Raw genomic sequence first — 71,702 nt, 5'->3', positions numbered from 1 at the left:
GGAGCTCCAACCGCTGGCAATATTGCTTGAGGCCCCTCTCTTGGGGCCTATTGAGCAGTTCATTCCAAAAGATTCAGTTTCATTTACAAATCTGTCTTTAGAGGTTTTCTGTTTTCCTTCACTATCCCTCCCAAATCAAATCCTCTTATCTGCTTTTTCTAGAGCCCCCTTCATCCCCCCAGTTTTTCTGAAGAAAAACAGGAACTTTTCTAGTCTACACTAGGGTCTTGGCAGTTACTACCCTGAGTTCTGATTGAGTTCAGCCACAACCTCTCACCAACCTGAACTTGAACTTGAGCTATCTGGTGGGAAAGGGCCCGTGCAAGATGGAGTTACTTGGGAGTTGTAGGGCTGCAGTGTAATGTAGTTTGCTTTCAATGAATATTACTAATAATTGAGGATTCCAAACATGGAATCCTAGCAAGATTTTACCACATTTGAATTCAACAGGAAAGGAGGGAAATGTCTCCTCAATGATTTTCAATTTCTCATCGAAGAATTTTACTTGTCTATAAAAGACAAAAAATACCAGGATTTTCTCCTAAAGACTGATAAATTTCTAATGATTTTTATTTGATAGTTTAGGGATACATAGGAGGATTCCACAATTTCAGCATCCAGTAAGTAAGCAAACATATATACATGTACATACGCGTACGTGGAGGATAAAGCTTCCGTGTGTAAATTTATTCATGGCTATACTACAGTACAGGCATAAATAGATTCCTAAATTTAAATCATATTTGCACTCTAAAACCCAAACTTCCTGGGCATAAATCCAACAAAAAACGAAAATTATTATCTATCAGAAGGCATGTTTTAGTGCCTGCTTCTGCAGCACATGTGCTAAAATTGGAATGATACAGAGAAGATTAGGATGGTCCCTGTGCAAGGATAACATGCAAATTTGTGAAATGTTTCATATTTAAAAAAGGAAAAGATGAAGGAGGAGGAGAAAGAGTAAGACAAAACAGCAGAGGTGGTGTGTATTAGAAGGTACATGAAACTAGAAACAACCCAAATGTCCATCAACAGTAGGATAGGTAAAGAAATCAAGCTGGAATTAAACAATAGAGTATTATACAGGAATTTAAAAACAGAACAAACCACAGCCATACACAGCATGAATGCATTTCATAGATATGTGGGATAAAGAAGCCAGCCACACACAAAAAAATAATTTTTGTATGATTTCATTTTTACACAGTTCAAGAACAACCAGAAAGCCAACCTCAGTGACACATTCCCATAATCCCAGCTACTTTAGAGGCTGAGGCATGAGGATGGGAAAAGTTCAAGGTCATCCTGGGCAACTTAGTGAGTTCTTGTTAAAAACTAAAAAATGAAAAGGGCTGGAAATACAGCTTGGTGGTAAAGTGTGAGAGGCCCTGGATTCAATCCCCTATAGAAGTGGGAGTAAGGAGAGCATGTGAAGGACCAACAAAATTAGTGTGTGATACCAGAGGTCACAATAAAAATTATCCTAGGGGGATTGCTAACATAAAGGGGACACAAACAAGTCTGTGGGGTGCTGGAAATGTTCTCCATCTCAATCTGCATGTGCTAGAGTTACATGGGTATGTCCGTTTTGTGAAAATTGCACAATTTTTATAAAAATTGAAAATTGTATGCTTGGAATTTTTACACTTATGTATATCAGTTTTACCTCATTTTTAAAAGAAAAAATAATTAGAACAAAAAATTTAAAATTCATAGTAGCAGGGTTAGGGTGTAGTTCAGTGGTAAAGCACATGCCTAGTATGTATAAGACCCTGAGTTAGAGCACAAGCACTGAAAAAAAATTATAGAAGAATTGTCTGCAACTAAGCTATTTTGGAGATACGATGTTTATACCCATGTCCATGGAAATAGCATTAAAGTGCATATAACTCTGAATTGTTGTGGGAGGAAGACAAACTTTGTCGCAGAGACACTCACCAGCTGTGCTAGAGACTCACACAAACAGATACATTTCAATACAAATAATACTATGGGTTTTGTCTTGGTTATAATTCATTTAGCATCTACTATAGATTTGGGGGAGCAGTTCTGGATCTCATATTTATTAGCACCTGGTTATGTGCTCCTATTTCCTGCGCTTGTCTATAGAGATATGTGCATCTATCCTATTGTATATGTCAGTTGGAGTCAGATAAGGTAGGATTATGCCTCCTTATCTGTAAAAATTGTGATAATAATTCCCACTTCACAGGAATGTTGTGACAATTTAATGAGATTTTTTCACCTGAAAGCATTTCATACACTGAATAAACATGACTTCTGCTTGTATTCCTATATATTTTTCTAACGAAGCCACCTGCTTTTATTTAAAACGGACAGTTGTCCTAGAGAATACCAGTCACTTGTCACTTACTGCTATGTAAGCCTGAATTTTCACATAGAGAAGTTAAGGCTCAGCCCCTCCAAGCCCTCTCTGAGACTACATGAGTTCAGCACCCAAATCCCTGCACAAATCAGGCGTCCTGATCACCCAACCTGCCTGGCAGAGCCTGCCCTTCCCCCATCCCCAGAGAGGCCTTTGTGTCCTGCTGGGAGCCTTAAGGCAGACCCTCCGGGAGGAACCCAGAACCTCTCAGCCACGTTTACTGACCCATCCAAATGCGCTGAAAGCCTCAGCAAGCTCCTTTACATACCCGCCAGACACTTCCAGGAAGGTCAAGGCCAAGTTGAAAGTTAAGAGTCTGTTTACCTCCGGGAGCCCATTCAACGCAGCGGGGCAGACCGCCTGTGACCTTTACAGCCCGGCCTTTGAGCGTGGCCGCCGCGCCCCCAGGGGTTCCGGCCACGGGGACTTGGCACCTCCGTGTCAGCTCCCGCCCCCCGCCCGGGTTTGAGACCCGCCAGGGAGAGGGAGGGGTCGAGAGTCGCCCACCCGCCCCGCTTAGGGGCATTTGTTAAATTATGTTTTATGTTTTGTGAAGTGAGCGCCCGGTGCCTTCCTTCTAACTGGAGCAATGTATGTGGTGGCGACGATGGCGGCCCTCAGGTCGGTCACGATGAATAACGAGGGTTTATTTGCATGGGGTGGGGGGGGCTTTCTCCTCTGGAAAGAGCCGGGCTCCACTGTCCCGCCAGCCTGAGCGGGCCTGGCCCAACAGCTTGGGGTCGCTTAGCTTCTCCCGATTTTATGAAAATCATCTAACTGGGGTGCGCCCTTTCCTTTCTTTTCTCTTTGGTCCTTACCTGCCTTCTGTTTTTTAGTATCTTTATTTTCCTTTTGTAATTGTGTTTTTCAGCCTTCAGTATCAGAAATCTTATTTTTGCATGTTCTTTCATGATTTCTTTCTTTTTCTCTTTATCCCTTACTTTCTGGCGCCCCTGTCCCTTGCCTTATTTTTATTTTTTTTCCTTTGTTTCCTTTCTGGCTGTTGTCACGTATACTCTTTTTCTCTATTTGCTTCTCTTTCTCCCGTTTTTTTTCCCCCTTTGTTCGTTTTCTCTTTTTTCCCTTCGTGCCATTTGGATCTTCCTTTCTCATCTGTTTCTTTTTCTTTCTTTCTTTCTTTTTTCTTCTGTTGACTCTGTTTTACTTTACCCCAACACACAAGTTTTTCCTCTTCTCAGCCTTCTTGCATAATTTCCCATTGTTCTTCTCCAAATTCTGGAAAGGACCTGCTGGGCGATAACCCTCGGAGGCTGGGAGCTTGCACTACCCAGGGGGCAATCTAGTAGGGAAGACTGGAGCAGGGTCGCTGTCGCAGGCCTGCAGAGCTGAGTTAGGCTAGATTGTCAGCGCCTGGCTGGAGATGAGGAAAATCTTTTGGACAATTTGATGGAAGGGTTTGAGAGCCCGGAGAGCCCAGAAGGTGGAAACATGGCGGGTAAGGGAGGAAGCCACTGTAATCTGCACCATTCCCTCCCCAACCTGGGCATCCCTGAAATGTCCTCGGTATTAGGACCCTCTCAGGACAACCCATAAGTGCTTCTGAGGCCAGGGTTGAGGAACCCAGCTATGAAATTAAAGCCAATGATGGCCTCAAAACATGGAATAAGTGGATCTGAGGAGAAATCAACGCATGGGCTGCTGAGGGAAGAGGCTATGGTTGGAATCACACAGCAGCAGCTGCTGCTGAGCACTCTGATGGCGCCTGAAAACAGAGGAGTGCTTAGCCAAGCCTGGGAACGGTGAGTGGGGTTCCCAGCAGGTGGAGGGAGGAAGGGAGACACAAAACTGAGGTCCCCTGAAAAGAGACCAAGAGACTCCTGTTTTCCCGTCCTGTAGCTCCAACCTAACAATCAGTGTTCTTTGCCTGTCACACTGGCTCACTAGAATCCCCAGTCCCCTTCTTCAACCCTGAGCTTTATTGGGGGTCAGACCAGTCACCTATCCTTGATCCCCAAAATAGAGAAATCCAGCCTGGACCTGGATCAAACCATTAGAAATTCTGGGCCTAGGTGGTTTCACCACAGACTGAAAGTCTCATGCAGGGTTCGATTCTAGCTAGTATGGACACTTGCATGAAGGATAGGAGGTCATTTCCCCTCCCTGTGCCTCAGTTTTCCTATCTGAACTCTGTAAAAAGAAATGGGCAGGACTCATTTCCCTTTGAGTTCCCAACAGGGTTTACTTTGGGCCCTACAGCAGACACAGGCAAGAGAGAAGGTGGCTTTTCTGGAGGGAGAGGACATCTATGTGGAGGAAAACTGCAGAGGGAGCCATTAAAAAGCCACTGATTTTTCCACGAGGGTTTAGGGAAGGACCCAGTTATTTGGGGCCTTAATGGAACCCAGCTCTGTCATCTAGCCCTTGTGGAGCAACCATCTTGGGCTGACTCAGTTGGAACAATGAGTCCCAGGGTGTGAATTCTGCAATAGTTCATGAAATGTCACCAAATTGGCAGGGAAAATCTCCTCCATGCTTATCCTAATTCCCTGAAAAGTCCTCCAGCCCAGAGACAGATGGAAGTGGAGTAACAGGAAAATGAGCCACAAATGGGGTTCACGATCAGTGTCTTCAGGGTTTGCTAGAACTTTCAGGGGCCTGGGAGATTGGAATTCCTTTGTTTCAATTCCTGGGATTCCAGATGGAACTCAAGGATGAAGAATATTATCAAAAAACTTGCCTGTAGAACAAAACAAACAAACAAAAAAGCCTACCTGCAAATTCAAGAAAACAATTTGAGTTGCTTACAACCCACCACCCACCATTTTCACCTTGTTTTTCCCTTCAGGGAATGTGGGTATGAGTGATAATTTCTAGGAAAGCGCTGGCTATCTTTACTCCTTAAATCAAGAGGAATGGCCAAATCACAAGCCTTGGCCCTTGAAGTCCTAAGCCCACTCATGTAACCTGAGGTGGAGCTGTAGATTTGAGGTTTAAGAGAAAGTACAATTTGAAAGATTCTATTTGTTGCTCTGATTTGCATGTTTCCTTTGCAGAGAGTCCTGGTACCTTTGCAAATGCCCAGAATTTGACCATTTGTGGCTCACCTCCCTCCTCTTGGTCCCCATCCCATAGCAAAGTCTTATCCCTTCTCTTCTCTTAGAATAGTTACCTGTTTAAAGAAACGAAGTTGGACTGGGGTTGTGGCTCAGTGGTAGAGTGCTCGCGGAGCATGCTTGAGGCACTGAGTTCGATCCTCAGCACCACATAAGTGTAAAAATAAAGATAATGTGTTCACTTAAAACTAAAAAATAAATATTTTTTAAAAAAAGAAAGTTGAGAAAGGAGAAAGCTGGGCATTTTTTTCTCTCTCACACACACATACACAGTGGAAGAAAGAAAAATGACCCATAAGCCATCCCTATTAAGGTCTGTTCTGTACATGGTACTACTCATGGATCCCTGCCCTTGAGTTCTGAAAAGGACTAACTCCATGGGCTTCAATAAAGACTTGAATAAACACCTGCCTCCAATAGTCTGTGTGAATATGAAATTCTCCCCACCCCCACTTGCATTTCTGAATTTCAGCCTTAGCTTGAGATGAACATTGGGTAGTTCCTGGTTACTGCCCTGCAGACTCTGACCTGGGAGAAAGTCCATCTTAACCAGGTCCCTAAGGTTCTGAGCCAACCATTTATCCTACACCCTGACCTGCTGAAACCGGAGACAGGCTGATTGTACCCTGTGTTCACTGACCCTACTAGTTCAAAGTTGATCTTAGGCCATACACATGTGCCACAGTCTGGCTGGGCACAAATGCCGCAGTCTGGCTGGGCACACAATCACGAGCCACCACACAGCTTGTAGATTCAAACAGCAACTCTTTATTCCCGAACTCACACCAGCCGTCTACAATCATGTTCTGGGGAAATCCAAGTTCTCTGCCCAAATCCACCTCCACTGGGCATCTGTCTTCCAAAAAATACTGTCTAAATCCCGTGAGAACTCAAGGGGAACTCAGGCAGCAGGATACGCCCTATTCCCAGGAGGAATAATCTTAAACCTGGAACGCCCTAAACCCAATTATCTTAAACCGGGAACACCCTAATCCGCCTTGGTCCTTGAGCAAGGTCACCTACATTCAATGTCACTGCAAATGTCAGCAACATGGGGTACGCTGGCAAGGAAAGTGTCATACCTACTTGGCTAATGGCTCCCAGCACACATGGGATCCTTTCATCAAAATGGAATTTAGGGTTGGATCAGAACTCTTATTCTGCTTTGTCTCTGGATCACATGGGTTTAAACCAGTCCTTCTTCCCCTATACCTCCTGCAGGTGGTTTCAGGAGTTCCAAGAGGGCAGGTAAAATGCTTTTCACTTTAAATTGTAAAATCACATTTTTTTTTTCTATTTGGTCCTGAATAATCTCTAGCTTTGTCCATGATTAGAGAGGATTATAGCCACTATGGACCCCTGACTCTAGGAATCTTTCTAAAGAAACCTGCAGATCTTTACTGTCTTTTTGAGTTGCTTATATGACCAATCTTGGGAGCTACTATGCAGAAACTAACACCAGAGGCTAAGGATATAGAAACATAGACGTTTCTTTTAGGAAATCATTATTTAGGGTTATCTCTGACAGTGGAGCTCCCCCTCTTTCCCTTCTTAAAGAAGAGAAAGTTCCAAATTCCTTAGATACCCAAAGTAGTCAGTTAATATTTGGGGCTGGGAGAATCTTTATGGATTATTCAGTTCTATCCAGCTATTTGCTCCACTGGCTGGATAGCAAATACCTAGAGAAGGAAGCTGCTTTTCCCCATATCAGAGAGAACTGACCTCAGAAACTAGTGACCAACCCTGGTGCAGTGGTGCATGCCTGAGATCCCAGCTACTTGGGAGGCTGAACACAGGAGGCTCACAAGTTCAAGACCAATCTGGGTCACTTATGAAGACCCTGTCTCAAAACAAAAATGAAAGGGCAGGGCTGGGGATGTAACTCAGTGGTAGAGTGTCCCTGAGTTCAATTCCTAATACTGAAAAAAAGAAGAGAAAAAAAATAGTGGTCAGTTCTGTAGTTCCTGGAAGCTCTGAGCTGCCACACTAGGAATAAGAGAAAGAATGAGGAACACAACAGACAAAGGCAGACAGCTCTTGCAACTGGATTCAATTTTTGGAGCTTCCAGTGATGCCCTGGCTGTGTTCCAGGCCTGCCCTAGGGAAGTCCAAAGAGTCAGGAAAAATGGTAGGTGATTATGTAGAAACCCACATGTTTGGGATCACTTTCTGGTCCCAGCTCTATGTCCACCAGGTCCTAAGGAGCCAAAGGTTGGTCACAAGGAGACCTCTTCCCAGGTTGAGAACTGTTGTTCTGTACAGTTCAGCTGTATTAGGAAAAGTCAGGTCTCTTGGTTTCTTACTCTGACATCATCCTGGACACTTTCCAAAGAAACCTGGCATAATCATGAGGTTGGGGGGTGGGTATGGGCAAGAACAATGGGAAGCAGACCTCTATTTCTCCATCCTCAGCATCCACTCAATAACCCCTGGATGGTACAGGGCCAACCCGGATCTTTACCTGCTTGTGTGTGCATATGGGGAGAGCAAATGCAGTTAGACATTGGGGTGCTCTCTCTGTCCTTGAATTGGAATCCCCCACATCAGCCTACCTAAAGTTTCTGACTTCTTTGTCCTCCATCCTCAGGAATTGCCTGCTTTAGGAGTGCAGGCCAAGCCCTGGACCTGGGAAGACACAGACAAACTGTAGATCAGTCATCCTGGGTCCTGCTTTGCCCAATATCCATGCATGTCAGATGGGCAAGGTGGGAGAATTCATAGGAACCAAGGGGAACACTGCTACCTCTCCATCAATACTAGGGGTCAGCCTTAGGATTTGTTCCCCTTTTGAAAACAGATTTGCCTTCCCTCCATGTATGTAAAAACCTGGTCTTAGAGATTTATTTATTTATTTATTGTGTGTGTGTGTGTGTGTGTGTGTGTGTGTGTGTGGTGCTGGGGGGGGATTGAACCCAGGGCTAGTGCATGTGAGGCAAGCACTCTACCAACTGAGCTATATCCCCAGCCCCTGGTCTTGGAGACTTTTTAGTAATGAAACTGAAGTCAAGGCATCAGCAGATTTACTCACCTGATCTTGGATGGCAAAGCAGCCTGTTGGCTGGTAAACTCTCTAAACTGAGAAAGCACAGCTGGGAGACAGGAGCCTTCACCCAGCTCCTTCCCTCTACCCACTGAGACATCTTCTCTATGTGGGCAGGTGCACCTGCTCTCTGTGGATCACTCATTCTGATGCCAGTGGTCTACCTTAAGACACTGCCGAGCAAAACCCACCCGTTTAGAGCGTTGAAGCGCTGCACATTGCTGCCTGCCTGACCCAAGATTAAGACACTGCACTCCCTGACACTTTAACCAGCACTTCAAACCCACAGAACTTTACATCCCAAACCCACAGAATTTTATGTCCCTGTCCCACTGCCTTCCTTGGGACAGTCTCTTCAGAATCCTCATCATTGTCACATGCCCTTGTGTCAGGGGGGTGCCTTAAATGCCCGGTAAGTATCTTTCATTTAATCCTCATAACAATAGAAGTGGGATGGGTGTTACTCCTGTTTTTTGTAAACAAGAAAACTGAGGTTTAGGAAATTAATTCATCCAATTTCTAGAGGATAAATACCGATGAAGACTGGAATCCAAACAGAGTTTTTATGGCACCAATTCCCGACTGGCAATTTCACTTCTCTCTATTCTTCTAATCATCTATCTATCTTTTCTTCCTTTCCTTTTCTTTCCCCACCCCTCTTTTTTTCTTTTCTTTTTTTCTTTTTTTTAAGACAGAGTTCCTATGTTACCTGTATTCAAATTATCCTCCTACCCAGCTTCCCCAGGATCTGGGATTATAAATGCATATCACAGCACTTGGCTTCTTCCCTATTGAAATGCCAAGTCCTTGACCATTTTTAAAGAGGAAAAAAAAAAACTCATTTGTATCTTGAAATGATACAAAAAATAGACCTAAGTTATATGGGGAAATTACTAAAGGAAAAGGGAAAAAGGGATTTGTAGAATATCAAAACATTGACTCCAAAATAAAGGAACCCCTTTGGTAATTTTTGCCCAGTGCTCCTCAGGACTTCTAAAACCACAAAGGTAAGTGATAAATTCTGCTCTCTTATCCCAACCTATTTTCCTGCCATCCTTCAGAAGCTTTCACTTCAGAAACTCAGTCTACATGAGCAACTAATGAACTCTGCCTGGAAATTTTCACCTCTAGTTGAATTGTGGGATACCCAAATTCCAATGGCCCTGTTGCCCATGCCTGCAGCACCACAGAGAAGAAAAGCTTGGTTGGGTCAACCTGGTGCCAAAACAACTTTTAATTTTGTCCTTTCAATTGGGGCAAAAAGACATTTGGTGGGCACCAAGGATTTGAACTTGATTCCACAGATGCTCTCAAAGGTCCACCCCTTGAAACTGAGAAAGAAAGTTAGTATGCATATGTGGTTTTCGGGGATATGGGTACACTGCTTTAGTGTTGTTTCCTAATGCCAAATTTCATATTTACAAAAAAGTACACAGCAAAGTATAATGAAATCTCTTGTATCCAGTGTCCTGCTTCAACAATGATCAACTCATAACCAACTTGAAATTTTTCCAAACGTGTTTTAAAGCAAATACTAAGATATCATTTCACTTTCAAAATACTTCATTTTGAATCTTTGACAGATAAGGAATTCTTTCTCCTCCTCCTCTTCCACCTTTCATTCTCTTGCTCTTTCTTTTTGCATAGCCTCCATGTAATTATCACACAAAACAAAACAAACAGTACTTCCTTAATAATATTCATGATAGAATTTCCTCAATTGCTCCCAAATGTCTTTTCATTGGTTTGTTCAATCAGAATCTAAACAAGTTCCACATATTACATTTGTTTGATCTCTCTCTCTCTCTCTCTCTCTCTCTCTCTCTCTGTGTGTGTGTGTGTGTGTCTGTGTGTGTGTGTGTATGTGTATGACAGAGAGAGAGAGAGATAGAGAGATAGATAGATATATGCTGGGGATCCAACCAGGGAAGCCTCCAAAGAACTTTTTCTTACAAGTTTCTGCCCTGCTTGTCCCTGAAAGTGGTGCTGGGCCAGGCAATGTCCTATCCAGCCCATGAAGCTGCTAGCTGACTCCCTCTTGATCTTGTTTTTAGATTGGGGGGAACTTCTCTCTCTCCCAGCCAAAAATGGGATCCTTTGATAAGTCTTTGGGTTATGTAGGTTTCAAGGAGTGTTGAAAACTGGAATAACTTCTGTGTCTGCTCTGGCTTGGTTGCCAGCTGTGTGTCCTTGAGCTGGTCATCTCTTGTCTCTGACACTCAGTCTTCTCATCTATAAAATGGAAGTGATCATCTCCATCTACCCTTTCTCACAGGGTTGTTTGGAGACAAACAAGATGAGGGAAGTGGAGACTGCAAAGCCTATAAAGGATTGTTTCTCTCATAGTTGATGTCGAGAAGAAAGTATAGATTTCTGCAAGAGGAAGAGGAACCAGCTTACAGAAAATCTTGTTCTAATCACACGTCTATGGAGAAGCCTCACCCCCACACTACCTCTGCTTAATAGTGCCCAGCCTGTGTGACCTGCTAGCTTGGAGAAGACTGCCAAGATGCCCACTCCTCTTTCTCAGGATCTGCTAAGCAGCCTACATCTCAAGGCTGAGAAATCCCCCACTGCCCTTTTCTTCTTTCCAGCTATCTCAGCTTTGGGACATCAGCCACCCTGAAACCCCAACTTCTGTTTCAAAAAACACTGGCTGGCACAATTACAGAAGCTGAATGAAGTCCAACTCATTGCAGTAAATTTATTCTACCTTTTGAAGCCAAAATCTCTCCTTACCCCAACTTTGCTCTCCAGGAACTGGTGGGGAGGGTTCCCTGGAGTGCAGAATACAAAGCAGACATAAGGAGGATCCTTACATTTTTCATTTCCAAACTACACCTCGCTCATAAAAAGCCAGTGAATATAATAAAGTCTCCCCTGCAAGACATGGTTTTAATTAATTATTGAGTTGTTCAAGGTGACTCATGTGTGAAACACAATTTGCAGTCGTAAACCGAATCTCACATAATCCATTCTGAGTAACCGGCTGTTTGCTATCCTCTCTGGAGACTTACACAAAATTTATATTCACCCTTTGAGGGTCTTGGGGTGAAATATAAATGATATTTTAGCCTAAAGAAAGCTCACTCGGCCAGTTCAGGGTACTAAGAGATTGGGTCTTATTTTTTTAACTCCTGAATTAACAAATTTTCTTTCTTAGAAAATCTGGTTTTGTGTGCGTGCACACATACACACACACATATTCACTTTGTTTCCTAGTATCTGAAAAGGACATGTGGAACCATCTGATTGCAGAATAGAACTTTATGCTGAGTTTTGCTTCAGCTGGTCCAATAGTTGCAGCTCCTCTTACTGTTGAGGCCTCCGAAATTCAGTCTTTATCACCCAAGATCCACATTTACCGCACATCTGGAGGTCTCTACTGTGCAGTGTGCAATTGCTTTGTCTGAGATTTTACTCCTTTCTGTCTAACTTTAAAAGTCCTTTACTCCAGGATCCCATCTACAAATCTGGTTGCTGCCAGAATGGGTGTGGAATTCCCTGTAGGGCCGTTAGCACTGTGGGGCCTTGTAGTCCCCAACATTCAGGAATCTACATTTTAATTTAAAAACTCTTGGGGATGGTAGGGTTGGAGAGTTGAAGCTGTTCACTTAAACAGAATCTGGAAATAAAGAGGTAGGTTGCCTATTCTGAGCAGTGCCATCTGTTTGCCAGCTCCACTGGACCAAACAATGCCAAGTGAGTGGGGGTGAGGTGGGGTGGGAGGGTTGGAAAAGGGAAAGGTCCAAGGAAAACTTTGAATTCTCCACCCAGAGTTCAACCAAAGGAGTGGGGGACTCCAGCATTGAACCTGGGGTTTGGCCCCAGAGAAGAAGGTTGGTTGTTGGTGGGGGTGGGGGAAGAAGAAGAAGAAGAAATTAAAGGAAAAACAGCAGAATGACTTATTTTCTCTTAGCCTTTGTCTGATTCCTGAGCTGGGGCCCTGAACGGAGCCAATCCTGAGCTGAGGAAAGTTCCATCAACTTTTTCTTGATTTTCTTTCCCCTTTTGCCTCCTTTAATTTCTTTTCTTGACCAGGAAGCCAGATTTTTTTTTCTGATGTAAAAAATAGAGGCTGTACCCTGGGTTCTATCTGCAGCATCACAAAAAAGGGGAGGGCTGAGTTCCAAACACCCCACCGTTCCCTCTAGACCCCAGAACTCTGACCCGGCTGATCTCAGAAGTTCCAGCAGGAATTTCCAAAGATTGGGTAAAGTCTGTGTCTAGCTGAAGTCTTGACTTGGAAATTTTTTCTCCCCACTCACAGCCAGGCCAAGGAGATTCCAAACTGAAACAAAATAAAATCCTCTTTCTCTCTCTAGATTATTTGAATTTTCAGCTTGAGGAAATAAATTTGATGAGTTTCAAAGGGTGCAGCAATTTAGAAAATGCAGATGGTGGACTGTCTCCTTCCCCAGGAAGACAAATTTGTCTGTTCTGCAAGGCATCCCCAACAGTGGCAATAAGCACTGGCCTTTCAAAGGACAGACTGATGGAACACGGCACACCTGCTGTGTCCTCACCTGCAGAAGATCTGACCCAGGCTTTGAATAAGCCAATTAACCAGCAACAGTTAATCCCTTCACCAAACCTGGCAACCACAAAACCAGACAGAAGGTACTGAAGAAGTTCCCTAGGGAAATGGATGTTGTCTGTGACACACAGACAGTGAGAGGAACAAAAGGGAGCATGCAGAGAAGAGTGACAGAAAAACTGGAGTTAAAAAGATCAGGGAATTTGCCAAGCGTGGCAATGCACCACCCATAATTCCTATTACTTGGGAGGCAGGCTGAAGCAGGAGGATGGAATTTCAAAGGGGAGGCCAACCTGGGCAACTTAAGGAGACCCTGTCTTAAAATAAAAAGGATTGGGGATACAGCACCTTAGTATTAAATACTTGCGCAGCATTGCAAGGTCCTGCAAGTAATCCCCAGGACTAAGAGAGAAATACAGAGCATAGAGTGGAGGAAAAGTCTTGAGGAGCTGGACAGAAGGACAGTGGGGGAGTAAGACTGTCCAAAACTCATCTGAGGCAGATGTAAACCCACGCAGCTCAGCACCCACTATGTTGGCCAAAAAAACAGTCAGCAGGCCAGTTCCTGAAGAAATCAGCCGAAACCTTGCTTGGCTTTTCTTCAACTTGAAAATAGTTGCCTGGAATTTTTACCTTTCCTACGTTGTTAGCTCCAGTGGGAGCTGCTCAGGGGCCCATGCCCTTATCTAGGATAGATTCCCACCTAGCTCTTCTCTCTATCCAAGCAAAAACCTTCCTATGAAGGTGGAGGGGGGCTGTTCTGTTTCATTTCTAATTGGGTTTTCAAGGGAAAGTGTTGTAACTTATTGCTATAAACAAAACAACCTAGAGTAATACCCAAGGTTTATCAACTCTGATCTTATCTCCTTTCCTTGAGAGAAACCCAGAAAAGGGTGAGTCCCATTGGGGATGAAACTCTGGGCTTCACATATGCTAGGCAAGTGTTCTACCCCTCGCCCACAATTTTAAAGTCCTAAAAAGCTAAAAAGTTCTTATTTTTATTATTAGTCTTATTCTTAGTCTTCTCTATCTTGAACAGAGCCCTAGGTTCACTTACGACAAAACTGGAGGATTTGGGCAAATACTTAGATTCCAAGCCCCCTCCTTCACCTTCATTTAGCCACATCAGTCAAATGGGGCCACGGAGTAGGGTGAAGAGAGAAACAGATTCCGAGAGTCCTGACCGGAGCTGACTCTGATTTTCCTTCATTTAGCAGTTTCTTTGGAGGGGACTGACAACAACGGGGAGCAGAATCCACAGAAAGGGAGTGGAGGAGGTAGAGAAGTGCTATTGGAGGAAAGGAGAAAGAAGCAAAGAGTGGAAGCTGCTGGTTTGGGAGAGAATTCAGCCAATCTATAATTCCTGAACTGTTGGATCATTTTAGTTTCAGTGGGGCTGCTTCTTAAGGAGACATCAGGAACCTGGGAGGTTGGCTGGCTGGTTCTCAAGTCACAGTCCCTATTCCCAGGACTCCTCCTGGCTCTGGGAGGGCGGGATCCCACGTCCAACATGCAGATGCCCTCCTGGCCCTGATGCCCACTCTTCCTAATCGGTATATAATTACCTGTCTGTTTCCCTTCCCAGAATTCATCTTTCAGGATTGCAGAGGATCCTGGTGACCACAAAAGCATCCCCAATGTGCCTTTCTTAATGGATTTCAGCATATCTTTTGAATCTTGCTATGCTTCAGTTTCCCTTTATTTTTAGTGGGGGGGGGTGTCAGGAGGCAGCAGAAACAATTGCCTAGGTAGGAAAGGGGAGGATTGGGGCAAAAGTGGGGAGAAGATTAGATCCCACACCCACGTTTCTCCTGCACGGGATGGAATGGTTTCTGGTGGCTCCTGGGAGAACAAGCTCTAAGAGTCGCCTTCCCCAAGCTGGACCCACAGATGCTCCAGCCCTCCCTACTCTCATGCAACATTTTCCCCGGACTCCCAGCTAGGGCAAGGAGCTTGAGAATCTCCCGCTGGCCGCCTGGCTTCCTCACCAAATTCTCCGATAGCAGCCCTTTGTGCCGCCTGCGGTCTTTTGAATAATGAATAGGAGCCAGTCCAACTGGGTGAAATGACCCGAAGCTGGGCCCCCCGGATCCAGGCGGGTGGAGAGAGCAAGGGGCTCCGGGTTTCCTCTCTCTGGCTGCTTGGTTCCGGGAATCGCAGAGAGGAGCTGAGGGAGGCATTGCTCTCAAGGAGTATTTCTTCCCATCAGGGGTATGCATATAGGATGAGCTCCATATCCGCCCATAGTCCGGCAGCCCCAGATTCCCTGGGTTGACTCCCACACCAAGTTGCCTTCTACTCAAAATAGTATCTCCTTGAGTGAGCTCCAGGGTTCCTGGGTGAAAAACTGAATATCTACACAGCCAAGATGACCTGGAGTACTGGGGAAGCCCAGAAATAACAAACAGATTTAAGCTTGAAAACAAACTGTTAGAATCTGCCTTTTTTTTTTTTTTTAATCTTAATGGTACAAATATTTCTTCCCTTCTTTAGTTAGAGGTCTGAGCTGTACAGACCTGGCCTGGGAGGTAAAAAGGAATTATTATCTACTCCCCTGCACCCAAATAAAATTATTTTACCCAAACTACCAGTTTAAGCATTCTTCTTATTGAAGCAAAGTTGTCTCAGAAAAAAGTTTTGCTTTTATTTTTTTAAAACGAATTATCAAGTAAACGGCCTGATTTTTGTTAGTTCTAATTCTATGACAAAAGTCTACGTTTTCATTGTTATAAGGATTGTGTAGATCAGAACTTTATAAACAGAAATGTAATTAATTATAATTTTTCTATATTTTATAAGTTGTCCATAATATTTTCTATTATGGACATAAACATTAAAAATAAATACTACTAATATAGTAATTTCTTGATTTTAGTTTATCTTTTAAAAATGGGCAATGAATGTATGCTAAAGAAAAAAATTCAAAAGTTACAATGGTTCATACATTTAAAAGGAAAGTAAGCTAGGCAAGGCGGCACTCACCCGTAATCCCAGCAACTCAAGAGGCTAAGGTCGGAGCAGAAGTTCCAGATCAGCCTCAGCAATTTATTAAGACCCTGTTTCTAAAAAAAAAAAAGAAAAAGAAAAAGAAAAGAAAAAAAAAAAAAGAAACGCTGGGGACATAGTAATAGAGCAGCACTGGGTTCAATCCCCAGTACTGGGTGGGGGCAGGGAATATATCTTCCTCCCATCTTGCCTGTCAGTTCCCCTTCCAAATCATCACCACAGAGGTGTGTGTAAATGTAGCGTTTTAACATGAATGGCAGCATATCATATTTAAAGCTTTATGTTTTTACTTTTACTCCCACCACCACCACCACAATCCTGAGGATTGAACCCAGGGCTGCATCCCTAGCCATTCTTTTTTTTTTTTTTAAGATGTTGATGGACTTTTATTTTATTCATTTTATTTGAGAGTCAAACCCAGTGCTTCTCACAAGCTAGGCAAGCACTCCACCACTGAGCCACAACTCCAGCTGCTAACCATTCTTATTCTTATTTATTTTGAGACAAGATCTCTGTTTCCCAAATTGGCCTCCTGCTCCAATTTGTAATCTTCCTGCCCCAGCCTCCTGAGTTGCTGGGATTACCGGGGTGCGGGACCACAACCGGCTTGACTTTTATTACTATTACTGGAGACTGAACCCAGAGGCACTTTGCCACTAAGTTGCTAACCTTGAATTTGCAATCCTCCTGCCTCAGAACTTTTATTTTAAAACTTCACGTGCTTAAAACTTAATTCCTCTTTTTTAATGGCTCCAGTTTATTGTATAGATGTGCCGTTATTTAATTAGATGAGAGATATTTAATTATTGAGAGATGTTTAAATTATTTCCAATTTTCCTTTTCTCTTTTTTTTCTGCTGATGCACACCAAATACACTATTCTGTGTATATGTACACCTCTCTATGATGTATTCTTATTAAATGAGCAAATTTAAAAATTGTGTTTTTGTTTGTTTGTTTGTTTGTTGGCAGTACTGGGGATTGAGCCCAGGGCCTCCTGCATATTAGCCAAGTGCTCTAGCACTGTACCACTGAGCTACCTCCCCAGTCCTTTGTAAAAGAATAATCAAAAACTGTCCAGGCTGACCTCAAACTTTCAGTCCTTCTGCCTCGGCTTCCTGGTAGGTAGGGTTATAGGCATGTCCACTGATCCCAGCTAAGGTTGTACATTTCTAATTTTCATAAAAGTTGAACACATAGTATTTTCATAGTGTTAAAATAAATTTGTGGGCTGGGGATGTAGATCAGTGGTTAGAATGCTTGCCTTGCTGTGTGAGGTCCTGGATTCAAAACCCATTGTGTGTGTGGGGGGAGGTTGTATGTCCTTTTTTGGAGAGCTATTTATATTCTCCTATTTTTTTAAAAAAAATTTTACATTCAAATTGTTACTAATTTGTTTTATGATATTTTGCTAAAATGTGAAATTGTGGTTTGGTTACTAAAGATCCTACTTGCTGTAGATGTAAAATTTTCTCCATGTTACATGTATTGGAGTTTTCCCGACAATTGCTCCAGAGATGTTAAAGACAGAATGAAAGGAATAGACGACTGCCCACTTGGATTCTCTTCCTTAGGAGAGGTTTGTTTTTCGTTAACAGTTCTCCTCTTCTCTCTCTTTAAATGAAAAGACACAGAAAAGTCCCACATTGAACTGTGAATGAAAAAGACTTTGTACAGAATCCAGTCTTTAGCTCCCTCACCCACCCCCAGCACCTGTGCTCTAAACCTCCTCATCCCAGGGCAAACTCCCCTCGGCAGGTCTCTAAATTCTCGCCCAGTAGCCTCAGGTTAACCCGCTGGAAGGAAATGAGGATAAGGTCTAAGATATGGCCCCTCAGGAACCAGGCAGAGGGGCTTTTCCAGATTCCACTTCCAGCAGGGGAAGGGGGACGTCTATCGCCTTGGCCTCTAGGTACCAGTGAACTGAAAGCAGCCTGCCTCCCCTCGCCGAACCAGGACCTAGAGATCATCACCAGCCTATTTACATTCTCCAAGGACAGCAAGGACTGGGTCTGGGGGATCTGCGGGGCTGGAGTTGCCTGTGAGGTAGGAAATTGAAAGGTCGGAGGGACGCCATCCCAGGGATCCCAGAGGCTCTGCCAGCTTCTGGGACCCGGTGTTCAGCGAACTGTCCCCAGAATTCCAGGAGAGACATCCGTGTTCCCAGGGTCCACCGCAAAGTCAGGCTTTTTCAAAGGCACCGGATTTTCCACTAACAAGGAGTTGTTCCAGAACTTTTCGGGGGTTTATGCCTCAATCCCGCATTCCCACCACTTTCAGAAATTCTTTGGAAGACAAAATGCTTTGTGTCGTTTATTCTACCCACCTGGCCAACATGAGAAACAGGGCAAACACACACGAAGGCAAGTTTTTAGAAGGCAGGTCAAGGGAGAATTGCAGCCTTACAGTGTTCCGTGGTTCAAAGAGGGTTTCTCCAGGTGAGGAGAGGAGAGGAAGTTGCTTACATTTTCTGAGCAGGTAGAGCAACTTGCTAACACTTTACATCAAATATCTCCTCAACAGTGCTTGAAGTTTGAAACACATTTATACTTTCCCCCAAGATTTTGTTAAATTTTACCCCTTAGAATTGTTGGAAGTGAAATGTGGATCTATTTTTTAATACCTTTATTTTATTTATTTATTTTATGTTGTGCTGAGAATCGAACCCAGTGCCTCAGATGTGCTAGGCAAGCACTTTACCACTGAGCCACAACCTGGAAATGTGGATTTAGTAAATTAAATTCTAAAGTTTTTGTTTAAAAATTATTCAGATGATAATCATCATCGTTATTATTGCCAGAAGACATCTACCAGAAATGGCCTGAAGGGCTAATTTCTGAAAAATGACATTTAATTTTTTTGGTCCTGTTATCAAGTCACTGCAAGTGAGAAAATGTTCCAACCTATCTAAACAATTGTTTGAATTCATATAAACTGCATAGTCTAAAGGCATCTGATCTTGTCTAGAAAGGGAAGTGGAAGGAGAAGGTCTGCAGGCCCACTCTGGGGACCATTTTTCTCTTCCCTGTGGGTGCCACTGTCCTTGGGTATGCCGTGGATGCCCCTTCCCCATGCGCCTGCCCTGACCCTGGGCAGAGTCTGTCTTCCAGAGAGTCTCTCCAGGACCCTTCCCTTAACCCATCCCTGAAGTATGGGGCCAACGGAGGGTAAGTGGAAAGAGAATCTGCCTGAGAGTAGAACCAGTGAGTGTTACAGGGGTGACAGAGTGGGGACCCCTGAAGCGAGCAGCTGTAGTGAAAGACCAGATTTCTAATGACAGTTCCCTCCACGCTGGACAGATAATCTTAGAACCTGGGACCTTGACCTACACAGGCACTGTCTACATTTCATGATGCCAGGGAAAAACCATGATTATCTTGCTGTTGCCTAGCAACAGTTGCTTCAAGTGTAGACTCTCTCTCTCATCAGTCGGATCCTCATTTGATTGTGAACAAAACCTGAAGAAGCAAAGAAAAATGACTTGAGAACATCATTTGGCTCTTCAGTCTCAGTGGGCAGTTCAATCCCCCCCCCCCCACACACACACACACATAGTCAGGGTTGGGTTGAGAGGGATTTTAAGCTTCAGTTTCTGAAACCTTTGTTGACATTCTCTGACATCAATTTCCCCTTTCTGTCTCTTAGTTTTTACTGTTTCCTGAAGCTCCTCGGGAGACAGTGTCCACATGGGCAAGGTGAGTTATGGTGGAGTAGATGGTGAGGGGGCCCTATTTTAGCACAATTAGGTGACACAGAAATTTGGTTCCCGGGGCAGAAACTGAAGGGGGGGTAAAATGGAGAGCAGGGGGCCAAAGGCAGAACGTTGTATTGGCGAAAGAGAGCACTATGGTATACTGGAGTCCAGCGGCCTAGGAAAGTACAGAGACACCCCAGGCGACCCTCGGCCTAGGGGTCGGGGAAGGGACAAGCAGAGAAGTCTAGAAAGGCAAAGAAGTTAACGATGTTTGGTCGTCTGGGGGCTTATCAGTGCGCCCGGGGTCAGACTGGGGCCGAGCTGACGCGATGCAACAGGCGTTGGGGTGGTGCGGGCAGGGAGGGGCTGCCCAATCCGCTCAACTGACTCCACCTGGGACCTCAGAGCATCTGGGCTCCGAGTCTCAGGTGGAAGAAAAGGGAAGGGGGTAGCTGTTGAATTATTAATCCTTTCGTGGTTCTGAGGGTGGGGGGGGACCCTCGCTACAAAATACGGATGGAAAGAGGGGGAAACTGAACTTCCCTTTCTTCCATGCTCACTTCCAAGCCCCTTGAACCCCAACTCCTGGCTGGTGGGACACAGCATGTACCTTGGTTTTCTCTGTCTCCTGCTTCTTCCTCCTCAAGAGTGGGGTAAAGGGGGCCTGCGGGGGCAGGGAATGCTCCAGAACGGGCTCCTACAAGCCTTATTATGCAAACCACCTTCCCCTCCCCAGCCCTGAAACTGGATCCCGGACAGACGGTGGCGGGGTTGGGTGCCGGAACACCCAGTGTCCCCTCGGAGGAGTTCTACTTGGAGGGGAGCCTTTGGGAGAGAGAGCGCTGTCGCAGTAGGGATGCCTGGGAGGCGGGGGCATTTCTTGGCAGGGCAGGGTAGGGTTTCTGAGCCTCGGTCTCCACCCTCCGCAGAGCTTGGGCCGCTGGGAGCCGGGCTCGGGTGTCTCCCGGTAGTGAATCAGGCTTCTTCTGACCTCAGCGCCATCCCGGCCTCTCTCCGCAGGGTAAACATCCTCCGCACTTTGGAAACTGGTGGGACGAGAAAGTCCAGGGGGTGGCAAAGAGAGGGAGGGAGTAAAGGCGGGATTCTGGAAGGAGGGGAAGTCCCGAAATCCAATCCCTCCACCCCATCCCCCTGGAAACCAGCAGTGGCCTTCCATTAGGCTGCCTTGCTGCCCACTTGAGGCGGAAAAAGGAACATCCCACGGGATGTTGTTTGTGGAAGTCTTACAATGGAAATGGTGAGTAAGTATGAAAGGAGGAGGGGAGCGAAAAGGGCAGGTTCCCATTTTTTAAAGAATCATGTAAAAAAAACATTTATCTGAAGGGAGACCAGGCATATTTGGAGGGTTAAGGGTAGGAGCAGTGAGTTTCCCCCAGGACAAGAGTGGAAATCTGCACTCTTTAAGAAGGGGCCTAAACACATGCCTATAATCCCAGAGGCTCACTCAGGAGGCTGAAGCAGGAGGATGGGAAGTTCAAAGTCAGCCTTAGTAATTTAGCAAAACCCAGTCTCAAAATAATAAAAAGGGCTGGGGATGTGGCTTAGTGGTAAAATGTCCCTGGATTCAATCCCCAGTAAATCCACCCCCCACAAATAAGAAACTTAGTTACTAAATTTTAAGAGAATGGCTGCTGCCCCTATCCTCTTGATGTGAAGACATTGTGAGGAACCTGTTTTGACTCCCGTTTCCAAACCGTTTTTGGGTCACTGGCCAGCAGAGCAGACAGAAGGAGCTATGAGGTTGGGTAAACTGAATATAGACCCCCTCTGATCCCACATCCTGCCAGTTTCAGGCTCCAGCAAGTGTCTTTATCTCCCTGAGAATAGTATCCCCATGAATATAATAACAACTACGGAGTTGATGCCAGATTCCAATCAATGCAGTGGCATGCCTACCACAACACAGCCTAGCACTTAGTGGAAAAAAAAGTTCTGCCTGCCTCAGCTTCTTCTTAGATCTTGCTAAGACTAAACTGTCTGTTACCCAGAAAAACCATGGTCATTTGATTCGTGCCCAGTCCTAGCCAAGGGACTAGAGTCTGAGAAGTTCATTAAAGGAAAGAATCACACCCAACCAGCTCTTCTTCACAAACCCCTGAGGGGGAAGAATGGGGGTAGGTAGGAGGAAGCAAGGGAGGGAGGGAAGGCGGGAGAAACGGAGAGAGCTCAGTGCCCTTTTCCAGCAAATAGCTCTCCACACGAGGAGATCGAACAGCTCTGAGTAGAGGTAGATCGGAGTGAAGCCTCCTTGTGTGGGCCGCCATGCTCCTAACAACAGCCCATTTCAACATTGCATTTCCTCTGCAGATGGAATTTCAGAGGAAGAGCAGCCTGGCAGAAAACTCAGATGTCCCTGGATTTGCGACTCAGAAGTTGCAAATCTTTGGAGCTGTCTTCTGTATTAGCTATGAGCTGGATTTCACTGAGCCACAGTTTCCTATACTGAAAAGTGATCACTGGAAGTCCTAATGGGAGCAGCGACAGAATGGGGATGACCACGCTGGAATGTGCAGCTCTGCTCCCCTGCATGGCTACACTGATCTACATATTAGAAATGAATTCTGTGTCTTCAGGTTAACTTCAAACAACTGTGGTCAGGGAAGGGCGGGTGGCGAAATCTTAAGAGTCACTGCCGTGTTCCCTCCCGCTTCAAACACATTCTGGCTTACACCATCTCTTGGGGGCAGTTTTTTTCATCTGTAAATGGGGCTGGTGTATCCCTTATAAGGTGTTTGGAGGATAACAAGACTCCCTGAAGCGCTTTGCTCCAGTGCTTAGCACATAATACGCGCCACGTAAGCAGCAGGGGCGCGGGTTCCTAAGCCCATTTTATGCCCTTTGCGGCTTTGGGCATTCCAGTGCGATAATTCTGGGGACGAGTGGTCAGAGGGAAGCTTCGCTTGCTAACCCATTGTCTGACCCTTCCCTGAGCATTTCTACTGGGACTACTGTCCTACTTCTTCCAGTCTGGCCGACCCGGCTGGGGCGAAAGCGGAGCTCCCTGGGGACGCCCTTTGGCCCCTCGATGCCTGCAGCCACCTTGCGGTGCCAGACAGTAGGTTTTGGCTGGAAAACTCCAGTAGACGGCCGCCGGGACCCTGCCTGGACGGGACCCTCTGCCAGCAAGGCACAGCGTCCTGTACGTTCTCAGAAAGTAGCTGCCCACGCGGAGTCTTTCTGTAACAGGAGCGCGGAGGCACAGCATCCCGGGTCAGCCGTATTCCTTCAAGTAGCTTGGAACAGCAATGTGGACGCGGGGAGAAGTACCCCACTAACCCCTCCATGAAGCCTTTTTTTCCTCTGTGCGTCCTGATCTCCAATTCCGAGAAAATAGTCAGGCTGAGTTTTTCGGAAGCATGCCTTCTCTAACAGAACCTCTGAGGCAACCCCACATAGACCTCTGAGCTGTTTTTTGGGAAGCTCCGACCCACAAATCACCTAAGTCCGCCCCATCTACATTTTCCCACTACTAAGGAATGGCATTTTCCCTAGAAGCAAAGCAAATGAAAACCCTGGGGACGGGGAGGGACTAATTAATTGACACTGAATCCAGTGAATGATTTTTCTTTCCTGTTCTTCAATCCGAATCTCAAATAATCATCTTCGCTTAGCAGGAGCCCAGGCCTTCCACTAGATGTGAATATAGCTACTGTGCATCTCCTCATTAAAGTTCCTAACCAGGTGGCAAGGAGACTTTTCATAGGCTCATTGCACCCTAGAGACAGCGAGGGGCTGCAGGTCATAAAGCGGGCCTGTTCAAGCTATGTCAAAACAGTCAAGTTATGACATGAAAACTGGAGGTATTGATTCAGATCTTTCATGTTTAAATAAACAGGGAGACATACTATTGAAATATCCAAAGAATTTTTTTTAATTGTAAACATTCTTCTCTCTGGGGCTCTATTTGTATTGGAGGTGTGGTAGACAAAATTAGGGATCTCAACTAGCTGTTTCCTGGTTTAAAAACAAAAATAACTGCCCCTCCTTAAGTTTCTGCTTCTCAGCTATGAAATAGAAAAAAAGAACTCAAGTCCCACTCAGACTGGAGGACCTCTGCCTGTGAAGGGACTGTGGGAATTGACAGAGTTTGGGGTGGAGAGGTGAAAGGGTGGAGGGTTGAGAAACGGAGAAGACACTGAGTTAGAGGCCCAAGATCAAGGTCTGCCTCTGTATCCTTATGTTCCCAAGCCTCAGTTTCTGCTTCTGTAAAATGGGATAATATTGATCTCATAGAGCTGCTTGGAAGAATAAATAAAATAACATGTGGAAATGGTTTATCATTATTAGCTTTTCTTTCGCATGGGCCAAACTGAAAGGAGACCTCAGCAAGGAGGGCAGGGGTCCAGCTTGGGCTCCAGCCCTACAATGGGTATGAGAATCCCCATGGCCACTGGATTTCTTGACGTGTGAGTTTAGCTGGCTCATTCTAACTCTTGGCAACATCCAAGGGGAAGTGAGAGTCCACCGCAGCAGGGCCGTCTCAGTCCCTGTTTGCTTTGGCCACATTGTGATGGCCTTGCTGGTCTTGCTGGCTTTGCAAACAGGATTTTGGTGTTTGCTCTCCCGCTTGGCATGACTGCTGAGGCAGCTGGCATTCTGCTCCTGATTACCAGGATTCTGGTCCTGATTACTAGAACCAGAACACCAGGCTGGCTCCAAGCTGGTGTTGCTCCAGGCAAGAAGAACATCTCAGTGCTGCCTGCTTCCTCCAACATCCTGCTACTTCTGCCCCTTTCTCAGATGAACAGGTCCCATTTCATTATCGTAATGACTCCTAGGCTTGTGTAAGTAGGGCAGAGGAGGGGTACCTCAGTCTTTCCTTGTTTTTTTTTTGTTTTGTTTGTTTTCTGCAGTATTAGAAATTGAACCCAGGGCCTCATGCATGCCAGGCAAATATTCTACCACTGAGCTACATCCCCAACTCCAGCCTTTCCCCCTTTAAAATGGCTGCCCAAGGAGTACAGAACCAAGCACTAAGAGGAATCAGGAAGTAAGCCAAGAAAAGAAATGAAATAGAGAATCCAGGCACTGATCCGTGATCTTAAAAGGATTTGCTTTGCTTTCCCACATTTCTTTTCTCATGTTTTCTGGGGTCAATGATAGATATGGGAGCAAAGGGGAAGGGAGGTTCTTACTGAAGTTCACCTCAGACCAGTCAGAATTCTCATGGGGAAGAGCTGTGGTGGGAGCATGATTGGCAGGAAGAACATGTGCTGAGATCATCCCCTCCCACCCTGAGGCAACTCCTGGAGCCACTAGTCCCTCCCCAGCACACAGTGTGCATCCAAGAGACGTGAAATACCCTCCACATGACACATTGCCTGTTTGGCTTTCCCAGGCTGCTAGTTAATAACTTAGAATCATGGCTGGAGAGAGCGAAATAATTGAAAGTAATGCTTAGTCAATTGCAGTTTCAAGGTCTTCATTGCCTTCCTAACAATTTGCAAAACCCATTTTATTGCATTTTTAGATTCCTCAAGTTGAAATACCACTGTGTGCTGTAATTAAGCTAAGTGACATGCCAGCTGTAAAGACAAGGGCTGTGAATGATTACATTTAGCTCATGTAATCATCCAGTATGGGTGGGGGAGGACATTTGGAACAGCTGCCAATCTGCCAGACTTATACTCCCGGCCAGGGTAGAAGGAAAACTGGAATCTGCAATCACCCTTTTAAGGCTAACAGAAGTTACCCGGCCTGTTTGAAGTGGGTTGGGGTTATCCAGTGTGGGGTGAGCCATGCATCAGTATCCCCTAGGGAAGATTTATTTATATTTATTTAGGTGTTGTGGATTGAACCAAAGGACCCACTCAAGCTAAGCACCTCTCTATACTCCCAGTCCAAGTAACTTCCTCTCCTCCAAATTGGTTCATCTGATCTAGGGAGAACCACATGTCTTGAGAGTTGCCCAGATAGTTCTGAGTCTAGAGATCAGGAAAACCTGTCCAGTCCAAAATAGATAGTTTTAACAACCTGGTCTTCAGGAACATCACTTTTATTCTTGGAAACTTTTCCATCAGTGGTGCTCTTTTAAATCCATCTGGGGATTGGAACTCGTTCAACTGCTTTATGAAACAAATAACCCTGATCTCTATTCCTCAAAAGTTCCTTCTCCCAAAGTTCTTGTTTTCTTTCAGGGGGCTCCATTCTTTTGGAGCCCTTCCTTTCCCTCCACCCTTCCACTCAGCTGCCATGTCCCAGCTCTCTGATGTTTTTGTCATCTGCTTCTTTGTCATTTTCTTTTTATTCTTCTGATTTATTGGGCTGAGGATATAGCTCAGTTGGTAGAGTGCTTGCCTCACATGCACAAGGCCCTGGGTTCAATCCTCAGCACCACCAAAAAAAAAAAAAAAAAAAAGTTGATTTATTGAAACACTTCTGCCTTCTTTCCTTTCTAGTCAGTCATCCTGTTTGGTGCTGCAAGCGCTCAAAGGCAGGAGCACCTTATGAACCTCCCAACAGCTCTCTGACCCTGGATCTCTTCCCCTTGCCAATCAGCCATTCCTCCATCTATACAGACTCATCTTCTTAACACAAAATAAAGTCTCTCCATTCAAAATCATTCAGTGGTTTCCTATTTCCTACTGAATTAGGCAGTCACTTCCCAGGGTAACATTTTAGATCTCCACAATATTAACTCATGCAGCAACCATTTACTGAATAATGTCCTAGTTACTGGGTTAAGAGGAATAAAACATATAAAAACACGATGCATTCTAGTAGAGAGAGACACACACACAAACAAGTAATTATCATATGGAGCAGTAATGGTGATTGAAAGAGAGGGTCCCTGGGTCTCTTAAACCATCTTTCCATCTTCATCTCCCAATTTTCCTTTCTAATTTGGCTAAGTTGGACTAGATCTTAGGTCTTTATCACATTGATGGCAGTTTTTATTTTATTTTAGGTCCATATACCAGTCCACACTTCATATCCACTTTTTAAAATCCCCTGCTACCTTGAAGATCACCTCCTCAATGAAGTGAACTTCAGTCATCAGCTGCGTAGGACAGTGTTTCCTTCTCCTGTACTGACACTCTGTTAGTGCCACTTAGCTTAAGCTAGTTATATAAGGACCTGTACATTCCACAGAAGCAAGAACTGCTGCAAGCAGCCTTTGTCTTCCATCAGGAAAAACAGACAGTTGCTCTACATAGCCCTTTGGGTCAGCAGACAGCAGGTAGGTAGGGCTAGGAAGGTAGCCAGACATTTTGCCTTCTCATTGGGTAATCAGAGCTGTTAAGAATCTCCAGGTAGGACCTGCTACATAATTTGGCAGGCCCAGGGAAAAATGAAAGTGCAGAACTTCTTGTTCATAAATTATTCAGAATTTCAAGAATTAAATAGAACATTAAACCAAGTACAAGACTCTTTTATGTGTGAGCCCCTAAGTGACTGCACAGATTGCCTGTCCATGAAACTGGCCCTGTCTCTAGGAGCAAAGATACTGGCACCAAAATGTCCCTTAGAAAACCAAAAAAAATTGTGATTTTACCTTATTAAGTGAGTTCCTTTTCATCAGTTCAGGATGCCTGGCTGGCTAAAACTAGTGATGAGGGAAGAAAGGGGAGAGATGTAGTACTTCCTGCAAGTCTTATATCATTTGTTTAGGCTAAGCTGTGCTCTATGACAACTTTATAGTATCAAATACCTTGGATAATTAAGGTCTTTTGCTTGAGGGGTTCAGTGGAGTTCAAGTATCCCAGACTTTCCCAACATCCTTGATACCAGACATTCATTTCATTGGGAATCCATAGGCAAACCTGGATCACCACTGTGAAGCAAGTGCTGGTCTTCAGATCTCACTTCTACTCTCCCCATATTCCCCCTGCAAAGCTGTCATGTGGGATCAACTCAGAAAGAGCAATGAGGCAAAAATCTTGAATCATACTCCTGGAGAGTCAGAAAGTTAACTGTCAGGTAAGGTGAGATATTATACCTATGCCCTTCTGATGACTAATCTGGATTGTCAACTTTAGTGGGTTTAGAGATGCCTAGGAAACACCTAAGATTAAGAGACTTCCACCTGTATCTGTGAGGGTGTTTCCAAAGATGACTGACATGAGGAACAGCAAATTGAAAGGGCAGACCCACCCTGAATGTAGGAAGCATTGTCAAATAGGCTGGGTACCCGGATGGAACAACAACAACAACAAAACTAGAAAGAAGAATCTGCAGCAGATGCAAGCTTAATTCTTCTTGAGAAGCCCAATTGTTCTTGGGTGGGTATCTATTGCTGCTACCATCACCTGTAGACATCAGACTATATCTCCTTCAGTCTTCCAACATAGATTCTCACCAGCAACTCTCCAGGGAACTTCCAGGTCTTCATCCTCAAAATAGGGCTCCATTGTTGGTCCCTTTTGCTCTGAGGCTTCTAGCTTCTTGGGCCGAACAGCTACTGGTTTCTCTGGCTCTCCAGCATGCAGATGGGCCACTGTGGGACTGTCCAGCTTCTGAATGTGTAAGTCAAGCTAATAAATACCATATTATAACCATATATATATATATATATATACACACACACACACACACACACACACATCTTGTTGGTTCTGTCCCTGTAGTGAATCCTAACTAATATATCTGGACAGAGATGGAGGTGCCATTGTACTCCAAAGTAGGCTGTCTTGGGCTCTGAGCTCCCAGTCCAAGAATTTCTGAGACTCCTGACATATTTTCAATAGATTTGGAGCTTCCTTAGTAAGGAGTGATCAGAAGAACTATCTTCCCACTTCCCATTCCCATCCTCTCTCTGGATCAGGCTCTTTGTGCTGGCATTGAACACAACAATTTATTTTATTAATGTATACATGAGGGGAAGGCATATAATTTCTGCAAGTCAGTGGAAGAAACATCTACGGGCACTTTCACCTCACCTCTGTCTTTGCCAGCAAGATTGAACTGGGTTGGAATGGGAAGTAGCAAGATGATGTCTGGGCACTGAGGTGGTGGGGATTTGGGCTGGCTGGAGTGAGAGGAGGCCTGATCTTTCACTGGTAGCAGCTGCTCCAGTTCTGCCACATGTTCAGTCCTATTCCTGATTTTTATCTTTAGAGATGAAGACCAACTGGCACAGGCCTGTTGGAGGACTGAGGGCTTTGGACTCCTGGAAATCATGAGCCCTCTAAAACACTCCTCCCCCAAGTTGCTCTGCTTGGGGGAAGTGTTCTGGATGAGAATGCAGAGGAGTGCCACTGCTGAGGCAATTGGGATGTGAACTGGGGCAGCACCAATGACATCTAGAAGTCATGGTCCTGTATTTTGGGAGGACACAAAATACAAGGCTATTGGCCTTGGTGGTGCTAATGGGAGGTATTTATCAGACCAGGATTTCTATATGAGGAAATGAAACTTTGGGTTAGTTTTGTGACATTATATACATTGTGGGAAGGACAAATAATTTCCTGGTAGTAAGAGGTGGGAAAGGAAAAAAATGGTAGAGAGATCCAATCTGATTCTGGAAGGAAAAAAAGAAGATGTCTCTTAGATTTTCTTTTATAATGGCCTCCATAATGTTAAAATTAATTAACTCATCATCACCATTCCTACCTAGTGGGTCAGGAGGTGCTTAGATGATTCACATCCACAATCACCAGACATTCCTTTTACCTGTATAACATTCGTCTTCCTTCAGCCTTACCAACCCATATATTTGATATGGATCATTTAAGAGCAGCCAAGATGGCTGGCTGGAGACAGTATGGGATAGTGGTTAAAAAGCTGTGTGCAGTATGGCACAGGAGTGTAGGCCTGGAATCCCAGCAGCTTGGGAGGCTGAGGTGGGAGGGTTGCAAGTTCAAAGCCAGCCTCAGCAACTGAGTGAAGACCCTAAATAACTTAGCAAGACCCTGTCTCAAAATAAAATAAAAAATAAAAATAAAAAGGGCTGGGGATGTGGCTCCGTGGTTAAGCACCCCTGGGTTCAATTAAAAAAAAAAAAAAAGAAAAAGAAGCTATGTGTGTGCCCTTGGCTAAATTACTTAACCTCTCTAAGTTTTGCTTTCCCTTATTTGAAAAAAAGGGAATAAAAATGCCCTGAGGACTGAGATAATTGTGCAAAGCTTTTAGGACACCAAAAGTAAGTGTGTCTTGGTTCAATCCATGCAAGGCTCAGCAGCAGCAGCAACACAATATCATCATCATCATCATTGTCACCACTACCATCATTAAAGCTATCCTCTCTACCAAGACTTAGTTATCCTCAAAATCTTACAAAATTGGTTATTTAAGCCCTAGAGTTCAACTCTTGTACAGATCTGCATCCTGAGCTCAGTGACCAACCCATTGTAAAAGTGCATCCAAAGGAAGGATAATGAGATTATAGTGACTTCAGCAGAACAATGGAAGATTTTTTCAGGACTCTATTCCTTACATGAGTCAGGACAGACTTTAAGTTTGTGGCAGGGTGATAAAGAGGAGGAAACACTGGGCGATTTGTTCAGAGTCTGTCACACACATGAGGTTGGGCAAATCATGTAATATTCTCAAACTTGAATTTCTTTTTTTTTAATCTTTATTTATTTTTATGTGATGCTGAGGATCAAACCCAGTATCTCTCACTTGCGAGGCAAGTGCTCTGCCACTGAGCCACAACCCCAGCCCAACCTTGATTTTCTTCATCTGCAAATTGGGGATCAGGTAACAACTTCTGCTTTGTCAACCTCATATCACTGAACAGAGGAATCCTGAGCTGTGGTATGTAAACTTGTTACGTGGAAGGCGTTTTTACTACACTCAAGAAAACCCCTAATCCACCACATGGACTCTCTACCGCCCTTTCCTTCTTTCATTCAACCATCATTTATTATGCAATAGCCCCTTTCTCAAGCTTCATCCTGATCCATTTATAAATCAATGCAAACCCAAGATACCTGTTCAAAGGACAAATTCCTAAGGTCATGTTCCAGACCTCTGGTCAGAATTTTCAGGGGTCTGGCTTGGAAACTCTAGGTATAACAAAGTTCCCCACATGATTCTGGTCCTGTGGGATGTTTGGAAAAGAACAGACCCAGTTCTTTTGGCATGGTAAAAGGATTATCAGAGGAGCTTCATTCAAATACAGATTCCTGGGCCTGTTACTTAGGACCTACATATTCAGAATTTCGAGGTAGGCCCAGTGTTATGCAATTTTACAAATACTGAAGGTGATGCCTGTGGGCTACTATTTACTCACAGGCTCCCCCTGCAGTGTGAGCTACTGGTCACCAGGGGGCCAAGTCGGTGTTTGGTGACATGGTGCTTTAGGCTACAGAGGGAGGTGACTCAAATGCATGGCCTTCTTCCATAGACAGCCAAAAGCAGGGCATCCCTCTTCTCCAGGCAACACTATTTAATAGAGTTCTCCTGTGTATGTAGGACCTGCCTTCAGAATCCCTAAAGTTCTGACAAGGAGCCTCTTACTACCTCCTCAGTCTTTTTACACATGGTATCAAGCCGGTTCCATGGGCCTGTTTTTCTGTCTCCTGCCATTACAAGGTTAGCTTTTCGAGCAAGTGATTTAGGCTGGAGCCAGACTGGCACAGTCTCGAAGGATGTGAAAATCAAGTCCTCAAAGTCAGTCTGATTCTTTCTCTTTCTGGGACCTGAGTTTATGACTTTCTCAATGTTAGCCATAAGTGAAAGGCAAAACAAAGTGCACTTTGTAGTGAGGACAGTTCAATCTTAACAGAAATACATGACACAAGGGGCTCACATTTTGATAGAGGCAAGTCTTGATGGTTTATTTGCCTGTATGTCTGTATCAATCCATCTACCCTCCTATATACTCAACATTTCAGAAAGAGTGAGAATATACCTGCTAAGATACCAACATATTCTGGGAATATGAATAGCCTACCTAGTTCCTTTCACATCCTTTTTGGCCAGAGATCAGGCAGTGGCTGTATGCTTCTTGCTCCTGTATATGGGGGTTCCTCATAGCACCTGTATGGCTCCTGCAAGGCCTTGGATCCAGTCGGGCTGGAGTGGCAACCACCAGAAGGTCCTTCAGAGAATAGTCAGAGCTGTGAGGGTTCTGCAAGAGGAGGAGGGAGGGCACATCCATCTGCGTCTTCTCACCAGGGCTGTGGCTAAAGGAGAAGCCCTTCCTTGGCAGGAAGGATTTTTCTGGAAAGGCAAAGTCATTGGCATCATCAGTCTGTGCTGCTGGATTTGGCACTAATTCCTAGCAAAATGCACCTCCAACTAGGGTCTTGTGGCCCCAAACTGACTGAACCAGAATCACTTGTTGCTCCTCTCCTCCAAATTGTTCCTCTTCCCTATAATTGGTACAAACTCATCTGAACAAGAATCAGGAAGTGTCAGAGAGGGTCCTCAGATTCAACATTCTATTCGATCCTTTGTCTTCTTAAGCGAGAGATTCCCTAAGAGTACCAACGGATGGATTTCCCTGAGGGCAGAGTCTAAGAACCCTTCTCATGGCTGGGGATCCCCAAAAGTTAGACTTGGTTTCGTTTGTTTCTCTCTCCCCTGAGGCTACAGTTTGGATATTGAGCGTCCCCCAAAGGCCCATGTGTTAAAGGCTTGGTCCCCAGGGTGCTGCTATTGGGAGGTGGTAGAGTCTTTAGGAAGTAGGGCCTAGTGGAAGAGCCTTAGGTCACTGAGAGTATGCCCTTGAAGGGAACTGTACAACTTTAGCCCCTTCTTCTTCCTCTTTTTGCATTCTAGCCACAAGGTGGCCAGTTTTGCTCCACCACATGCCCCCCACCATTGTCATCCAATGCCCATACCCAGAGGTCTAAAAGCAATGTGTCCCTCGATCATGGACTGGAACCTTTAAAAATAAAACTTTTCTCTTTATAAGTCAGTGATTTCAGGTATTTTGTTATAGTAAAGGAAAGCTGATTAACACGCCTAAGCTCCTGACACACCCCTGCATACATTGGCACTCACGTGACATGTCACTCAGCACCTGCTTCGGGCTGCAGTAAGCTGGGAACAAGGAGAGCCTCCCTCTTAAAAGAAGCTTTGCCAATAGCTCTGACACCAGATGCTTCTCCTTCATGTCATTCTTTAGCAAAGCCCAGCTTGGGTTCAAATTGTGCGAGAAGCTCCAGGATTTTGTAGGCACAGAAGGTTTTGATATGTTCTCCTGGATGAGCTTCTGGGGAATCTGCTGCTGCTTATATTTAAAGGATACTATCCTGACAATTTCTGGGCTGCTGCATTCAGAGTTGGTGGTCAGTGTCAGGCTTGGTAGCAACTCTGGAGAGGTTGAGTCCCAGGTGGTAGATTCAGGGGTAGTTTCTACTGAGGTTAAGGGCTGAAAGAGAAAACAGTCTAAATTGAAATTGTAGAAAGCAAAGGCCTCCTTCTTCTGCTATTCTTGAATGAAACAAACAGTAATGATTAAAATAGTAAATTAAGAGTGGGATTCAGCCTCAACAAGAAAGATTTAGGTTAGAAGAGTTTCCTAGCCACAATTGGTTAAACACTAGGGCAAAAGATAAGACGATGGGGAAAATATACAGCTTCCTGTAGAGGTCTTTAAACATGAGAAATTGTAAATACTAGAGATTGCAGATCAGAAAAAATAGGTGTTGTTTTATAGCTATCAGACTTGCAAAAATTAGAAAGCCAAATAATACCACTATTGGTGGGTATGGTGAATGCACAGGAACCCTCTGCTGCTAAGAATATAGACTGATAAGGTCATTTCATACCATTTAGAAATAATTGACATAGTGAGATACAAATATCCTGTTACCTAGCAATTTTGCTGCTAGGCTTATATACTAAATAAGTTATTAGATAACTCTTTAAAAATTATGTACACAATGGGGCTGAGGCTATAGCTCAGTGGTAAAGTGTTCGCCTTGTATGTGTGAGGCACTGGATTCAATCCTCAGCACCACATAAAAATAAATAAAGATATTGTATATTCATCTACAACTAAATAAACATTTTTAAAAATATGTGCACCAATATTCCCAACAGCATTTTCCACCAAAAGGTGGAAACAGTTCAAATGTCTACCAACAAGTGAGCGCGTAAATAAAACATATACATAGAATAAAATCTTATTCAGTCTTAAAGAGAATTCTGATGTATGCCACAATCTCAATGAACCTTGAAAAGATCATGGAAAGTGAAATAATTTAGACATAAAAGTACAGATATCATATGATTCCACTTATGTAAGGTAGCTAGAGTAGTCATATTCATGGAGACAGAAAATAAAGTAGAGGTTATCAGGAGCTGGGGGGAAGGAAAGAATGGAGAGTTATATTTACTGGGGACAGAATTTCTGTTTAGGGTGATGAAAAAGTTCTAGAAATGGACAGTAGTGACAGTTGCACAAATTAATGACTAACCTTAATGTCATGGAACTATACATTTATAGTGCTTAAAATGGTAATTTTGTTTTGTTTTGTTTAGGGGATGCTAGGGATTGAACCCAGGGGAACTTTATCACTGAGGTATAACACCAGCTCTTATTATGTTTTATTTTAAGACAGGGTCTCACTAAGTTGCTAAGACTGGCCTCAAACTTTTGATCCTCCTGCTTCTGTCTCCCAAGGAGCTGAATTATAAGCATACACCACTGTACCTGGCTTAAAGCAGTAAATTTTATGTTATATATATTTTATCAGAATTTTAAAAACAGAAGGATATTCACTTTAGTATTATTTGTAGTGGGACAGAACTGAAGGCAACCTCCATGTCCTTACTTTGGAAAATTGATATGATGAAATGGATGGTTGGAAATTATTCTTGGGGGGAACAAAGGAACTGCACTTATTTGCAGCTTTGCAGCCTTTTATCCAGGGATACCCTTAATCCACATGGCTTGGGCAACAGAAAGCCACAGCCTTACAATATAGAGAAGCTAGAGAAATGGGGTAAATTGTGAAAAGGGGAAATCTTTCATGTGCAACATGACTGTCTAATAAACTACACATACCGAAAGCAGGGGGGCGGGTGATGAAGAGGAAAGGCCTCCAGGGGACTCAACAAATAAGCAGCACCGGAGACTGAACTAATTAAAGAGATTTCAGTTGCTGCTGATCACAGTAGATTCAGAATTGGGATTAATGTACTATCCAAATAAAAATCACTCTTTAGAGGAACAAATAGAATCCAGAGACTCTACAATGAGTCACAGCATCACATATAATTTATAATGTCCAGCATCCAAATGAAACAGCCAGAAATGCAGAGAAACAGAAAAATATAATCCACACTCAAGAGAAAAAGTAGTTAATAGAAATTGACTCTGAAATGACCTAAATTCAGTGGTTCATCAATATATAAAGACTTGAAAGGAGGCATTATAAATATTGTCAAGGAGTTAAAGGAACATATGCATGAGAATTTTTTTTAAAAAATTGTGAATCTAAGCATAGAAACCAAAACTATAAAAATTATTTGCATTATATATAATTATAATGTACCAATTAAAAAAATAATTTAGAGTGGTGGTGGACATCTGTAATCTCAGTTACTTGGGAGACTGGGGTAGGAGAATCACAAGTTCAAGACCAGCTTGGACAATTTAGGGAGACCCTATCTAAAATTAAAAAGGACTGGGTGTATAGCTCTATGTATCACTGGGTTTAAATCCTCAGTACTGAGGGGGAAATATATATATATATATATATATATATATATATATATATATATATATATATATATATATCCAATCTGAAGAAATAAATAGAAGCAAGACTGAAGAAAAAATAAATAGAACCTAAGAAGTCTATGAGAGAATATTATATGATTTAATATACATGTTCTTTTTTAAAATATACATGTTCCTAAAGGAGAAGAGAAACAAAATAAGGTAGAAAAACTGTTTGAATATTAAACATAAACTTTTCAAATTTGGTAAAATACCTGAACTTACAAAACCAACAAGCTCAAGAATCCCAAATAGAATAGCTACAAATAAAAAACATGCCTAGACACATCAAAGACAAATTGTTAAAATTCACAGATAATGACATATTATATACAAGGCATTGGTATGAATACAGTTGATTTCTCATTTCATTTTGTTTATTTTAATGTTTTTGCTACTGAGGACTGAACCCAGGTATATTTTACCACTGAGCTACATCCCCACCCCACTTTTTAAAAAATATATATTTTATTAGTTGTTGTTGGACCTTTATTTATTTTTATGTGGTGCTGAGAATCAAACCCAGTGCCTCACACATGCTAGGCAAGCACTCTACCACTGAGCCACAACCCCAGGCTCATCCCCAACCCTTTTCATTTTTAATTTTGAGACGGGGGTCTTGCCCAGGCTGATCTTGAACTTGCCACCAGGTCCAGCTGAGTTCTCATGTTTAAATAAACCAGAAGATAATGAAACAACATCTTTCAAGTGCTGAAAGGAAAAAAAAAATGAACCTAGAATTCAATTCTAGGTCCCCCCACCCCACAAATCCTTCAAAATGAAGTCCAAATAAAGACATTTTCAGATAAACAGAAATAGAAAACTTTACCAGCAGGTAAATGTGCACCATAATAAATAATAAAGAGAGATTTTGCAGGCTAAAAAATAACTTTAAAATATACATCCTTTTTAATATTACAACCTTTTAAAGCAAGAATTTTAACACTGTATTGTGTGATTTATAATGTATGATAACAAAATATAGTTTTCTATATTTAAAATTAAGTACAACATTAGATACACATTTTTTTATAATTTCTTTTAAAGAGAGAGAGAATTTTAATATTTATTTTTTAGTTTTCGGCCGACACAACATCTTTGTTTGTATGTGGTGCTGAGGATCGAACCCGGGCCGCACGCATGCCAGGCGAGTGTGCTACCACTTGAGCCACATCCCTAGCCCCATTAGATACACATTTTGATAAGCCAAAGATGCTTATTGAAATCCCTAGAACAACCACTGAAAAAAGGCAAAAAGTTATAGCTAAAAGGGCAATCTAGAGTTGAGATTTATAAATATCTAATTTCAATTTAACCCAAAAGAAGACATGAAAGAAAGGATGCAGGGGAAAAACAACAACAAAAAAAATTAATAAAAAAAACCAATAACAAAATTTCAGCCCTAACCATAATCATATTAATGACATTAAATGAAAATGGAATTAAAATTCTAATTAAAAGGCAGAGCATGGGACTGCAGTTGTGGCTCAGCGGTAGAGCATTCACCCAGCATGAGCAAAGCCCTGGGTTTGATCCCCAGCACCACATAAGAAAAATAAATAAATAAAATAAAGGTATAAGAATAAAAGACAGAGCTTGTTACACAGAAAGCAAGACTTACTTATACCTGTCTAAAGAGAGAGCCTTTAAATACTCAGTAACTGCAGAATACACTTTTTTTTTTTAGTGCACATAAAACATTCACTAAAACAAATTGGTGGACCATAAATCAAGGCTTTTGTGTGTGTGTGTGTGTTTATGAAATGCTAGGGATAAAACTCAGGCCTCACATATGCTAAGCGAGTGCTCTACTACTGAGCTACACTCTTAGCCCTATATTTTTCTTTCCAAAATCTGGGCTTGGGATGTAGTTCAGTGGTACTGTGCTTGCCTACCATGTCTGAGGCCCTGGGTTCAATCCCAGCACCACATTAAAAACAAAAAACAAAACAAAAACACCACCAGAGGGGTTCCAAGATGGCCGGCAAGAGGGAGGCTGCATTCTGTGTCACTCTGTGACCTGGGATTCGAGTAGCGGGAATATTGTTTCTCTGTGAGTTATTAGAGAAACCCCAACAGCTGCTCCCACGCAGGAATCACGGCTGCCATGCCTGCACAGGAACTCCGGCCACTGCTCTCATGTGGACTCCCATCTACCAAAGTGGAGCTTCCCTCAGTTGCCTCCATCTTGGGACACTACAACCACCACCATAGTCCTCTACACACTGTAGCCTGCACCTGGGGACAACACACAGGGTCTGGAGACAACCACCAGCCACAACATTGCATGCCACAGAGCTACATCTCTGAACATGCCGCCCACTGCCACCACCTAGCCCCACCCAACCCAACACCCCAAAGCTAAAAGCAGCTGCCTCCATTCTGGGACACCTTAGTCACCATCTTTAGTTGGGGCAACCCCCAGCTTGGAACACCAGCTGGGGCTTAGAAGCAATATCAAGGAGAGATAATAGAACCCTGCAGGGACACTACAAGCCTAGAGGGTAAAAACTATAATGCCCCGAATCCACAGTGCTAGAAGGGAAGACATATGAACAACATGAAAAAAACAAGGGAAAAACGTGCCCCAAACAAACCAAGATACAATGTTATTAGAATCCATGGCCAGCACAACAGAAGAAATGGCAAAGAGGAAGCTCAGGATGTACATCATTAAAATTCTCTGTGAATTAAAGGATGATATAAGAGAGTAAATACAGGCAGCAAAATATCATTTTGATAAAGAGCTACATACAAATACAGCAAGAAAAAGATTACTTCAATAAGGGGATAGAGGTTCTGAAAAACACAAACAGAAATCCTTTAAATGAAAGAAACAATAAACCAAATTAAAAACTCACTGAAAAGCATCACTAACAGATCAGATCACTTGGAAGACAGGACCTCAGACAATGAAGACAAAAATATAAAATCTTGAAAAGAATGTTGACCACACAGTAAAGATGGTAAGAAACCATGAGCAGAACATTCAAGAATTATGAATCAACATAAAAAGACCAAATTTAAGAATTATTGGAATAGAGGAAAGCATATAGTTCCAAACCTATCAGAAAATTTCCAAACATGAAGAATGAATTGGAAAATCAAATACAAGAGGCTTATAGGACACCAAATGTTCAAAATCACAACAGATCCATACCAAGGCATATTATAATGAAAATATCTAGCATACAGAATAAGGAGAGAATTTTAAAAGCCACAGGAGAAACGAATCAGATTACATATAGGGTGATACCAATTAGGATATCTGCAGATTTTTTCAACCCATATCCTGAAAGCTAGAAGATCCTGGTACAACATATGCCGAGCTCTGAAAGAAAATGGATGCCAACGAAGAATCTCATATCCAGCAAAATTAAGCTTTAGATTTGATGACAAAATTAAAACCTTCTATGATAAACAAAAGTTGAAAGAATTTTCAACTAGAAAGCCTGCACTACAGAACATCCTCAGCAAAATATTCCATGAGGAGGAAATGAAAATCAGCAAAGGGAGGTATTACACCAAAGGGAAAAACAATCAAAGGAGAAATCAAATAAGTTAAATACCAAAAATAAACAAAAATGACCGGGAAAACAAATCATGTCTCAATAATAACCCTGAATGTTAATGGCCTAAATGCGCCAATCAAAAGACAGACTGGTAGATTGGATTAAGACAAAGACCTGCCAGGCATAGTGGCTCACACCTGTAATCCCAGTGGCTTGGGAGGCTGAGACAGAAGGATCACGAGTTCAAAGCTAGCCTCCACAAAAGTGAGGTGCTAAGTAAAAGCAAGGTTCTAAGTAGCTCCGTGAGACCCTGTATTTAAATAAAATATGTGTGGGGCTGGGGGTGTGGCTCAAGCGGTAGCGCGCTCGCCTGGCATGCGTGCGGCCCGGGTTCGATCCTCAGCACCACATACAAACAAAGATGTTGTGTCCGCCGAGAATTAAAATAAATAAATAAATATTTAAAAAAAAAAAAAATAAAAAAAAATAAATAAATAAATAAAATATGTAAAAAATGGCTGGGGCTGGGGCTCAGGGGTCCAGTGCCTCTGAGTTCAGTCCCTGGTGCCAAAACAAAAGCAAAAAAAACAAAACAAAACAAAAAACCCAACAATATGCTGCCTTTCTCATAGGAAAAGACATCCACAGACTGAAGGTAAAAGGTTGGGAAAAAACATACTACTCACATGGACTGTGGAAACAAGCAGGGGTTTCCATTCTCATATCAAATAAAGTAGAATTTAAGCCAAAGTTAATCAAAAGGGATAAAGAAGAACATTTTGTACTGCTTAAGTAAACCATACATCAACAAGACATAACATTTATAAATATATATGCCCCAAACAATGGAGCATTACGTTCATCAAACAAACTCTTCTCAAATTCAAGAATCAAATAGACCACAACACAATAATCCTGGGTGACTTTAACACACCTCTTTCACCACTGGATAGATCTTCTAAGCAAAAGCTAAGCAAAGAAACTATAAAACTCAATAATACAATCAATAACTTAGACTTAACAGACATATATAGAATATTTCATCCATCAATGAGTGAATACACTTTCTTCTCAGCAGCACATGGATCCTTCTCTAAAACAGACCATATATTGTACCACAAAATAACTTTTAGCAAATACAAAAAAGTAGAGATACTGCCCTGCATTCTATCAGATCATAATGGAATGAAATTAGAAATCAATGATAAAATAAAAAATAGAAGCTATTCTAACAACTAGAGACTAAATAATATGCTATTAAATGAACAATGAGTTACAAAAGACATCAAAAAGGAGATTTAAAAATTCTTAGAGGTAAATGTGAACACTGATACAACATATCAAAATCTCTGAGACACTATGAAGGCAGTACTAAGACAAAAGTTTATTGCATGGAATTCATTCCTTCAAAGAAGAAAAAGTGAACAAATAAATGACCAAACATTATATCTCAAAGCCCTAGAAAAAGAAGATCAAATCAATACCAAAAGCAGTAGAAAACAGGAAATAATTAAAATCAGAGCTGAAATCAATGAAATTGAAACAAAAGAAACAATTGAAAAAAGTTGACAAAACAAAAGGTTGGTTCTTTGAAAAAAATACATAAAATTGATAAATCCATTAGCCATGCTAACAAAGAGAGGGAGAGAGAAAACTCAAATTACTAACATCATAATGAAAAAAGAAATATCATGATGGACACTACAGAAATGCATAAGATAATTAGAAATTATTATGAAAATTTGTATTTCAATAAAATAGAAAATATTGAAGGCATCGACAAATTTCTAGAGTCATATGATTTGCCCAAACTGAATCAGGATGATATACATAAGTTAAACAGATCAATTTCAAGCAATAGAAAGATGCCATCAGTAGCCTACCAACCAAGAAAAGCCCAGGATCAGATGTATACACAGCTGAGTTCTACAAGACCTTCAAAGAAGAACTAATACCAATATTCCTCAAATTATTTCATGAAATAGACAAATAGAAAATTTCCAAACTCATTCTATGAGGCCCATATCACCCTGATTCCAAAACCAGAAAAATACACATCAAAGAAAGAAAACTTCGGACCAATATCTCTAATGAACATAGATGCAAAAAATCTCAATAAAATTCTGGCAAACTGAATACAAAAACATATCAAAAAGATAGTGCACCATGACCAAGTGGGGTTCATCCCAGGGATGCAAGGTTGGTTCAACATATGAAAATCAATAAATGTAATTCATCATATCATAGACTTAAAAATCATATGATCATCTCAATAGATGCAGAAAAAGCATTTGACAAAATACAGCACCGCTTCATGTTCAAAATACTAGAAAAACTAGGGATAACAGGAACATATCTCAACATTGTAAAAGCTATCTGTGTTAAGCCCCAGGCCAACATCATTCTAAATGGAAAAAAATTGAAAGCATTCCGTCTAAAAACTAGAACAAGACAGGGATGCCCTCTTTCATCACTTTTATTTAATATAGTTCTTGAAACTCTAACAACAGCAATTAGACAAAAGAAATTAAAGGGATAAGAATAGGAAAAGAAGAACTCAAAGTATCACTATTTGCCAACAACAATATGATTCTATACCTAGAAAATCCAAAAAAAATTCCACCAGAAAAACTTCTAAAACTAATAAATGAATTCAGCAAAGTAGCAGGATATAAAATCAACACCCATAAATCAAAGGTATTTCTGTACTTCAGTGACAAATCCTCTGAAAGAGAAACTAGGAAAACTACCCCAATTACAATAGCCTCAAAAAAATAAAATACTTTCTCAAGATCTCTACAGTGAAAACTACAACACACTAAAGAAAGAAATTAAAGACCTTAGAAGATGGAAAGATCTCCCTTGTTCTTGGATAGGCAGAATTAATATTGTCAAAATGACCATACTACCAAAAGCACTATACAGATTTAATGAAATTCCAATCAAAATCCCAATGACATTCCTCATAGAAATAGAAAAAGCAGTCATGAAATTCATCTGGAAAAATAAGAGACCCAGAATAGCTTAAGCAATCCTTAGCAAGAAGAGTGAAGCAGGTGGCATCATTATACAAGACCTTAAACTATACTACAGAGCAATAGTAACAAAACCAACATGGTATTGGCACCAAAACAGACTTGTAAACCAATGGTACAGAATAGAGGACACAAAGACAAACCCACATAAATACAGTTATCTCATATCAGACAAAGATGCCAAAAATATATATTGGAGTATTGGAGAAAAGATAGCCTCTGCAACAAATTGTGTTGGGAAAACTGGAAATCCATATGCAGCAAAATGAAATTAAGCCCCTATCTCTCAACATACACAAAACTCAACACAAAGTGAATCAAGGACCTAGGAATTAAACCAAAGACCCTGTGTCTAATAGAAGAAAAAGTAGGCTCAAATCTTCATCATGTCAGATTAGGCCCTGACTTCCTTAATAAGACTCCTGTACCACAAGAAATAAAATCAAGAATCAATAAATGGTTGGACTCAAACTAAAAAGCTTCTTCTCAACAAAATAAACAACCTGGGCTGGAGATATAGCTCAGTTGATAGAGTGTTTGCTTTGCATGCACAAGACCCTGGGTTCAATCACCAGCACCACCAAAAAATAAAAAATAAAATAAGATAAACAACCAGTGAGGTGAATAGAGAGCCTACAGAATGGGAGCAAATTTTTACCACACGCACAGAGCACTAATCTCTAGGATATATAAAGAACTCAAAAATCTTAACACCAAAAACACAAATAATCCAATAAATAAATGGGCCAAGGAACTGAACAGACACTTCTCAGAAGATGATATACAATCAATCAACAAGCATATGAAAAAATGCTCAACATCTCTAGCAATTAGAGAAATACAAATCAAAACTACTCTAAGGAACTGGCTCAGCAGTAGAGCGCTCGCCTCGCACATGCAAGGCCCTGGGAGCACCACATAAACATAAATAAATAAATAAATAAATGGATAAATAAATAAAATAAAGGTATTGTGTCCAACTACAATTACAAAAAATAAATATTAAAAAAAACTACTCTAAAATTTCATCTCATTCCAAGTCAGAATGGCAGCTATCAAGAATACAAATGACAATAAGTGTTGGCGAGGATGTGGGGGAAAGACACACATTACTGGTGGGACTACAAATTGGTGCGGCCAATCTAAAAATGGAGATTCCTTGGAAAACTTGGAACCACCATTTGACCCAGCTATCTCACTCCTCGGTCTATACAGCAATGTTTATAGCAGCAAAATTCACAATAGCTAAATTGTGGAGCCAACCTAGATGCCCTTTGGTAGATGAATGGATAAAGAAAATGTGGTATATGTACTCAGTGGAATACTACTCCGCATTAAAAGAGAATCAAATCATGGCATTTGCAGGTAAATGGATGGAGTTGGAGAATATGCTTAGTGAAGTAAGCCAATCCCAAAAAAACAAATGCCAAATGTTTTCTCTGATATGCAGATGCTGATCCATAATGGGGATGGTGGAGGGAGCATGGAAGAAACAGAGGAACTTTGGATAGGGCAAAGGGGAGTGAGGGAAAGAGAGAGAGCATGGGGGGAAGAGAGGGGGCATGGGGGTGAGAAAGATGGTGGAATGAGGTGGACATCATTATCCTAAGTACATGTATGAAGACATGAATGGTATGACTTTACTTTGTGTACAACCAGAGACGTGAAAAATTGTGCTCTATATGTGTACTACGAATTGAAATGTATTCTGCTGTCACATATAACAAATTAGAATGAATAATTTTTTTAAAACACCACCAAAGAACTAGACTCCTCTTTTTTATTTTATAGTGACCAGCTTAACAAACATATATGAAGTGATGAAGAGATATTTTGTGGGTTTGATATGCATTTCCCTGATGATTAGCGATGTTGAATATGTTTTCATATGTTTATTGGCCATCTTCTTTACAGAAATGTTCATTCAAGCCCTTTGCTTTTTTTAGGGGTGGGGGTTCTGGGGATAGAACCCAGGGCCTAACACGTGCTCGTCAAGCGCTCTACCACTGACTTGCACACCTAGCTCATGCCCATTTTTCAATTCAGCTGTTTTTTGTTGTTGAGTTTTATCGTCTGACTTTTATCGTATGCATATCCCCAAATTCATATCAGAGCCTTCATGAGCCTTATAAATAAGGCCAAGAGAATTAGCTAGCTCTTTCAACCACAGAAGGACACAATGGAAACATGCCTTCTGTTAAAAAAGGGGGGGGGGCATTGAAAGACATCAAATCTGCCTGCACCTTGAGTTTTGGGTTTCTCAGTTTCCAGAACTCTGAGAAATAAATTTCTTTGTTTATAAGCTACTCAGTCTGATGCGTTTTGTTCCAGCAGCCCAAACAGACTAAGACAAACTCCTTATCAGATATGTGGTTTGCAAATATTTTCTCCCATTTAATAGGCTACCTTTTCTTTCTGTTGATTGTTGCCTTTGCTGTGCAGAAGGTTTAAGTTTGATGTAGTCTTGCCTAATTTTGCTTTTGTTTCTTTGGGCTTTTGTTGTTGTACCCAAGAAATCATTGCCAAATTCAGTGTTGTAATGCTCCAAAGCATATTCTCTTAAACATGCTTTTCAAATTATGGGTTATAAACCAATTTGTAGATCATGAAATTAATTTAGTGAACTACAATTGGTATGTTTTAAAAGAATAGAATACAACAGAATAGAAAATATCTAATGTGTTACACCATATGTAGTATGGATAAACATTGTTTTGGAAAGTTTTTTTTTCCCCCAGTGTGTGTATATGTGATGGGTTGTAAAATAAAATAGATTTCTTACTGTGGGTTATGGTTTAAAATTTTGAAAAATATTGAACTACTTTCTACAGCACTTGGACCAAACAAAGTCCCAACACTGCTATCTGTCTATATTCTAATAGTTACAGTCAAGCCATTACATGGCCCTCAGTGGGCCTCAGTGTAATAAATACAAAGGGACCTGTACTAGAGTGGCAGGGACCACATCATGTGGCAACTTTGTTTCTGCAAAACTAGAAAAGCAACTGCTACATTAAATTAATATTTTTTAAAGCGAGAGAGAGAGAGAGAGGAGAGAGAGAGGAGAGAGAGAATTTTTTTAATATTTATTTTTCAGTTTTCAGTGGACACAACATCTTTATTTTATTTTATGTGGTGCTGAGGATTGAACCCAGCGCCCCGCGCATGCCAGGGGAGTGCGTAAGTTACCGCTTGAGCCATATCCCCAGCCCTTAAATTAATATTTTTATTTGAATTATATTGATGCTATTATTTCAGCTTCCTTCTGTTATTGCAGAAGATCTGTAAGTGCACTCATCCTTTCTAATCCTAGAAGAATTGGTTCTAGGACCCCCTATGGATACCAAAATCCACGTATGCTTAAGTCTCTTACATAAAATGAAATAGTTGGGCACAGTAGCACATGCCTGTAGCCCCAGCTACTCAGAAGGCTGAGGAAGGAGGATTGCAAGTTTGAGACGAGCCTGGAAAACTTAGTGAGAACTTGTCTCAAAATAAAATAAAAAAAGGCTGGGGATGTAGCCCAATGGTAAAGTGCCCTTGAGTTTAATCCCCAGTACTGCAAATGAATACATAAATAGAGTCAGGATGTAGCTCAGTAGTAGAGTGCCCCTGGGTTCAATCCCAGAATAGCAATAAATAAATAGAAGTTGAATTTGTATATAACTTACATGCATCCTCCCATATACTTTAAATCATCTCGAGATTACTTATAATACCTAATACAATGGAAATGCTACATAAATAGTTATTACACTGTACTGTTTAAGAAATAATGACAAGGGGCTAGGGTTGTGGCTCAGCCCCTGGGTTCGAGCCTCAGCACCACATAAAAATAAATAAATAAAATAAAGGTATCGTGTCCGACAACAAATAAAAAATAAATATTAAAAAAAGAAATAATGACAAGAAAAAATATGCATGTTGAGTACAGATGCAATTAAATTTTTTTCTTTTGATTTGCAGTTGGTTCAATCTATGGAAGCAAAACATGTGAATACAGAAAGATGATTGTATAAAAATTTTATTCATAGTTTTTTGCTTGCCTGTGTTTATAGAAATAACTTTTTTTGGATGGATCAAGCTGATCCTGAACTCCTGGGCCCAAGCAATCCTCTTGCCTTAACCTCCTGAGTAGCTAGGACTATAGGTGCATGCCATGCCTCATGTGTAAAAATAATTTAAGATTACAATGGGGTATAAGAGTATTTATTTTTTTCAAAAGGTCCATGTAGCCAGGTATGGTGGTGAATATCCGTAATCCCAGTGACTTGGAAGTTTGAGGCAGGAGGATTGCAAGTTTGAGGCCAGCTTGAGCAATTCAATGAGACCCTGTCCTAAAAAATAAAAGGACCAGAGATGTAGCTCATCAGCACCACACACACACACACAAGTGTCCATACATTGATCGAATTTGAGAAACACTGTTTAGGTGGTATACTAAATTGAAAAGTGTCCACCAAACTTCATTTCACCTAGAGCCTCAGAATGTGATCTTATTTGAAAATAGAATCGTTACAGATATAGTTAAGTTAAAATGAGGTCATACTGGATTAGGGGAGCCCTAAATCCAGTGACTGGTGTCCTTAAAGAAAATCAAGTACAGCCAGGTATGGTGACGCATCCCTGTAATCCCAGAGACTAAGGAGGCTGAGGCAGGAGAATTCCAAGTTTGAGGCCAGCCTCAGCAACTTGGCGAGACCCTGTTTCTAAAAACTAGAAAGGGCTGGGGATGTAGTTCAGTTGTAAAGCATGCCTGGGTTCAATTCCCAGTACAAACGAAAAAAAAATAAAGAGGGCCATGTTTAGATATATAGGAAAAAGACATGTGACAACAGCAGAGAGTTATGCTACCACAAACCAACAATTTCCAGCAAGTAGCTAGGACTATAGGTGCATGCCACACCTCATGTGTAAAAATAATTTAAGCCTACAATGGGAGTATAAGAGTATTTATTTTTTTCAAAAGGTACATGTATGATGGTGAATGCCCATAATCCCAGTGACTTGGAAGTTTGAGGCAACTTAGTATACCAACAGAATCTAACAAAGAAGCAACCTCTCTCTTGAGCCTTCAGATGGAACCTATCCTTCAGACACCTTGGTTTCTGCAGGAATAGAGAGAGGTTATTCTGGGCTGGGGATGTGGCTCAAGCGGTAGCGTGCTCGCTTGGCATGCGTGCGGCCCGGGTTCGATCCTCAGCACCACATACAAACAATGATGTTGTGTCCGCCAAAAACTGAAAAATAAATATTAAAATTCTCTCTCTCTCTCTCTCTCAAAAAAAAAAAAAAAAAGACTCTCAGAGTCATTTCCTTACTTTAAAAAAAAAAAAAAGAGAGAGAGGTTATTCTTCTATGAGAAGAAATCATGCAGTTTTAAGCCACCAGGTTTGTAGCAATTTGCCACAGCACCCAAGAAAACTAGTACAGGTGGTAACCTGCTAAGAACAGGAGTACACAGAGTGACCCTCCTTAAAAGCCATCCCAGGCCCATCCTCCCAGCAAGTGTGCCATGGCACAATATGGTCTTCACAAGTTGGGAAAACTGAGGCCCAGAGAGAGCTAATGGCTTACTCAAAGGGCCATAACATGTCAGGGGAAAGAAAGGACCAGAAAGCAAAACTTTAAGAGTTTCCTCCTAGAACTTGGCCCTCTACTTACCATGGTACTAGAAAATATGTTCACTTCATTGACTGACTTGGCCATCTTGATTCTGGAATTGGTTTCACAGCACTGTAACCCAGAGGAATTGAGTCTTAACCGCCTCATGTCAGGTACAGATCTGCAGTGTCTTGCAGAGATAGGCTTGCAGGGAGCAGAATCAGTCTTCTTCTTTGCGGCCTCCTGGTCAAGGCTACTGCCTATTTCATTCTTCTTTACGTCTTTGACACTTAAGAGCAACTCAGGTGTGCAGGACACTAATGCCAATGGCCGGAAGTACTGGGAAGGAGGAAACCAAACACATAGCCAGTGGGAACTCAGCTCTGGCCACTTCCAGATTTGTCTGCACCCAAGGGTAGGTGCAAAGGAGATAAGGAGAAGGAAAAGCGGTTGGCATCAAAGTCTCTCTAATATGAGGATCTTAGACCTGGGGTTCTGGGACTCCTTAGAGGGCCCATGGATGACTTTAGGGTATCTTTGAGCCACTTGAAACCAGTTTTAAAATAGTGCATTGTATATTTTACCACAAGAGATTCCAGAGCTTTTATCAGATTCTCAACAGGTCTGGAACCTTAAAGTTTAAAAAAAAAAAAAAAACTGCTCTAATTCTGTCCTTCCAAGTAAGTCTTTAAGATGAAGCAGATGGGCTGACAGTCAACTAAGGTGGACTGAAAAGTCATCTATCCAGTGAGCTAGAAGAAAGCACTAGGCAGAGAAACCAGAAGCCAGAAACTTAGATCACAGGACAAGAGGGCAGCTACCAACAAGCCTGGAGGTTGGGCCAACCCATGCAGACAACAGGAAGGACCCCACCATGACCAGTCATCCCTGTTAATGTTCTGAGGATTCTGCCTTCCAGAAGCTCTCCCAGTGGCCCACTGAATTAGGGCATTCCCACCCCAGCTGGAGTTGAGGATGTGGGTCCTGGAAACTGCTCTCTATATGATATCATGCCCAGTCTCCCAGCACAGCCTGCCTGCTCTTATTTCTAAGAAGATAAAAAGGACAGATGAGTGAGAATCCTCTGCTGCCTGAATGAAGTGATGCTCTGATGGACACTCAGCTCTGTGTGGCTGCCACAGTTCCCTTCCTGTGGCCCAGCCCTCCAAGTAGCCTGTCAGTATGTCTGGGCTCGGAGTAGTGGTCTCCGTGGCAACCCCAGAGAGACTGGCCCCAGCCTGGGAAGGGTGCCAGGTATGCACATTCCCCTCCCATCTGGGTTTACTTGTTTGGGGCTGTGGGCGGTGGTCTTGCGTTTCTGTTGTTTTTTCTGCTGGTTCTTGGTGCTCTTGCCCCTTGCTTTCTCGCCGGCTATCTCTGACTCTCCCTGCATCTCCACCTTCTTCTCTTTCATTTGGAAGGATTGCTTCTCCTGTTTCAGTCTCAGCTCCTGGATCAGTTGCCTGCCCAATGAGGAACAAGTGATTGTCATGGAGGTTAGGGACAGGTGGTGAAGGTGGGCATCCTCCTTGGGCGATAGACAAGTTAAAATGGAGAGGCAGAGTGCCCCCACTTCCCTCCCCCAGTGTGTCCAGTCTGCACAAGTGATTGAAGGTCAGAAATCAAGGTGGTAAGAAAGAAGTCATCCCTTTAATCATCCAGGGAATGGCATCATTTCAAATAGAAATGTGCAGTAAAAAGAGCTATGTTCTATTCCATCGCAACCCCATCTCCTCCCTACTTCCCAGTAGACCATCTGCATCCATGGCAGGTGCTGGAAGAGGATCTGGGTGGGAGACTACAGCCAGGGGCTCCCAGTGGGACCATTTCATATGATGAGCTCTTTGGCCAATAGATCAGGAGAGTGCTCTTAAGGTGACACAATATAGTGGAAATAATATGGTCTTGTGAGTCAGGTGACTGGGAGTTCTAATCCCTCTCCTGATATTATCTTGTTATATAATATCCTCTCTGATCCAATTTCCCCTTCCGTAAAATGAGATAGTTGGTGGGGACTAGATTTAATGGGACAATTCCCTTCCAGCCCTTAGATTTTATACCTGCGTGAATCTGAGGAGGTGTGCATCCTGGAATGGGGTGAGGGCGTCTGTCTCTATGGTCAGTTTCTCTATGGTCAGTCACCTATCTACTTATCTACTTAATACCCCACACTAGGAAATCTTCCAATTTATGGCCCTTGTGAGACCACAGCAAATGTTCCCCAAGCAACTTCAAGGTTGGGAATTAAAGCTCAGGGACTTTCCCTGCCACCCCAGGACAGCTACCCAGCAGGTCAAGCACAATCCCCAGAACACACCGCCACCTCATCCTGGGAGCCTTCCTACCGGGCATATAACTCCCGAGCCCTGGAAGCAGCAGTATTCTGGAAGAGGGAGCAATTGTGCTGGAAAAACTTGTCATACTTCTCCAAATTCAGAGTGGGATAAATCAGCCGGAACCCGCCACAATTTTCCTTCTCATATTTCTCTGTTTTCTGTAACTGCACTGCTTGGAAACCCTTGGCTTCCTCAATCCTGTTGGGATTCAGAACACAGGGATACAGTTTTTTTGGAAGGGACATGCCCAAGCTGGATGTCATCTAGGGCCAGAGGGAGGCCTTTCACATAATAGTGGTTAAACAGTATTTGTTAAATAAAAGCAAAAATGTTTCCTGGAAAGGAGATTCTAGCCCTCCTGGGACAACCAGTGTCACAATTCACTAAGAGCTGGTTGGAAGAGCCTTTCTGACAGCTCACCAAATTCTCTCCCCTTACGAGTAAAACCCATTTCCCCCTTGGCTTAGTCTGACCAGGCAGACTGTCGCCACCTTCCCATTCATTACCCTTATTACTCTTCTCTGGAGAATGGCAGCTTGTGTTCTGCTAAATTTGAGGGCTTCTTGGATGAGCTTAATGAGCTTTATGAGCTGTAATGATCTCATTCTTCCTCATAGCCCCTTGGGGAAATGGAGGTCAGGTAGGGAGGCATGATAAGCCCCCTCTACAGAAGGGGAACCAAGAGACACTGAGAGATCCAGGACAAAGTAATGAAGGGAGACAGATGCAGAGGAGACCCTCGGTGTGATGGGTGTGATGGGTGTGATGGGGTGATGTGGTCTCCTCCTCAAAGAGTTGAGACAGCAGTACAGTGGAAAGGTATTCTGGCACCCAAGCTGGCACACCCACTGGGCTCTGGGTCCAGAGCAGTCACCAGTAAGGTGATCTCATGAAAGTCAGTTCCCCTTCTGGAGTCTTGGTTTCCTCTGCTTCAAGAACAGCACCACACCACACTCCATTCTACCTTCCTCCCTGCAGGGGAGACAGTACACATGAAAGTGCCAGAGAAACACAGTGCCATCTGGACACTAGTACAACACATTGCCCCTGTTCCAGAAGCTCGGTCCCAAAGGATTTGATTGGCTCTGTTTCTGGAAAGGAAAATAGGCAGAGGTGGGGGAGGGTCCTTAGTGGGATCTGAAAAGCAACCAGGGCACCTCCTTGACCAGGCCCAGAGTCTTAAGATACTAGAACCACTATGCAGAATGAAGGCTCCAGTGACAATGCAAATGACGCCCTTCAGACATTGGCTCCTGCCAACATAGTAACATGGGAAAGGACTGACGAATTTTTCATTTTAGTAAAAATAAAATATTGATTTTATTTTTTTATATTGGTAATTCTTAAATCTTCACATATTAATCAATTCATATCCATTATATATATAGTTACATGTGTATAACTTAATCTCCTATTTCTAAGAACAAAAATTATCCATAATCCAACTGTTTGAATTACTATATTCTGCAACTAAAAACTCACATTCCAGCCAGGCATGGTGGTGCACACCTGTAATTCCAACAGCACAGGAGGCTGAGGCAGGAAGATCACAAGTTCAAAGCCAGCCTCAGCATTTTAGCAAGGCTCTAAGTAACTTAGTGAGATTCTGTCTCAAAAAAAAAAAAAAAATGTGAAAAAGTGCTGGGGATGTGACTCAGTGGTTAAGCACCCCTGGGTTCAAACCCTGGTACCAAAAAAAAACAAAAAACAAAAAAAAACCCCACAAAAAACTATCACTTTCTAAATAGGATCATAGTTTGCTAGAAATAATCCACCCCCCAACTCCAGGCAAGATTCTTCTATTTTTAAATTTTTCTTTTCTATCTTTTTTCTTTTTTACTTGCAACCATTGATCCTCACTCCACCTCACAGGCAAAATTTTTGATAGCCTCTAAAAAGTTATGGTGCTGGGCAATATACTAAGACTCTATATGAATGATCTTATTTAATTCTCCTAACAGGCTGAGTGTGGTGGTGCCCACCTGTAATCCCAGTTAGTGAGGAAACTGAGGCAGGAGGATTGCAAGTTTGAGGCCAACCTGAGAAAGTGAGACTCTGTCTCAAAATAAAAAGGGCTGGGGATGTGGCTCAATGGTACCCCTGGGTTAAATTCCTAGTACTGGAAAAAAGTAATTATGTGTCACTAGCTCCATTTCACAGAAAGATCACTGAGGCTCACAGAAGTGATGAAAGGCCACATAACTAGCAGGATGTTGAGTTGTAACTTTGACCAAGACAGCTAGTCTCCCTGGGAGCAGGGAAGTGAGAGAATGAGGGCCCTGGGGCCAGAGGGTGCTGCTGTACCTGACCTCCCGGGAGGGACACTGCTGCAGGAACTGCCCCCGCTTTCTCTCCTCCTCCAAGACTTTCTTTTTGTCACAACTTTCCAGATTGATCAGTACCAGGGTGTCATACAGCAGACTGTCTTTCACATCTTTATCCAACCGGGAGTCAGTAGAGAAGCTTGGAGAGTGGTTGACCTGTGAGGGCAAGATGACAGCTGGGGACAGGGCCGTCCAGGGTAAAAGTGAGGGGTAAAGCAGATGCTACCTCCAGATGCTGCCAACATCCACCTCAGGGCCCTGGCTGCCCAGACCACCCAGAGGTGACAAACAGTCTGTCCCTGAGACACAGTAAAGAAAGCAGAAAGCAGAACTCCCTCTGGGTTAGCCTGTTTCATCTTGGTCCTCTCTCCTCTGGAAGCGTGAGGTGTGCCCCCTCTTTGGTTTCCCCCCATCTGATGTGTGTTCTCTTACATGCACCATGTGTGTTACACAGAGCAGAACAGAGGAGGGGTCTGAAGGATTGGCTTGGAGGTAGGAAAAAGAAAGGAGGAACACTTTCTGGAGCCTCATCAGGCTGAGGGGGAGAACAGGTGGGAGGAGAAGGAGAACTTATTCCTGCCCACAGCAAAGTCCATCCTGTTCAGAAGCACTGGGTGACATTTGTAAATTTCCAGCAGTTTTTGAAGGCTTGCTCATGCTGGCTCATTCTGTTCATGGGGTAAGAGCTCTAAGTGGCCGTCTCTCTATTTCCCTCACACCTGAGAACAAGGGTGAAGGAAGGCAAATCCCCAGGAATCCAATCTGCAGTTCTGAATTCTCCACGCTAAAGTATGACTCTGGCATCAGTACCTGGCACTAGCACCTCGGATGTCACCTAATGTACACACTTTGCTCCTCATCATTCATGCTGAATGGACACTTGAGAAGGTTCCTGAGCATCACTCCAACCAGGAAAAGAGACAGCAACTTGGAAAGATTCTCTTTCTCCTTCTACCCACCCCCATGGAGGCAGGAAACTCACTGAGTGTCTCTGCCACCCATTCCTAGGGCAGCAGACACCAGTTTGCTCTGCTGGTGCTTAGATCTGAGTCATGCAGATCTGCCAGAAGCCAAGGGAGTCAGCTCCCATCTGATACTTAGCATCACCTACCCAGCTTTGATGAAGAACACTGCCTTTCTGGAAGAGAACTCTGTTACAAAAGGTAGAATTATCTTTAGAATCACTCTGTGTCTGAGATTAGCAGCAAGTCTGTTTGCGAGTCTGGCTGGACCTCAAGAAGACACAAGGAATTCTCTAATTCCCAGCTGTCTACCCCCCTCTGGTGGCCACTTCTCAGCTAAGAGGGAAGCCCCACAGGCAGCAAGCACCATGAGAGGAAGTGGCAGGGGAAGTTGATTAGAACAATCCAGGTGAGCCAGGAGGCAGGGTCCCTGAAACTGGCTGACTCTAGTAACAGGGCACAGTTCTCACCCCTCGCCTGAACTTCCCTACCTCCAGCAGCCAGGGTTTGAGTTTGTGGTCCAATAAGATGTCGAAGCCCAGGATTTCAAAGCAGGCACTGTTAAGTGTGTGGCCAGGGAAGCAGGTGTGGTAGTTATGTTTGATGACTGGGTAAGCCGAGATGATTGTCTTGATGATGACATCCTCGATAGCCCTCCATATCTGTCCCACGTTGAAGCCGTGGTTCTCCATGTACGTGTTGAAGGTAGAGAGCTTCCTGGAAGGGAACCACAGGCCATCAGGCAGGGCAGCTGGCCTCTGGCCATTCAAGGCCATGGCATGCTGAAAACCAGAAACTTCTAGAGAAGATAAAGCTCTAGAGCTGGTGTGGATGAACACCCAGGACCTAGCATGACCACAGGGCTGGGTCAGCTTAGGAGGGAGCCTGTAGGAGTCATAGGCCACACCCCTCAGGTGTCCAGAGCCCTGGGGTAGGTACAAGTATATAGTCAAGTAAGACATGACCTGAGCACTTTCACTGTGGCCTAGAAGACACCTGTGAGCTGGGGAAAGGATGGGATATCTGGGTGGAAAAATTAATGGATGGGAACCAGGTGAGGTGGCACATGCCTATAATCCAGCACCTCCAGAGGTGCTGAGGCCAGTGTGAGGCCAGCCTCAGCAACTTAGCAAGGCTCTAAGCCACCTAATGAGACCCTATCTCAAAATAAAAAGTTAAAACGGCTAGCGATGTGGATCAGTGGTTAATCGCCCCTGGGTTCAATCCCCAGTATGGGAGGAAAAATGGTTAATGGATGAGAAAAAAAGAAAAAGAAAAAACACCCTACATCATAGTTGTGCTTGCGTAGCAATGGTTTCTCTACCTCTGGTGTTATCTACTTGGGGAGTCTTTTAAGAATACTGGTACCTTGGTTCTACCTCAATCATCTGAGGGGAAAATGAAAACACAGAAATCTTGTTTCAGGGTTGCCCACAGGAAAAAGACAATCCCACAACATTTCCACAGACAAGGTTACCAATAGCAGGCAAACTGAACTGTTCCTATTTTTGAACAGAGAGCCCCACATTCCAGGAAACCTCAGTCAGAGGCAGATCAGTATGGCTGTTGATCCAATTGCTGAGGAAATCAAGAGCCTCTCTACCAGAGACATCCATGAGGAAATATCTGAGTGGACAGATGCTCCATTAACTCTAAGCTGGGCAGCTCAGAGAAAGGATGAATCTAAGAGACCGTAGAGGCAGTGGTGGGGGTGGACACTCAACCTCTCACACATATGTACCAAATGTCCCCCAGAGAGTCAAAGTGGAAGTGGAAATACAGGAGAAGATGCAAGAGAATGGAAACCTGAGAAGAGAACAACGAAGACAAGAGACAAGGCTCCCAGGCAGTTCTAAAAGCTCGCTGGAGCCCAAGTGAAGTGGTCAGAAAAGGAGGAAGCAGGTCTACCAGCCAATGAGCATCTGATAAGGGCCTGCTGTGCATGCAAAGCTTGGTGAAATGAGGAGACACAGAGGAACCACCACCTCTGCCATGGGAGGCCTGGGCACCATTTGGGAAATCAACACACATACAAAACAACTAAGGATGCATTTATATAAAGACAGAAAAGGAAAGGTCATTCAATACAGAGACCACCTCCTCTACCTGCCATTGTCAGAGTGCATGTAAGTGGATTTTCTAGATCATTTGAAGTCAATCCTTTCAAGTGGAAAAAAAAAAGTGTATTTAATTTGCCTAACTGGGATGTAAATTTTCCTGAAACAGATCATGTACTTCCCTGACTTCTTATAACAGACGTTACAGAACATAACAAAACCTTCTTTTGATGACTCAGGCTCTATCACAATATACAATATTGTACAATTTCTTGAGGGCCAGCAATTAGTGAACTCACTTTAACAACAGCTATATGCCAAGCACACAGAAGAGGAAGAGAACTGGTGTCTGCCCCAGAGTGCTGCCAGGTTTGAAGTTCTGTCTTCTCTTTCACTCTGAGGAGCACTTTTCTGGTTGAGTTTGCACCCCAGTTTGGGGGACTAACCAAAGGGTTTAACAGTTGGCCTTAGCTGCCAACTTTGGGGCAGGGGAAACAGCATAAGGAATAGGTTTTCCCAGAAGATGGGGAGGAACTGGGTGCGGTGGTGCACGCCTGTAATTCCAGCAACGTGGGAGGCTGAGGCAAGAGGATTGCAAATTTGAAGCCTGTCTCAAAATACAAATAAAAAGAGCTGGGATGTGGTCAGTGGTAGAGACCCTTGGGTTGAAAGAAAGAAAGAAAGAAAGAAAGGAGGGAGGGACAGACAGAGAAGGAGGAAAGGAAAGGAAGGGAAGGAAGAAGGGAGGCAGGAAGGGAGGGAGGGAGGAAGAGAGAAAGACAGGATGAAAGAAGGAAAGAAAGAAATGGAAAAAAAGGAAGGAAGGAAGATAGAAGGATGGAAGATAGGAAGGAGGAACAGGAAGAAAAAAAGCAAAAAAATAGGGGAGAATGAAAGAACTCCTCTACCTGGCCAAATGGAAAGCACACCAAAGACCAGGACATGCTGTGGTTTGTGTCCCCCAAAAGTTCATGTGCATAAACTTGCCCCCCGTATAGCAGTTTGAGAAGCGAGGCCTTGAGAGGTGATTGGGTCATGAGGGTTCTGTCCTCGAGAATGGATCAATCCATCAATTATTACGGGAGTGGCTCTGTTATGAAACAAGCTCTCTCTGGCACACTTGTTGAGGAGATGGGCTGAGCCAAGAGAGGGCACAGCCCCCAGGCCATGGGGGCAGAAGACTGCTCCACAGAGAGGGCACACAGAGAACAGGGGTGCGAGAGAGAGGTGAAGAGAAGGAAAAGGAAGTGGGGGAAGCTAGGGCAGCAGAAGAATATTTGAGGGTTGCGGGTATAGCTTAGTGGGTAGAGCACTTGCTGAGTATGCATGAGGTCCTGGGTTCCATCCCAGCACCAATAAATAAATGGAAGAAAGCAAAAAAGAGAATAATACTGGAAATCTTCACACCCTTGCTTTAGTTTTGTGCCCAACAACACCACCTCCATCATGGCCTGAGGGCCTGAGGCCTGTTATTGGGATATCAATTCTCATAAAAGGGAAATGAGGGCCTTGAGACCAAAGAAAAACAACAGTAACCAGAGCACTGTACTGCCAACAAGTCATCTGAGTCTCACAGAGGCCCCACGAGGTGGGCAGGAGAGGGCAGGTTTTCTCATGGCCCTCATCTTACAGACCCAGAAACGGAGGCTCAGAGAGATGAAGTACCTTGTCCAAGCTTTCTCAGCTGGCAAGCAGCAGAGCAGGGATGAGAAGCCAGGCCTCCCTGAGTGTTGACGTTCCACATGCACCACTGGCGCCCAAAGTTTGGGTGGGGACACAGGCAATACAGAGGGGCTGACGTCCTCTGAAAAGGGGCAGACTACCTCCTCCCAGCCTGACACATCCCCTCCAGCAGGCGTAGCCTAGAGATTTTCTGTGTGCTGAAATGCCACACATTTCTCTGCTGCTCTGACACCAAATGGATTGACTTTTCCTCAGTCCCTTGAGACCTGGTTCAGTAGGAAGACGGTGAGCCTCAGAGTATGACAGGCCCAGCTTCTTGTCCCATGCTAGCATTCAGAGCTGGATGACCTTGGGCAACTTAGCCCTGCAGAGACTCAGTTTCCTCATCTATAAAATGGAGATGGCACCTAACTCATGGCTCTCCACCTACAAAGAGCAGGTGATAATGGCTTTGCCATTGTATTGTGGTGAAAATTCAAGAACGAAAACTGCACACAGGTGCCAGGCACAGCACCTCTGAGGCCACCAGAAGTACCAGAACACTGTACTGCCAATGAGTCATTTGAGTCTCACAGGGGCCCTATGAGACTGCCTGGCCCTCTGCCTGGCCAAACTAGGTTCCTCGGCCTTCCTCTTTCTTAAAACTCAAGTGAGAGCTATTCGGGCTCAAACTCAAACACAAATGGAAAAGCTGCTCATGATGAGACTCATAAATTCCTTTCGTGTCCCCCCTTCTGGGGAATCTTAAGGGCCAGCTAGCCACACGTCATGTGGCACCAGGGCATCCTTATGACTCATAGCTTGAGAATCTCTAATGGAGCAACACCCCAGGGAACCAAAGACCAAGAAACCACAGCCTGGCAAATCCTTCTCAAATGGCAGACTTGTGATCAATAAATGTCTGTTGATTTGGAAATGTCAGAAGGGCAACTGTAACAAGGCTATGTTTTAGTGTGTGTATGTATTCTGCTGGGGAAACGGTTCAAGTTTATCTCTCCTCCTCCCAGCCTCCTAGGGTTTACAATGTGGCCTCCTTTTAATGATTAACAGTCCAGAGAGCTGAGATGAGTTCTGGATTGAGAGGCAAAGTCTCTTCTGAGACCACGTGACCCAAGATGGAAACACTGACGGAGACTGACAGGGTTTGAGTAGAATCCTGGAAAGAAGAGTAAAAACTGCTCCTTTACCTCTTGCTGCCACAGTAAGCATCTTGAATGAAGTTGGAACTGTGCTTATTAATGGAATAATTAGTCAGGTGCATGCAAATATCATCCTGGGAAAAGAGAACATAAGATGTGGAGTCAGGCTGACATGAAGGCCTCTTGCTTTCTCTCTGTGCCCTCCCATGGCCCCTGGGGATTAACTGCATGGAAAAGAAAGGGAAGTTTTAAGATGTACTTAAACTGGCAAAATTAAGGCAGTAAAAAGGGGAATCTTAGAGCCTGGGCAACTTAACCCTGTATAAGCTGGAGTATAAGAAACTCTAGCTCCTCCTGAGAGTGAGCGCTGCCTTGCCTGAGGGAAACTTCAGGAGTCCTAGGGGACTTAGAGTGGGGGGATTGCAGGATAGCTCACTCCTGAGCACTGTGGACCTGGTGTTGGAGTCGGGCAGACTTGGCCACAAGTCCCAGACTCACCTCTTGCTAGCTGTGTGACCTTGGACAAGTCCCTTCTACTCTCTGGGTTTTAATCTCCCTCTCTGTAAAATGGAATAATAACTCCTATGTCTGAGAGTTCCTGGGAGGGCTCAGACTAAAGAATATATGCAACCTGGCATATAGGTAGTGCTCAGCAAATGACAGCCAGATCCATGATGTCTCAAGGAAGGGTATTTAAGCAGGACTTTTTATCATACTAAGGAGGAGGGGGAGGCATCATGTCCCCTCAGCTCACCAGGTTGTCTGTGCAGGGGTAAGAGTAAGAAGTGGTAGCAAAGCGGACCAGTCCTTCTTTGTACACAAAAATCCTGAGAGGGTCACATGATGTCACCAGCACATAAATCCGTAGGTCAAACTTGAACCCATCAATAATAAAGGGCTGGGAGGAGAAGAGAGAAGTCAAACAAGCAGCAGAGGAGAAGCTCATACAAAAATTGCCAGCCCCCATCTTGTTTTCATGGATGGAATCAGTCCAACACTGTCTAGTGTTGCCAAGTGAAGGCTTGGCCAGGCCTGGGGAGCAGGATAAGGAGAACTTGGGTTTTGTGGCTTGACTTGTGACCTTGAAGAGGTCACCAAACCACACTGTGCCTTGATTTCCTGATTTCTTCATTGGCACAAACAACTACCACCAAGAGATATCTTGGCAACTAAATAAAGTAACAGTAAAAGTCCTTTGATGAAAGGACATATGGTTCTCATCCAGGGCTGCGTTATACTTGTGGTCCTGTAAGAGATTTCCTGCAACCAGTAATCCTGGTCATTTTGCCTTGGGTGGGAGGTGCAGTGCTTCTCCCTCTTCTCACACTTCTAGAAGGTTCCCTCCCTGCAGCAGATTATACTGTGACCTGTGGCACTCAGGGAGGGAATCTGTTTACCATGAATCCCTCCAGGATGATTCCCTTCTCCCAAATAAGGTAGGGTATCCACAAACTAAGGTGTTCTCCCAGCTCTCATCTATTTGAGCAAAGGGGCTAGCCTGATGAGGTCAGACCAATAGACAAGTGTACATGGCAGCACCTCTGCTCAGGAAATTCGGTCTGACAAAGGCCAAGATAGAAGACAGTCTCAGCTTCATCCACACTTCCACCCCCCATTGACTCATTTCACATTGTATCCAGTGCAGCTAGATCCCGAGGCTGCTGTGGGCAATAAATAAATAATCACAATAAGGAAGTACCTTTGAAATATAGAGCTGACAGATCATATCCTCCTCTGGTTTGATTTCTTTCACAGTGCGGGTGATGAATATACCTCTCCCTTGGCAACCTGAGTCCGGCTTACAAATGTATGTCTTATTTTTTCTTGACCTGCTATAGGTCTGCAAATCTCCCCAGCTACCAGACAGGGAAGGAACAAGATACACCATTAGCTGGGGAATAATGAAAAGGAAGACCAGTTCCATATGAAAAAACAAACCAACAAAAAAACAGAAGAGTAAAGGTATCTGAAGTACAAAGTCCTGGCATTGATAGACAGAGGCCCAGAGGCCAGCAACGAGAGAGATAATAGAACTGATGAAGTGGAGTGTGTGTGTGGGCTTCGGAGGGAATTCAGGTCTGGATTCAAGCCCAGGCAACACCACCCACCAGCTGTGTACCCGCAAGGACGTGACCTCTCGGAGTCTACATTTCATCATCTAGGAAATGTGGATAATGAAACCCATCTCATGCAGTGGTTAGTTAAGATGACATAATGCAGCAAAGTGATGATCTGTGCTATCCACCCCACGAAGGTGGCCATGACCCAGGCAGTTTGGCATTCTGGATTTACAGATAGGAGATTTGGAGTTCTTAGTCTGGCTCAAGCCCTGACAAGTGATGTGACATTGAATCAATAGGTCTCTTACCCTCTCTGGGCTTCAGTGTTTCATCTGTGATGTCGCCACCCCCAGCCAGAGGATGGGAGGGCAAATAAAACCTTTAAATGTGCTTTTAAGACAGTATATTCAAAAGAAAGAAACTAAATTAATGGATTATATATATCAGTCTTGCTATATTTCTTGTTTTTCATCTTAACTCAAAAGAACCTTGTGATTCTTGGGAAAATCACTTAGCCACAATGTTCCTCAGTGGCCATGAAATCTGGAGGCTCCTGTTAACTGGACAGTGCGCACATTTCCTCGTAAGTTGCTGCTAAACCTTGGAAGTTGTTCCAGACTGAGGAAAGGCTGGGAGCTCCTGGTTTAAGGAAGTCTTGGGAGGAGAGGGGAGAGTGGGATTCCTCTTCTGCCCTTGCCATGTGAGTGTAAAAACAGACGGTGGCATGTCACACTACCCCTGCCTTGTCTCAACCACCAGATTATACCCCTGCTTGTGCTCATGCCATCTCAGATTTCTCCAGAGCATTTTGCCTATCAGGAATGGAGGTCCAGCTTTGAAATGGATAAAATGAGAGCAAAAAGGGACAGGGCTGCCCGTCCAGCCCGACACTACATGGGACAGAGGCAGGCAGTCCTCCCTGCTCCTACCCTGGGTGCTAATCAACCCCAACCCCACTATCTCCAGAGGAGCTCCTGGTCCTAAAAAATTCAGAAACAGAACAGTTAAATGGTTGGAAGGAGTTCAAGATCAACATCCTTCAGGGTCAGAACAAACTCTCATCCAACTACAGGTACAGGCTCCAAGGCACCCGGCCCTTAATTGTCATCTCATTTTATAGGCAGAGTCCTGTGTGTTCTCAACCTTGGACACACCCTTTATCCTTTCTCTTCCTGGACAGTATAGAGAGAGATGGGAGATCTTATGGGAAGGGAAAGTAGCAACCAGGGAATCAGGGCAGGAGGGAAATGTAAATAGGGGTGGGGAAGAGAAGGAAATCTGGGCTCACTCACTCAGCAGGAAGACACCAGGTCCTAGGGAAAAAGTGGAAATCTTTAGGGAACATCTTTAACATGCGGCTCATATTCCTAGCCAGCAAGTCCTTGCGGCAGATTTCACTCATCCCAGGGAAGTGATTGATCTTCTACGAGGGAAGCAGTAATTCATGAACAATGGGAGGACATGGGAGCACTCTGAGATTCCCCTCAAGCGTCAGTGATTAAAAATGGGGGCCCTGGATGGGGATATAGTTCAGTTGGTAGAGTGCCTGCTTCTCGCATGCACAAGGCCCTGGGTTCAATCCCCAGCACCACAAAAAGGGAGTTGGGGGGGGACTGGGCAGATGTCACACTTAAATTGAGGAAAATACCTGGTAGCTCTTCATGTCCATCACCCTCTCCAGTGATACCGAGTAGTCCGTCCAGTACAGAGTCCAGTCATCGTTGTCACCTCCCTCTCGAAGGCCATACTGTTGGGCCACCCTACGCACTGCAATGGAATTGAAGAAAGAAATGTCCTGTTCGCCCAGGAAGCAAAGGAGGAGCAAAGGATGGGGAGGTTCCTTTTCTAGGTAGTTCCAGACCCAAGTACTGGAACAAGAGACCCAGCTCCTTAGGACTGTAAGCCATCTTTCCCTGTCTGGATGTACCACTACCAAGAAAGGAACATGGAGAGTTGGAAGCTGTTGAAGAACACAGCCAGTATGCAGTGATTGCCACAGAAAGTTATCTGGGGTAAATGTTTGACCCGCCTTGGCTTCCCCTTGCCAGGAAGCAAGCCTCTGGCTTTCTCCTAAACACCAAGCCCTGAGTGTTCAGAAAATACAAACTGATCCTTAACACCAAGCAGAGCTAATCTTAACTAGTGAGGTAAATTGGCAGGAAAAAAAAATTTAGACAATGTATTTCAAAACCATATATACCACTATCACATCTTTCTTTCCTGCCCCATATTAGTATTAATAGCTAAAAAACTGATTTCAGCACAGGCCAGATGCCTTCCTTCCTAGGCATAAGAAGGAAGGAGGACCTGCAGTAACCAGGAGAGGACAAGAGCAGGCCAGGACATTAGAATTTGAACTCAAACACAAAGGCAACAACACTGTGCTCTGTAACACAAAGCAAGTCTGTAGACCAGGGTTAGCCTCAGACTGCTGGATTGTGACATATGTTCTAAAACAGGGCCATTGACTGCAGCAACAGCTGCCTCTTCTACAATGAGATCCTCAGTCACTATATATATATACATATATATATTTGCACCAGGGATTGAATTCAGGGGCTCAGGGGCATTTGACCACTGAGCCACATCTCCAGCCCTATTTTGTAGACAGGGTCTCATTGAGTTGATTAGTGCCTTGATTTTGCTGAGGCTGGCTTTGAACTTGTGATCCTCCCGCCTCAGCCTCCTGAGCCAATGGGCATACAGGCATGCACCACAGCACCCAGCCCCAGTCACTGTAAGCATTACAGATAGCTGAAAAATATGCCACGGGGATCGAAACCCATGATTCTTGGAATGAGATTCCCAACTCTCTCAAATAGTTTGTGGAGCCAGAGGAACCAAGGAAGGGGGTTTGAAGAACACCCTTTTTTCTCAAGAATACCCTCAACATCAAGAGTGACCTTTCCCAACGTCACAGGGGGAAATGGTAGGTCCTTGTCCCCGATCCTTCGCATTGAAATGCTCACCACTCTCATACCGGCAGCTGGATAGATTAATCACCAATCATCTGGAAAAGAGAAAAAGGAAAGCACAAGACAGAGACAGACTGCACCCAGAAACATCCTGTCCCAGGTGGAGCTGCATGAAGCCTAAGCTATCACATTAAGCCTGATTCAACTATTCCCATCACTGAGGACATGAATGGGTACAGAGTGGCAGAAAGCATGGAATCAGTACTGTTACCCTGTCCATGGGATATAGAGTCTATATTGCAATTATAGCTAATTTAGCATGCAGCTTCATATTAACATCATTTTCTTAGTCCTTTTACTCCAGTAGTCCATCGGGAACAGGAATTTAAAATATTTTTGGCCAAAATACTTGCTTCTCTCTTCTTCTGCACAGGAGGGAAGCTGTCAGTGAGAAAGCAGACAATCTTTCAGACACTAATCAGTCTGAATGGAGCAAGACCTGGCAAAATATTAAACAAGAACTGGAATGCACAAGCTACAGTCAGATCCTAATACAATAGCATGGTTCTATTATATTTAAAGTGTATTAAATTCTCAGAACAAATAAGCACTTTTAAAAAATACCTTTTTTAATTTTTATTTTATGTGGGGCTGAGGATCAAAGCTCACATGGGCAAGGCAAGCACTCTACCACTGAGCCACAACCCCAGCCCTAAATAAGCCCTTTCTTATACTTATGCAAGGAAATTCTCTCTCTTTACTCATTTTTTGAAAGGCATTCTAAACATAAATAGAATGAAAATTAGGACAAGGTGCAGTTTTATACATGATTATTTGATTCTATAAAACAAACCATCAAAAGAGCCTTCTTTTTATGTGAACTGAAAAGCAGAGTGGGTTTGACAGCTTCACAATTTTCCTTTACTCTATCAAGCCTCCTTCCCTCCAGGTCCTTCCTGTTCTTCCCAACATGGAGTCCCATTCCCAATTTCCAATCCTAACCTCTTTTTCTTCCTCTTCTTCTTGCTTTGCTGACGGGCCTCCTGAAACCCCTTTTGTGTGTTCTCTCTCACAAAAGCCAGGGTGATGATTTCTTTTAGATCTTCTATGGAACAGTTCTCCCTCTCTTTGGAGTCTGCTCTTTTTTTACCTTCAGAAGTCAGGCACTGTGGCATCTTCCTGACTTGGAAGGAGGCTCTGGGGAAATACCAGCTACCCCTGGAGAAAGAGCAGAAGGAATGGTACTTACACAGACCCACCTGCAGGGGGACCCCCTCCCCTGCGCATGTGGGTAGTGAACTGGAATTCCAAGACAAGGCAACAGGTTGTATAAAATGCCAACCCACCTCCCCAGTTAGTGCAAGCTCTGGGAAGGAGCCCATTTCACCTTTTGCCATTGACTACGTCCTTTGGGGACTTAACCCAGCCCACCCTAGCCTTGGTTTTTGCCTCCTGGGGTTTTCCAGAGCAGGCTGAGATGCTGTGCATGACACTACTTGGTAAACAATCTTATTAAAGTAAGTGTCTGGAGACAGCTTCAGAACCAAGCCTGAAGCCTTCCTAGCTGAGGGAGCTTGTCCCCGAGGGTGCAGTGGAGGTGCATTTAAGCTGTTAACTCTTTCAGTATTACATCCAACTCCCCACATAGTAATCTTCAGGCCTGAAAATAAATGCAATGCTCATTCATGGAGTACAGTGCTGATTTGTAGCTGACTGTAAGATTCAAGTCCAGGGTCAAATGCAGACCTTCAAGTATGCCCACCACAGAAAAGTCTATAACATCTCCCTTACCATCCACTCCAAATTAAAAATAACACCAAATCAAAAAACACATACAAGGAAGTACAGCAAAGTTCTCATCCTCCTGATCCCCAAGAGACATCTTCGATGATTGCTTGAATTTTCAAATATCAAATTTTTAAAAGTGAACTTTAATGTTCCTCCTTCAATACTCTTTAGGAATGTGCTTAGTTCACTTTGGGTAACCCAGATATGCTAGGCCCAATTAATGCGAATTCTCTTACATCCAAGGCTCCTGTGGCCATAAGGCTCCTTTTCTAGTGCTCTCCCTTCCTCTCTTTACCTCCTAAAATCCTACCAAGCTCCTCACCATTTTAGCTCCTCTCTTTTGATACTCATAGTTATTTTGCTATTTACTATCTTTTCCTCCCACACACTCTTATTATTATTGAAAATACATTACAGGATTCTTTAAAAATAGGGAACGGTAGGCTGGGATATAGTTCAGTAGTAGAGGGCTTGCTTAGCATGCTGAAGGCCCTGGGTTCACTGCAAACAAACTCCTTAGAAGTGGGGCAGAGCAACTTTGACTCATCTGTGCCTTCTTTTATTCTTAATTTTCAAGCACAATTATTGTAGTCAATTTTGTATCTGCTTTTTGCCCACATAATATCATAAACTGTAAACATCCTTTAAGTGGTGGCAAAGTTTGCAGGTTCCTAGTTTTTAATGGCTGTGCAATATTCCATAGAAGGAATGCGTCCATATTTAACTAACCATTGTCTTGTTGTTGGAAATGTTAAGTTGCTTCCAATTTTTAATCTTATGTAAATAACTCTAAAATATATATTTTCCAAATGGGCTTGGTGGTACGAATCTGTAGCCCCAACTACTGGGGACGCTAAGGGAGGAGGATTGCTTGAGCTCAGGAGTTTTAAGACCAGCCTGGGCAAAATAGTAAGATGCCAGAGGAAAAATAATACCAACAACCCCCCCATACTTTTAGAGAGGGTCTTTTACTTTTGGGGGATTATTTTCTTAAATTAATAACTGAAGATTATAGTCCTAATTATAGGAAAATTGTGTAGCTTCTAGTATACATATTTTTTTTCTTTTTTACCTTGTTGTTTCCCAGAGGGGTTTCAACAATTTTTACTAACTACTACTAGCAACATGCAATTATAGCAGGCTCACCAGAGGTACACAATCTCTCGGGAATCACCTCCCCTCTGCAATTAAACTTGCTAATTCTAGCTAACTCTTATACCCTACAGCCATGTCTTTAACGTTATACCCTTCTACCTCTCTCTGCCCTTTTCCCAAAGCTAATTTGGTGTCAGGGTGGGAGCTCTCACTAGGAAGGCTATCCATGAATAATTTAACAATAAACCCTAAAGTGGGATAGTTCTTTGGGCTTTGCAAACAATTTTCATATGCATACTCTCATTGAATGCTTATAATCACCCCTGGGAGAAAGACAGGCAGAATTATTACATGGACCAAAGATTGCCACTTATTTTCTGTCTCTCATTATCATTTGTACCCAAGTCCCTTTATGGTGACAGCGGAGCAGGGGGAAAAAGAGTTGTACTCCATGCAACTGACAGATAAAACCTGAGCTTTGTAATGTAAAGTTTTTCTCATTGACAGGGCATATACTTGGCAAAGTTCAAGAGAACTAAGGAACATGAATCTTGACCTTGGGCTGCTCCCTTCCTTGCAGGTAAACGGCCAGCTCCACTCCCCTAGCCCTCCACAACGGCTCCTGTTTACCAAGCCCTCAAGGAGGAGTGGCTCGTTTACCTAAAGGTTAATGTTAACTTGGGGAGAAACTGACTCTGAATTTGACCTCTGGAGTCAGAAGTTATCTTTGCCCTTTTTCAAATCCTTACCCAAGTGGTCAGAACTAATCATGGCTGCTTATATTTGTCTGCCTCAAAGAGACTAACCAACCAGACAAACAAAAAGGTCAAATGGCTTGTCCTTTCATGAGAAGGGCTCAGACCCATAGTGCAAGGAGCTAAGCCCATGAACTTTAGGAGGGATGGGTTCACCATGGCATTCTTGCCTACATTCCCCTGTATTCTAGGCTGCCTATGACACAAGTACCTGGGTGGCACCGGAGACAGGTGGGAGATGGCAGACAATAGTCTTTGCCACACGTGATTATTTTTTGCTTTGTCTTTCTCTTTCCCAACCTCCCTATTTAATTTATAAGGCAGAAACCTGCTGGCTTCTCTCCAAAGTCTCCTAAAAGAGAATATCTCATTCAAAGGTTGCCTGCTGGAGACTTCCATCCTGAACCCAACCTGTAGAAGCATTCACTTGGCCCAGTAATGTGTTGTTATTGCTATAGTTGATAGATGTAGTTGCCAAGCTGTGCCTGCTGGTGAACACCTGTAATCCTAGTGACGCTGGAAGCTGAAGCAGAGGATCACAAGTTTGAGGCCAGCCTAAGCAACTCGAAAAAAAAAAAAAAGAAAGAAATGCTGGGGCTGTATAGCTCAGGGGACCTGAGTGTCCCTGGGTTGAATCGCCAATACCACAAAATAAAAATTAAAAATGAAATAAATTCTAGCTCTATCACTTCCCAAATACCTAACTTTTAGGTGGTTTACTTAACCTCCTTCTGCAGTTACTTAACCTCATCTGTAAAATGGCTTACCCCAACTATGGGAAATAAACAAGTTAACTCATTTGACTTAATACAATATAAAGTTCCTAGAACAGTGCCTGGCTCATCGTTGGTACTCACGAAGTGCTGTCTATCACTATCAGCTGTATGACCCTGGACTTCTGATGGCAGACTGAGGCACAGAGAGGAAAGTAAGGGGCACATCTGGGACTTAGAACACATGTCTGTCTGACCCCACAGCCTCTCTCTCCTCTACACTCTGCTGTTTTTTCTTCTCAGCCGATCACCCATAAATGGTGTGATTATAAAGTAATTGATTTCCTAGTTGCAGAAAGGAAATCAGAAACTGCACCCAGATGCAGCCTTGATGACGTTAGTTCCTTAAAATTAATTATTTCAGTCCGGTCATAGAGCTTTGCAGTAGAACACTTATCTAATGTGCCTGAGTTCAATCCCCAGCATTACCATAAATAAATAAATAAATAAATAAAGTGTCCCCACATCCCTTAAAGCCAACTGCTCCTAAATTTCCAACGAAGTTCACATCTCTCTGGATTCTTCATAACCTGGGAATAGCTCTGTTGTTTCTGCTTTGTATTCGTTTTCACTCTTTCCCTTATTTTCACCAATATGCACATTATACCAGGGCTCTTATTAGGGGTGTAATTAGAATAATTTTAAGATATTATGGAATTCCTGAATATTAGCTCTTGGAGGGACTTTGAAGAATGTCTATTTACTTTTTAGAGGAGGTTTTGAAATTTCTCCCCCCCCCAGTACTGCCACTGGTCTGGACTCTAGGAAAGGGGATGTGCACAGAGCTGGAGGGCAAGTCATTGGAGCCAGGACCAAAACCTCTGCTTCCTACCCTGCATAATTCTCTTTGCATTGTTCAAGGACGCTTCTGGGTATGATGACACATGCCTGTAATTCCAGTGGTTCAGGAGGCTGAGGCAGGAGGACTGTGAATGCAAAGCCAGCCTTAGCAACTTAGTGAGATCCTAAGCAATTCAGCCAGAACCTGTCTCAAAAAAATAAGGAGGGCCAGGGGCTGGAGATGTGGCTCAGTGATTAAGCAACCCTGGGTTTAATCTCTGGTTAAAAAAAAAAAAATTGCGCAAGAACAGCAGGCAAAGTGGACTAAGTAGTTTGGAGAGTTTGAAAAAGAAGACTAAGAGCTTTGCTACCAATGCAACAAACAAAACACAGTAAATAGCATGTTCAGTTGTTCTCTTTTGTTTTACTTTCTTTCCCCCCTGTACCCCTTTGGTACTAGGAATTGAACCCTAGGGGTGCTCTACCCCTAGGCTACATCAACCATCTCATTTTTTATTTTGTGGCAGGGTCTGCTAAGTTTCCCAGGCTGGCCCAATTTTTCTTAATGATGCAAGAGACGTTCAGTTCACTTTTCCAAATAGGATAGTTAGGATGGTGAAAAAACACTGTTGTTTCCTTCCATTTAAGTATGGGTTTGATCTTGAGATCTTCCAAACCAGAGGCTGTCAACTTCATTCTTAGTTAGGGAGCATGAAAATACTCTTTATTGGCCACCAGGGGGAGTAATTGAGCACTGGGATGGCTGGAGGCAAACTCCCTACAGGTTATTTGGAAAAAACTTGGAGTCCATGTCTGGTTTCCACTTCTGAAGGACTACACATTTGACTACTCTTCTTTTCACTGGGAAATGTTTAATGCTTTCTTTTGCCAAGATTGAATGAATACAAATGTCCATTAGTGGGAGGAAAGAATAATTTTGTGGGTGATTAAAATAAGAATGATAGGAAGCATGGCAGTAGTGCATGCCTGTAATCCCAGTGTCTTGGGATGCTAAGACAGGTCACAAGTTCAAGGCCAGTCTCAGCAGTTTAGAGAGACCTTAAGCAACTTAGTAAGACCTTGTCTCAAAATAAAAATTAAAAAGAGCTGGAGATGTAGCTCAGTGGTAGGGTGTCCCTGGGTTCAATCCCCAGCCCTGGGAGAGAGACAGGGTGGGATGGGGGTAGGAAAGGATGATATAGGAACATGTTTAAAAGGTTAGCCAAATTCTTTCATTCCTTCCATTTATAGTCTGGACTTTTCTTCCAGTCTGAAGGACTCTCCTCTTTTGTCTGCCTGAAACTTCCTCCTCTTTTCCCAAATAATAGGTTTTCCTTCACACACCCTCTTTCATGTTTTGGCTCTTGTTTCCCTACTAGAAGGGTCCCTCTGAAGCCTCCAGTAACCAGCTCTTGGAAAATGATGAATGGAGTGGGGACAAAAGAATGTAGAGGAGATACCTCTGGATCTAGCTTTCAGCTTAGCCCTTCTGACTCAATATGGCATGGGAGCCACTTTATTATTTCCTTTCTTCATTCCTTATCTTCTTTATGCTTATAGGACCCACAAGAGATTAAAAACTTCTCATTCAGAGTATTTGAGCTTTGATCCAGACAGGATGAAAGAAGATGCCTTTTGCAGCCTCTTTGCTTTTCCTTTTAGCCACCTTTGGAATTTTAGCAAAATATAAACTAACAACAAAGAGATGTGGAATCAAATTGCTCAACGGCTCTGCCAATTAAGAAGTCCTGAAAACAACAGGCCACTTTCACTGGGAAAGATAAGAATCTTGCAAACTCAGATGCCATCTTTTATTCTGCTAGAAATTTAGGAATTCTGCAAGATCGGAAGATGTAATTTTCAGGTTAGGTTCATGTCTAGTCATTTTCTTCATAATATTCAAGACAATATTAGCAAAAACAGATTCCAGCTCTGTACCTCAGTTTCCTCATTAAAAAAATGAGGATAATAACAGACAAATCATGAGACCATTCTAAAGACTGTGTTAACATTTCTAATGCTCTTAAAGCAGAGCTTCGTTCAAAATATGTGCCATATCATAAAAATTTTTTTTTAAAAAGTAATGGCAGGATTGGTGTAAATATTAAATAACTTTCTGGAGCACCCGGCGCATATCAGTGCTTAATAAACGTTAGCCCCCTTCCCATTTCAACCCCAAATGTAAGTAATATTTTTTTTTCCTAGAATTTAAATCCCAGAAATAAATTTCCTCAAACCTGGAAGAATATTCCCTCAGAAGGGGTGAGAAATAACAAGTGGAAGGGAAAGAGGGAGGAAAGGAGGCAGGAAAAATGCGAAGCCCAAGGAAGAAAACTGACGAAAAGAAGAACCCACGACGGTGAAGAAGGAGGTGAAGGGCTGTTGGGAGTCCCAGGGATCGCTTGTAACTAAGGGACATTTCACAGGTGGCACCGAGTTTAGGAAATCGGGGGAAGCCGGAAGCGAGCGTTAACAGGGCGGGGTGAGAAGAGACGAGCTGCGGAGCTGAGGGGCTGTGAGGGTGAGTAGCTGGCAGAGGGCAGCCCTGGGAACTGGGTCTCAGATGGGGTAAGGGGACGTGTCGAGTCAGGTTTGCCGTGGTGGGGAGGCATTAAGAGGCCGCGGTTTGGGGCCAGCACCGGACTTCGGGGGCGCTCTTACCCGCGAATCCTTCTACGCGGTCTCGCCCGAGCTCTACGGCCCGCACCGCTCACAGCCACACCTGCAGGCTCCCCGGGAGGAGTAAAGAGAGACGCTCCCATTGGCTGCCAGACAACCCCAAATCCAGCCCGCTCTCCTCCTAACTCCGCGTCCGCCAGTCTCTCATATTTACATACAGGACGTCTCCGGACTTCGATTGGCCCCTGCATTAGCGGGCCATGGCCCCTCCCTCCGAATCTAATCAACCGTCCCAGAGCTGGTAGAGGGAAGCGCTGAGGTTGTCCCGGGAGACGCTGGGGACGCACCGGCTCCCTACAGCTAAGGGGCGCGACTACCCCTCGACCTCCGCGGGGCTCCTCCCCAGCCCTCACCCAGCGATCGGAGTTCCCGCGGAGGTTCACCCTGGCCGGCGCCTACCGAGCGCAGTGCACCGGCGCTGTCCGAAAGACTAGCTCCCGAGCTCCGGCTGCACCCGCCGCGGGGAGGGAAGGACTTGAACTTAAGCCCTCCAACGACGGTCAATTGCCGAAACCAGAAGCTGGAGAGCAGTGGATGGAGACTCAAGTCAGGATCGCAGTCGCAGGCCTCTTTTGCCTGTGTGACCTTGGGCAGTCCACATTACCTATCTGAGGCTTAGCTTCTTTCACAGTAAAATGGGTGTTGCCAATCAGCCATGTACCGCTCAGACTTTCTGAATCAGGACATCGACCTGATTAATAAGAGTGCCACCCAGACCGACTGAAAAGTCAATGAGGCTTAAGGGGTCAGGGGTCTCGGTTTCTCACCACAACCATTTGACTGTCCTCAGAGTGGGAAACCGTGGTAGTGACTGGATTCAAATATT

The 71,702-nt window shown here is 43.5% G+C and overlaps 1 protein-coding gene and 1 non-coding gene across 11 annotated transcripts; one reads left to right on the top strand and one right to left on the bottom strand.

The window, feature by feature from the left end:
• Nucleotides 1-822: 822 nt before the first annotated feature.
• LOC124076609 (U6 spliceosomal RNA) lies at nucleotides 823-929 on the top strand. Its single transcript, XR_006846400.1, has one exon. It is a non-coding gene; the product is annotated as a U6 spliceosomal RNA (small nuclear RNA).
• A 26,894-nt stretch (nucleotides 930-27,823) lies between these two features.
• Nucleotides 27,824-71,004, bottom strand: Ttll6 (tubulin tyrosine ligase like 6). 10 transcript variants are annotated; one of them, XM_046420527.2, is made up of 16 exons: nucleotides 70,859-71,004; nucleotides 64,009-64,224; nucleotides 62,976-63,447; nucleotides 61,740-61,858; nucleotides 61,384-61,514; nucleotides 59,731-59,887; nucleotides 58,786-58,929; nucleotides 58,080-58,165; nucleotides 53,644-53,869; nucleotides 52,171-52,346; nucleotides 49,876-50,064; nucleotides 48,816-48,993; nucleotides 47,591-47,869; nucleotides 32,652-33,021; nucleotides 31,597-31,865; nucleotides 27,825-28,213 (listed from the first exon to the last, which is right to left on the bottom strand). In XM_046420527.2, the coding sequence occupies exons 3-15, from the start codon at nucleotides 63,067-63,069 to the stop codon at nucleotides 31,597-31,599; spliced, it is 2,418 nt and encodes an 805-aa protein (XP_046276483.1). In that variant the 5' UTR covers nucleotides 63,070-63,447; nucleotides 64,009-64,224; nucleotides 70,859-71,004; the 3' UTR covers nucleotides 27,825-28,213. The 10 variants fall into 10 exon arrangements, 9 of the variants coding, with proteins under 9 accessions (XP_058427530.1, XP_058427534.1, XP_046276483.1 ...); XM_058571549.1 differs by having other exon boundaries at nucleotides 62,976-63,101; XM_046420531.2 differs by having other exon boundaries at nucleotides 63,061-63,101.
• Between the last annotated feature and the right edge of the window lie 698 nt (nucleotides 71,005-71,702).

The sequence above is a fragment of the Marmota monax genome, unplaced genomic scaffold (genome assembly GCF_021218885.2).
Source record: "Marmota monax isolate L192 unplaced genomic scaffold, Marmota_monax_Labrador192_F-V1.1 WCK01_AAM20220418_F8-fsc00064, whole genome shotgun sequence".
Taxonomy (NCBI): Eukaryota; Metazoa; Chordata; class Mammalia; order Rodentia; family Sciuridae; genus Marmota; species Marmota monax.
The sequence above is the reverse complement of the archived record's forward strand: the minus strand, read 5'-3'. Positions and strand labels throughout refer to the sequence as shown.

Coding starts and splice junctions, on each gene's coding strand:
- Ttll6 (XM_046420527.2), bottom strand. CDS start 63,069: ATGAGAGTGGTGAGCATTTCAATGCGAAGGATCGGGGACAAGGACCTA. Junction 61,859..62,975: donor GGTCACTCTTGATGTTGAGG/GTATTCTTGAGA, acceptor ATTCCATTGCAG/TGCGTAGGGTGGCCCAACAG. Junction 50,065..52,170: donor TGTCCCTCCCGGGAGGTCAG/GTACAGCAGCAC, acceptor GAATCCCAACAG/GATTGAGGAAGCCAAGGGTT.